The sequence below is a fragment of the Muntiacus reevesi genome, chromosome 4 (assembly GCF_963930625.1).
Source record: "Muntiacus reevesi chromosome 4, mMunRee1.1, whole genome shotgun sequence".
NCBI lineage: Eukaryota > Metazoa > Chordata > Mammalia > Artiodactyla > Cervidae > Muntiacus > Muntiacus reevesi.
Window position 1 is genome coordinate 101227630 of NC_089252.1, and position 50560 is coordinate 101278189.

The 50560-nt window shown below is 45.0% G+C and overlaps 1 protein-coding gene and 2 non-coding genes across 6 annotated transcripts; 2 read left to right on the forward strand and 1 right to left on the reverse strand.

Annotated features, from left to right (window-relative positions):
* Positions 1-1095: 1095 nt before the first annotated feature.
* ABHD6 (abhydrolase domain containing 6, acylglycerol lipase) lies at positions 1096-47267 on the reverse strand. 4 transcript variants are annotated; one of them, XM_065935323.1, is made up of 10 exons: positions 47124-47267; positions 34141-34205; positions 26969-27121; positions 16543-16699; positions 15050-15163; positions 13610-13742; positions 10708-10865; positions 7349-7403; positions 7007-7107; positions 1096-2179 (listed from the first exon to the last, which is right to left on the reverse strand). In XM_065935323.1, the coding sequence occupies exons 3-10, from the start codon at positions 27085-27087 to the stop codon at positions 2003-2005; spliced, it is 1014 nt and encodes a 337-aa protein (XP_065791395.1). In that variant the 5' UTR covers positions 27088-27121; positions 34141-34205; positions 47124-47267; the 3' UTR covers positions 1096-2002. The 4 variants fall into 4 exon arrangements, with proteins under 4 accessions (XP_065791395.1, XP_065791396.1, XP_065791397.1 ...); XM_065935324.1 differs by having other exon boundaries at positions 47119-47223; XM_065935325.1 differs by lacking the exon at positions 34141-34205 and having other exon boundaries at positions 47124-47247.
* LOC136168052 (U6 spliceosomal RNA) lies at positions 12936-13043 on the forward strand. The gene has a single exon (XR_010663214.1). It is a non-coding gene; the product is annotated as a U6 spliceosomal RNA (small nuclear RNA).
* Positions 47268-50234: 2967 nt separating the features above from the next.
* LOC136168006 (U6 spliceosomal RNA) lies at positions 50235-50341 on the forward strand. Its single transcript, XR_010663173.1, has one exon. It is a non-coding gene; the product is annotated as a U6 spliceosomal RNA (small nuclear RNA).
* Positions 50342-50560: the final 219 nt, after the last annotated feature.

Below are 50560 nucleotides of genomic sequence, written 5' to 3' on the forward strand. Positions count from 1 at the left end.
TCTTTTCTGCTTCATTGATTTCTGCTCTCACTGTACTGCTTCCTTCTATTTTCTCCCCCCTAGGTTTGATTTACATTTTTCCTAGCTTCTTAAGATAGAAGCTTAAATGATTTAATTTTTAGCCTTTCTTCTTTTCTAGTATTTGTATTTCAGCCTATAAATTTCCTTGTGAGCACTGCTTTAGCTGCACAAAGTTTGATGTCACATTTTCACATCTCTCATTTTTAAGATCTATATTCTGCTCTTCCTTGATATGTTAAAATAATCAGACCAAGCCCTGAATTTCAACTTAAACCACAATGTTCACCACAGAGTTCTCACTTTATTTACAGAACTACTAGCCTTCAGACTCTGCAAAAAGATTTGAAAGAGTGAATATTCTGAGGAGTTTAGGTTTCCAAATGCCACAGAAGAGTCAAAAGAACAGTTTGATGACCCTTACCTTTTGTTTTGGATGTATAGTTTCAACTGAATAAAAATCGCAAACACAGGACTTCCCTGGTGGTCAAGTGGCTAAGACTCCACGCTCCAAGTGTAGGGGGCCTATGTTGTTGGCTCCCTGGTCAGGGAACTAGATGCCATATGCTGCAACTAAGAGTTTGTAAGCCACAACTAAGAGTTTGCATGCTACAACTAAAGATTCGACATGTCACAACTAAGACCTGGCATGGCCAAATACATAAATATTAAAACAAAAAAACTGTAAACATGATTTCTGGAAATGAAACTAGTAACTCATGCAAGTAAGGTCTTCCAATGCCTGTAGAACAGCCTTACTATAAAAAACACATTTGGGGGATTCCCCTAGTGGTCCAGTGGCTAAGCCTCCTGGATTCTAACGCAGGGGGCCTGTGTTCTATCCCTGGTCAGGGAACTAGTCCCACATGCTGCAACTAGGAGTTCACATGCCACAGCCAAAAAGATTCTGCGTGCTGCAACTAAGACCTGAAGCAGCTAAACAAAAAGTAAAAATACTTCAAAAATAATAATTTTAAGAAAGCAAACAAGAAACACACTTTCAAGTTTACAGAAAACCTGCCAACACTACACTTCATTAAGAGCTTAGAAATAGAAACCACTTGCATGTTGCTGATCTAGACTTATTACATTTATTTCACGTCATTGTGGTCACTTTTACAGCAGTTTAGATTTATTTTCAATTACACTATTGTTCACAGAATTCACAGAATTCATTAACAAACATCCAAAGGTTTTTCAGTAGCACAGCAAGATAGAAAAGAGGTGCTTTAGAGTGGAACCCGAGTCTGATTATTTAGATAGATGTCTAGAATATTATTGCTTTATTAGTCTTGTTTTTTTTTTTAATAATAAATTATTCCCAGGAACCCCCCTGCCAGGGAATCTCTGTACTGCACTACCCAGGTTCACGTGAGACATAACCTGACACACGGTGCCGTCAAATCAGCCGTGTTCTCTGCTGCTCTGCCAGCTGGCTGAGGCAGGCCGTGTCTTCTGTGTGTGTATTTCCTCCAGCCTGCGGTGTTCCTCCATGGTCCTGCAGTTGACAGGCGGCAGTCACACATGGGACATAAAACTTAAATCAGACATAAACAAGGGGCTCGGCGAAGAGGGGACTAATGCTCCTAAAAGAGCCACTGACTCTGCACAGGAGAATGTCTGAGCAACAGAAACACCTGGAATCTCAGTCTGTGAGGAACATCTTAAAGGAAGTGTCCTCAGTGGTCCAATGTGGGCACTCTGCAACATAAATGTGAAAACTTCTGGGTATATTTCATGGATGGGTTTTCCTTTGTTGTTCCATGTGAATTTGCATTTTGTGAAAAAATATCTTGGAGATTTCTTCACGGCCCCTGAGGCTCTGTGGATCTAGAGAGACCAGGGCAGGAGCGGGGGCTGGCTTCCTCAGGGACGGGGGCGCTCCCTCCGCATTTAGGGCAGGGTCCCTGAGAAGTGGTGGCCGTGACAGGTTCTGGAGACGGGAGTGGAGGCTGGGTGTGGAGCTCAGGCTGCGGCCGGGGCCTCAGTCCAGCTTCTTGCTGCTGTCTGTGTTGTGTACAGAAGCTAAGAAGTCGACAAGGAGCTTGGCTGTCTTCCTGGGCCTCTCCATCACCACCGAGTGCCCACAGTTTTCCAGGAGCTCCACCTGGGAGTTGGCGATTGACTTGGCCAACATGTCCGCCCCGGACACATCGAGCACCTGCGGGACGAGAGAGAAGACTGGATGGAAAGGGTTCAGGTGCCCGAACGCACTCCGTGGACAGAACTCCCGTCCAGGCCTGGCAGGGGTGATTTTTAGAACCAAGTCACTTTGGTGTCGGGGCTTGTGGCTCCCTGATGGAGGTGACTGCGTGCCTCACGTTTTACTCTGCAGCTCGGTGCTAGGAGGTATGCTGCTGCAGCGTTACCGCGCTGGAAACACAGGCCCTCCCTGAGGATGCCCTGGTGTGGTGGGGAAGCCAGACTGGAAGGCAGACAAGTGCAGCGCAAGGTGGCAAAGACTCTGATGGGGGAGAATCCTGGGAGCTGAGAAGCCACAGGGGAGGGGGATCATGGAAGAGGGACCAGCACAAGGGTGGGAGGACACGGCACGTGCAAGGGACAGCAGGGAGCCCAGTGCTGCGTGAGCGGGGAGGGTGGGCCTGTGCATCTGGCCGTGCCGGGAGTCATGCTCAGTCTGAGGGCAGTGGGGAGCCCCGGGGCTGTATTAAGGACAGTGACGTGATCAGGCTGGGCCCGGAGAATGCACCCTGCAGCTGGTCTAGGAGAGGCCAAGCTGTGGGGAGGCCACAGGAGAGATGCAAGAGGGGGAGACGAATTATCACAAACCAGAGGACTGGGTCCTGAAGGCCCTCAGGGGGTCCCCGAGCTGTGTGACCTCAGGCCCTGAAGTGTGTGAATAACAGCCAGTTCTTTTCCAACATGAAGCCCACCTCTTTCCCAGGTTTTCAAACTCCCTTTCATTTTCACCTGGGTTACACCTTGCTTTTACCCCAACTCAGTTAACTGACTTTCTCCTCCTTCAGGGTCAGATTTATATTCTCCCCCTTCGCTTCACCGCTTTCACCTTCACGTCACCTCCCCACCCCAAGACAAAGGTGGCCCCTCCACTCCAGCCTTAACACCGACAGCAAAATCCCAACAAATTCGAGCACTGTCTGCTTCTGAGCTTTATTCTCCTCAACCCAGACTGGTAATACCAGGATTTGCTGCCCACCGGGAAGTGGGGTGAGCAGAGTGCAGAGCACCCCAGGCTGAGAAAACACAAGATGGAACAGCTGACTGGGAGCATGACGCGATCCCGCCTCTCCCTGCTGGTCCCTGAGAGCCCACATCACCTTGGGGATCTGAGATGAAGAAAGGCCTTCATTGTTCCAACTCTCATTTCTGCCTGCTGGCCCAGCCTGGGTCCTGCTTCTCCGCTCAGGCATCCACAAAGCTGTTCTCAGCCCCTTGGCTGCTTGAAGTTCCCCCTCCTCCTGATGCCCTGGTCCCGCGCTGGGCACACCTGGCTGGTGTTGAGACGGCTGCACACTGGCGCCACCGCCCTGCCGGCCCCCTGCGCCGGCGCAGACCTGGCTTCGCCCCAGTCCCTCTCCTGGGCCTCCCGCAGTTGTGGGCAGCTGAGGTGCAGCCTGGCTTCCTGCCTGTGCTCACATCACACACGCGGTGGGCATGTGCAGTCTGCTCGGGGCTCACAATGGTGGCTTTCACCCCAGCGTCCACAGGGGAGCTCTCTCAACAGGGAGAGCTTTGCTCCCGTTTCCCTTCTCACGACGGTCAACAGCGTGAGACGACCAGATACCCTTTGACAGACACTGTAATTCTGTCTGCCTGAGGGCCTTATAAAGGCTCCATTTCCCACCACCACCTCTTATTTTAAACTTTTCAAGAACATTCAGTAAGATATGATTTCTAAAGAGCAGTTGCAAACAGAAAGGGAGTTTCCGAAGTATAAGTCAGTATTTCACTGGCAGGTTTATTATGGATGGACTGTGCCCCCTCCCCAAATTCATATGCTGAAGTTCTAACAAAATGTGGCTTTACTGGGAAACAGGGTCATCGTGGACATAATTAGTTAGGATGATGTGATACTGGAGCAGGGTGAACTCCTAATCTAGTATGTGGACCCCTAATCTATCATAACTGGCGTCTTACAAAAATGAGAGGTTTAAACACAGCATCATCTGAAGATGAAGGCAGAGGTCAGGGTGAGGCATCTACAAGGCACGGACACCAAAGTCCCCCAGCAAACTCCCAGGAGCTCAGGGAAAGGCCGGGAACAGGTTCTGCTTCCCAGCTCCCACCAGTCACAGCAGGAACCAGTCTGCTGCAGCCTGAGTCTTGGACTCACAGTCTCCAGAACTGGTGTTACAGTGTTAGTCGCTCAGTCATGTCCAACTCTTTGCAACCCCACAGACTGTAGCCCACCAGGCTCCTCTGTCCATGGAGTTCTCCAGGCAAGAATACTGGAGTGGGTTGCCGTTTCCTTCTCCAGGGGATCTACCCGACCCAGGGGTTGAACCCAGCTCTCCTGCATTGCAGGCAGATTCTATACCATCTGAGCCACCAGGAAAGCCCCTAGTGTATCTGTATGCCAGAACTGGCAGCCAACGTAATTCTGTTGTTTAAGCCTCCCAATTTGTAGTACTTTGTTACAGGAGGCCTAGCAAACTAACAGAGCCATCTGATGAAGCCTGTCAAAAACCTGTCATAATTTTAAAATGCACAAAGCCTTTGATCAAGCTATTCCACATCCAAGAATTGACCCTTCAGATATGCTCTCACACTGCAAACACACATGTATAATGATGCACATCACGGTGTGCTTTAACAGCAAAAAACTGAAAATGACCTAAGTGACCATCAGTAGGGCACTAATGCAGCAGATGATGGAGTACCATGTAGCTCCCAAAAAGAACATAAAATTTTGTTTTGGGCAACAACCATTCACGGATGGTAAATCGAGAGGGAAATGTTTGATGAGGACCAGGATATCCACATGGTCTCAAAGTACCTCCCCACAGACTGCTTATTAGTTGCAAGGGGAGAAATAATATCTACGATGAAGACATCAGATATCACAATCAATCAAAATTCCCATCACTGGGATGTCCCAGGCCAGCCAGAGGTTAAGAGGCTTCCACTGTCTAGGGCACAGTTTCAATCCCTGGTTGAGGAACTAAGATCCCACATGCCACACGGTGCAGCCCCCAAAATAAATAATGGTTTAAAAAATTCCCACCACTGAAGGAAAGATATTCTCCTTCTGAGGATGTGAAGTCTTATTACCCATGAGATATTCTGGCCAGGGATATGTATCCCGAATTTAATCATGAAGAAACAGCCAACAAACTCAAACTGAGGAACATTTTGTAAAATAACTGGCCCGCACTCTTCAAATATCAGTGTTATGAAAGATAAAGGCAGGAAGAGGGCATCATTTTATATAAAAGGAAACTAAAAAGACATGATACGCAGTATGTGATCCTGGTTACAGGGGCAGGTGGAGGATCATTCTATGTAGGACATCACTGAAACAAGGAACAAATTTGAAATATGCTTATGTATTATTTACTATTTATGTATACTTATGTATACTTATAAATAATACTTATGTATTATTTAACTAATATGTATATTAGTTAAAAGCTATGGTATCAATGTTCCATGTCCCAAATGTGACAATGTACTGTAATCATGTGAGATAATATTCTGGTTTGCAATAAACACACCTTGAAGCTTTGGGGGTAAAGGGACATGATATAAGCAGCTTACTCCAAATGGCCCCAAAACACATATTTCTAGATCTGTCTAGATGAGGTGGTAAATGTTAAAAAGTTGGTAATAAGTAAGATGTGGTACATACATATCATGGAATGACACTCAGCAATAGAAAGGAACAATTTGTTGGCATAGGTGATGATATGGATGAACCTCAGAAATATCACGCTGGAGTGGAAGAAGCCAGATGCAAAAGACTACCACTGTAAAATATCATTTTATGAAAATTTTAGATAATTAAATTCTAGAAAAGACTTCAGAAACAGAAAGCAGGTCAGTGGTTGAATAGTGCTGGGGCAGGAATGGAGATTAACAGGAAATGGGCAAGAGAGAACTTACAGGAGTGACAGAAGCATTCTACAACTGGGCTGCAGCAGGGTGTACAACAAGGTAAATTTTATAGCACGAGAATTTTTGAAAAAGCAGTTAAAACTGATGAAACTAGGTAAAGTAGATACAAGAGTACTCTGTACTATTTTTACAATTATCCTGTAAATTTGAGAGTCTTTCAAAATAAAATATTTAAAGTACTAGAATGTGTGGATCTCTTCAAGCTGATATTAAATGATTTCCAAGGTACATATTTCTCATATATATGAAGCAATTAAGGTGTGAAACTGTATATACTGCATGTTTGAAAATCTTATACATAACACTTCTTTATGCACTCTGATATATGCTTAGAATAGAAACAGGCAAACAACAGCCCCTGCCTGCTTTGTGACTGAAGGCTCCCTGGAGCTCTGCCTACCATTTGTTCTGCATGTCACCATCACAACAGAAGAGTTGAATAGATGTAACAAGAACTTATCCCCCGCAAAGTTGTAAATATTTACTATCTGGCCCTTTAATAGAAACCGTGTGCCAACTGTTGCCTTAGAAAATTTAAAAGAAACACACATGAACTGTAAGTGCTGCCTTGAAGAAATGGGAACTGAGATCTAGGATGTCAAAGAGACCAAGTGTACTCTTATCCATCTTTCTGTACTCTTTCAAGGTTTCTGTGCCACGTGACTATATGGCTTTGAGAAAGATAATTTATGAAAATGCTTTCAAACTGCCTTACATTTTAGAAGGCCACCGTCTCTGCCCTCAGCTCCCTGGGAACAGTGGCACTTGGCACCGGTGCGTGCCACCTCCCTCTAGATCAGGAAGCAGCCAGGCTCCCCTCATAACGGACTGCGAGCTTGTCCTTGGAGGCAGGTGCAACAGGCGCTGGCAGCCCCAGGGACACGCCACGTACCTGGTCTTGTTTCCCCCAGATGATCTGCGTAGGGACCTTAATCTTGTCCATGTTCTGATGGAGGGAGTATCTCGACTTCTCACTGACGATTTCCAAAAACACTTTGTAGGGAAGGAAAATAAAGTGAGTGTGGGCTGTGCTGTGGACACCCCCAAGTATAGGAAATATATAGTGTATATGTATATATAGGATATATACAGGGTATATAGTGTTTAAGTCTAATGCACTGCATCTTTCTCGAGGGGTCCCAGAAAACTGTCAAAGTCTCAGAAATCTAAGGAATAAGAGCTGGCCACCCAGAAGATGTGTCACAGGCTCAGAGGTCAACACAGGTCTACTTACACTTTCGGTAGAAGGTGTTGTGAGGGATGCGGACGTCGACAAGGCCCTGCAGGATCTAGGGATAAATAACCCAAAGTCAGAAGGCGAGGGAAAATTGGTATCCTCAGGCCTCAGAAGGGTCTGGGACAAAGAGGGGAAATCAAAGGGCAGCAGTTTCGGGCGTTGTCAAGGTTCATAAGGCCTGGTCTCCAAATTCCCGTGATGACCATGCAATGTAATGGGGACTTAGGTTCATAAGAGGCTTTTTTCTTCCTCCTAAGGAAGGAACTCTGGGAATAACTGTGAAGCCAAAGGACCCCAGTGGCATGTAAGCTGTTCACCTATGAGGAATTTTCTGCTTATCCTGAGACATAATCAGAATGAAAATAATTTCAAGTAATTACTCAGTAATACCCAATATAAAACAAGGTCTATTAAAAAAAATTAACTATTGGGGATGACGGGCCTCTTAAGCCATGAAGAAATCAACCACTAGGGAAGTTCTGGGAAGGCTTTTGATGTCCTGAGCTCACTGTGTGACACTGGCCGGGCCCTCCCTGCTGCGGGCTGTGGGGCTGCAGTACATGCTGACAGGGCAAGGTTCCCGGGTTGGGAGACCAACCCGGGGAGGTGCTGGGGCCAGGAGGAACATGGCCCGCCTCTTCCCCCACCTCAGGGTTCTTGAGGTAGGATCCAGGGGTCACAGCAGCAGCCGTCAGTCCTCTCATTTCCCTAGGAATGGACTGAACCCCTTCAACACACTCTCAGGAGTCCAGTGAGCTGACTGAAATGGGAAGACCCAGTCATAACTGCTCTGGACGAAACCCACCCGCTGGAACATCTGACTATTTTGGAAGTGGAAGCCCAGAGGTGAGACCAATGGCAAACTGTCCAACACAGTGTGCTCAGCATCAGATATTTCCTTTGTTCTACTATCTATCCTGTACCCATGCATCTCCCCAACTTGCATTCAGCCATCCACCCTCCACCTCTGCTCCACACTCCTGCCTATCCATCCATCTTGCATCTCTGACTCAGACAGGCACATGTCCATCCATGTGTCCACTTAGCCTGCAGCTACTCATCCACCCTCCATCCCTGGTTCATGTAGACATCCACCTATCCATCACCCACCCACCCTGCACCTCTGAATCACATACGCATACATCTACCCATGTATCCATCTGTCCTGCATCCACCAATCCATCACCCTCCATCTCTGCCATTTCCAGACACCCTCCCATCCATTCACGCATTTGGCCTAAATCTCTGCACCCCTAAATCAGTGATGTGTGCACATGCATCTGTTCATGCACCCCTCTACCCTGCATCTACCCACATATCCATTCTCCATCCCTGCATTGTTCAGGCTTCCTCCCGTCCACTGATCCATCCACTCTATACCTAGGACCTATCTCATGCAAGCACTTTGCCATAAACTGGGAACAGAACCACCAAAGACACAGTCCTCGCTCTTACAGAGGTAGGAAGGGAAGACGCAAACCAGCCAACACAGTCATCACACAATGTGACACAGCAGGCCGAGTGCCTAGGGGCTCCTCCCTGCCTACAAGGGAAAGACTTTGGGATCTGCATTTCTTTTCTCCCAGTGTCTTCACTTCTCTGACAATTCAAAACATGGAATTTTCTAAAACCCTACTTGGTTACTCTATTCTGGAAAGAGGTCAGTGCTGAGAGAGAATCAGTGTAAAGTCAAGACTGAAAAGAGAACTTCATGGACAGAACATACCACAGAATCTGATTCTGTGATGCTTCTTCAGAGATGGGCTGCATCTTTTAATGAGTCATGTTTACGACCTCTGGAGAGCCCATTCTCTCAACTCCCAGGAGGACCCACCCCACCCCAAGGCAGGGTCCAGCTCCCGAAACAGAGTGAGATAACGCACTGTTGTGAGATCTCATTCATGGACTCTCGATCCCCTACACTGTCTCCTGCACAACCTCATTCAGACCCATGACTTCTAATATCATCCTTGGCTGATGGCTGTAATCACAGAGCCCAGGCCAGACTCCCCTCAGCCCAACTCGTATTTCTGTCTACATGACACCTGCACGTGATGGCGTCTCGGGGAACTTGAGCTTAACACATGCACAGTGGAGCTCTCAGCTGATGCTCCAAACCCACCCTCCCTCCCCGTCCCCTACTCAGAAAACACTACCCTGGGACTTCCCTAGCAGTCCAGTGGTTAAGACTCCGTGTCTCCACTGCATGGAGCACAAATTCGATCCCTAGTTGGGGAATGAGAATCCCGCATGCCACGTGATGTGGCCGGAAAATAATAAAAACTTTTAAAGAGGAAGAAAACACTACCTTTATCCAACTAAAGTATCAGAAGTCACCTGTGACTCACATTCTCTCATCCTCCACTTCACACTGGCCAGTAAGTCCTATCTCCTCCTTCCAAAGCTTCTCGGATCTCATTCTCCACCACTCCCCAGTCTACAACACCCTCATCTCGGAGTAGCACAGCACACTAACGGTTTCTCTGCTTCTGTCCGTGTTCCCCTACAACTCTTGAGCGTTTCTCCTACTGTACTTAGAAAAACTCCAGTCTCCTTCCCATAATCTCTTAAAAGTTCTACATGATCCAGCCTAGTGGTTCTCAAAGCAGTTCTTGGGATTATAAGACATCAAACTATTTTCATAATAACACTAAATGTCGCTTGCCTTTTTCACTTTCATTCTCTCAAAAGCATGCTGATTTTCAGAGTCTACATAATGATGGATAATGTCATCATTCTGATCGATAATGAAATGAGTACTTGTGTATTCTTGTGTTTTAAGTTCTCCTGAGGTTTAATTTCTAATACGGTACACATCAATAGTTACAACTTTCATAAAAAGAAGCTTTTTGGGCTTCTCAATAATTCTTAAGGCTGTTAAAAGTGCTCTGAGACTTTGTTTTTTTAAATGAGAATCTTTGATTCAGCCCTTGCGTCCCATTCCAACCTCACCTCAACCCATTCTTTCCCTCACACTCTGGGCTCCAGTCACCTTGGCATCTCCTTCCAGCATCTTGAACCTGACTGTTTTATCCATCCCTGCTCAGGCTGTTTTCTTACAGAGGCTTATCAAAGTTTCTCCTGCCTCTCTGTTTTCAAGCACATCACTATCTTCATTTCCTCTAGAAAACTTACTACAATATGAAATTATCTATCTTGTTAATTGACTGCTTCTCCCCCTGGCCTTCTGTCTTATTTCTTCCCCAGGGTGCCCAAGCACAGTGTAGGACACATCACAGGCACGGCACTTGCTGAACGAATGAACGCTGAGGACAAGGAGGGAACGTGAGGGGAAGCTGGCCCCGGCCACCTGAGCGCTGGCAGAGGCAGGCACACTGCTGCGGAGGCCACACTACCTGCTGGGGCACCTTGAAGCGCACGTAGGAGCAGAGCTGCAGCATCTCACTCATCTCCTCCGGGGTGGTCGGGATCAAGGGGATCTTCTCCACGGCGGCCGAATCCTGCAGTTCCTTGAGCCGTTGCACAAATTTATTATCAGTTGAGTACTGCAGACCTGGGGGATCCAAACCAAAAAAGCTTGGAATATATCTACCTTCTTACCAAACCCCATTTTACATAGAGAACTTCCAAAATCAGCCCAGACCTAATGTTATCTTAGGTGTTTTCCGTTGGTAGATTTCTTTTTAATTGGTACTAGCATCCGTGGTCAAAGGCAAAGCCACAATTTGAGAAACATAGGGAAAAATTTTTTTCTTCAGAACATCTTAAGGGCTGGCTACGCAAACTGGGAGCCCATAAGAAACGCAACACTTCAGCCCTCCCCTAAGTCTCTGACATCGGAATCTGCGCTTAAGTTGCCAGGGGATTCATCTGTAGGACAGAAATTAAGAAGAGTCTGAGAGTCTAGAAGACTACTTGCCTGAGCCCCTCTCACATCTGTAGGGTTGAGAGGAGACCTGGTGAAATGCATGACCAGAGAGGACCGAGTGCCCCTTCCTTCAGCCTGGACCCACTTAACAATCTCTTATTTGGGGTCAGCACATAAAATGCAGTGAGAGTGAGTCCCCCTTGGAGCTGCCCCACACATTGGGGCAGAAGGGCAGGACTGCCCTCTACACAGTCCTTCTTCCTCCAGGGAACCATGAGGCAATCCTGAGCCGAAAGAGCCTTGAGACTGACCATTATTTTCTATCACCTGAAGCATGACACAAGAGTTCACACGAGCTGGTGTATGAAGGAGCGTAAAACTAATTTCATTTCCAACACTGAGCAAGTTTCTAGGTGTTTAACTTAGCTGAAGAGCTAGAGCTTAGAAACAGAGGCAGTGGAACCCATACTGTGCTACAGAAATCCGTATTTCATAAATCTTCTATATTCAGCAATTCCTCTGAATCTAACATGCATTTCGTGCAGCTCTCATGATGCATGGTCAGATTACATGATCTATTTCTTTTGGCTTTAAAAATTAATCCTAAACTAAATGTCATGTGGTATATCCTGAATTGGATCCTGGAACAGAAAAGGACGATTGTAGAAAAACTAATGAAATCTAAATAAAGCCTGAATTTGGCTTAACAGTAATACACCAATGTTGGCTTCCTGGTTGTGACAAATTTGCTGTGTTATGTGAGCTGTTAAAGGTGAGAACTGGGTGAAGGGTACTATCTTTGCAACATTTCTATAAATTTAAAATTATTTCAAAGTAAAAAAAAAAGTGTATCTTTTCATTGTTGCATACAAACAAATTCAATTCTAACTTTCTAATGGAAACTCAGGTATAAAACTCTTCTCTAGGCAAATGAACACACACTCAAAAAAGTCAGTTAGTCAGTTAAGATCTGACCTTACATAAGTGATTTAAAATCTAATAACATTCCAGAGGGGCTCCAATTCTTCATTTTTTCTTGGCCGAGTTGTGCAGCATATGGGATCTTAGTTTCCCAACCAGGGATTGAACCTGCGCCCTCTGCTTTGGGAGCACAGAGTCTTAACCACTGGACCACCTGGTAAGTCCCCTCCAATTCTCAGACTTTATTCTTATAAGATCAAATAACTTCACACAGTGCTTGAGAAAAGGAGAAGAGAAAACCCTTTGGGAACTTGCCTTCAATTTCAACAAGCTTAACAGATCCGAAAACTTAACTTTCCAAATGAGTTGAAAGGCTTCAAAGATAAATTTGGTTATGTTTCAGTAGAAGGTGCACAAATTCAGTTCATGGTTGGGTTCTAGTGGGTGAAGAAGGTAATGAATATGAGTCATATAAAAGAGGCCGTGAATATGAAAGGATTTCTCCAAAAACCACAGCTTGAGTTCTGGAGTCAGATAGCATAGGGCCAGTTCCTATCCTGGCTCCAACACTAATATAATGTGCACCTATAAAATGGGCATACTATCCTTATCTGGATAATAATTACATATATAAAAAGTCACTGAGATATACACTGAAAATCTGGACAATTTACTATGTGTAAACCATATTCCAGTAAATTACCAGGGATGAAGAGGGGAGGCAAGAGAAGGAAAAAGAGAGAAAAAATTTTCTTACTAACATACTATAAATTCAAGTACGAAGATTTATATACATATACATATATATGTATATAAATTTTAAATCCAACTTTAGTGTTCATTTCAGTGGCATATATGCTAAAACTGGAACAATACAGATTCAGATCAGCACAGCTCCTGTGCAAGGATGACATGCAAATTCATGAAGTGTTCCATATTTAAAAAATTTTTTTAATCCAACTTCAGATCATAATTTCTGAGGACATGTTACAGCTCAGGTAGACATGGATACATTTAAGAACAGAGACACCGAAGTTTGTTGATTTAAAAAAAAAAAACTCTTGCAATGAGAAAAGATCTCTGAGTTTTCAGCCAAAAAAGAAAGACGCATAATAACAGTACTTTCACCTCATAAGGTTATGGCAAGGATTAAATTCATATAGAGTTTAGCTCATAAAAATTCAATAAATGTTAGATGCTAATATTATCATTACACTTCAAAGTATTTATATGCTGTAAAGTTTTATACACTTTTTAATTAACTACCTCCGATTCTTTGTGGGACAAAGCTGGCTCTATATTTTAAAGCTCAATATAGGTAAAATTAAGGTTATGCAACTATTGCTTGATTGTACCACTAAGGCAAACTTTTTTAGTATCTCTACAATATCGTCAAAAAGATGATTCTAGAAAGACAGTCACAGCAGAAAGCGCCATTGCCTTCTTCAGAGATTCAGGTCCCGCTGCGCGCACGGCACTCACAGGGTGGCCTGAGTCTTACTACTCACCAGCAGGGCACACGAGGGACAGGCTGCAGACGTCTGATGGGTAGTAAGCCGCATACACCCCGGCCACGTGGCCGCCCATGGAGGTGCCCACGAGGTGGAAAGGCTTTTTGTTCAGCTTGAGGCATTCTACAAACTAGGAGGGGAAATGAGAAAGGGCCTTGGTTATACACCTGTGGACAATGACAATGGGGATTCCAGAGTTGAAAACTTTTGTACTTCCTACGGGGACAAGCGGAAAAGGGCTATTAATGAAATGGGATCTGAAATCTACTTGATTATCCAGATGAGTCCTGTTACATACATGTACTCTTCTGTATCTGACATAGGTTATTGAGGGGTCGTTTTTAAGTGTAAAATCAACAAAGATCCCTCAAATTAATGAGCCAGCAAATTTTTAAAATAAAGGTCCAAGAGTAAATATTTTCTGCTCTGAGGGCCTATTATCTCTGCTGCAACTATTCAACTCTCCTGCTGTAGCACAAAAGCAGCTAAAGACAACATGTAACTTGGTGACTGTGGCTGTCTTCCAATAAACTTAGCTTACAAAACTTAGTGGCAGATCAAATGAAGCCCACAAGCTATAGTTTGCGGACTGGCTATAATTTATAGCACTTCCCATCCATCTAAACATCCATTAGTATAACTGTCTATCCATCTGTCTACCCAACCATACACCCATCCATTCACACAGCTATCCACCCATCCATCTATTCAACCATCCAGACATCCATCCATATAACTATCTATCCATTCATCTATTCAACTATTTGACCAACTATTCCCTCCATCTACCCATTCATCTAAAAAATATTTATTGGATACCTATTACGTACAAGCAACCATGGTCAGCTGCTCAGGATACAGCAAACGGTCAAAGCAACAAGATTCCCTGCTTCCAAATAATACACAGTTTAAAGAGAGGAGAGGGGCAGACATTAAATAAACATCCTTGAATGGAGAAAATGCTTAATGTCAGCTTGAAGAGTACGAACCATTAAATTTTGAAATGGTTCATGAGCCCCATGACTTTGAAAGCTCAGTTAGAGAGGGCTGAAGAAAGATACTAAATCAGAACAAAATGAAAAGATCACCCTCCCCATCCTCCACAACTAGGCAGACATGCTGTCACCATCATCAAGCAGCTGGTAACCAAAAAAATACACTCTAAAAAAATAAACGGTCTTGAGGAATTCTAAACTCCCTTTTTGAAGAGTTGAGAAAACGAGGTTGTATTTCTCCAGAAACAATTATAATAAGTTTAGGGAAGTCGGCAGTAAGCCCTGGCCCTCTACAGCTGACGGAGGATACCACTGGCCTGCTCCCATTTTGTTTGCAATTATGAGTCACAACGGAGCCCGCACTGACTGTTCCTCAGACCTGGGGATGCAATGGTGGGCAAGCCCCGCCTGGGCAGCTTTTTGGTGGTGCCTCCCTGCTTACCTGGTGTATCCTCTTGACTTGCCCATCTATGGACAGGTCATCCAGTGAGGAGCGGGTGGTGCCCTCATGTCCTGGCATGTCCACGCAGACCAGGTGCAGGTTCTTCGGGAGGAACTGAGGACACACAGGCCCAGGGAGTCAGAATGTGGTGTGCAGAGCATGTCTGCCCATGTTTCTGGGGAGGCTCCCCCATTTACCAAGGGACCTGGACGGCCTCCCCATTGGGGAGGTAGGAACCTAAACCACCCCCTCTCTTCCCCTACTAACATCTGACATGAATAAACAGTGCCAGGAGCCTTACAGAGAGCAGAAGCCCCCAAAGTCTAATACACAATGGGAGAGGACTCGGGATGGCTGGAAAGGGGAGAACAGAGGTCAGGGGAGCAGGCCTGCGTCCTTTGCTCTTTCTTGACACCAGCTGGCAGGTACTACCTCCTTCTCCCTTCCCTCATCCCTTCTATGCTTATCCCAGTCTCGCAGCCACCAACTTGGAACTATTAATACACTGGGTGATTCTGTTCTCCCAGAGCCCAGCCAGCTCCAGAGTCCACAGAAGCAACACTTCTCCTAAGAACCATGTCTGATCGCCCTAGTTCTGGTCTCAACTCTTTTTTTTTTTTTTAACATTAAGATCTAATTCCTTAGAGATTTTTATCCTAAACACCTCCTTCCATTTAAATATATGCTACATTTAACCAGGAAACTGAGATATATCAGCTATCAATAAACAACTAACCAGTTATATGAAAGATGAAGTGGAAGTCAGAGGTTCATTAAAACATGATGACTGTCCTCATACTGAACTTTGGAAATAAGAAACTAGGGGATGTGTGAGCCTCTTTGTCCTAATGTAGAGCACGCTTGGGATTAGTCAGGTCCTGCTTGAGGCGGGAGCCTGGGATCCTTCTCTGCCAGACCTCTCCCAGCCCCCACCTTCACCAGCTGTTCACTGTTACCAACTAAAGCAAGCTGACACAACCAAATAAACCAGGACAGAAAGTGAGTGATTTGAGAAACCATCCCAGAAAGCTGTCAGATCAAGACTGCTTCTCTAAAGGGCTAAGGAAAAGAGAAAGCAGAAATGGAAGGAAGAGAGGAGGAGAAGATGGGGAGAGAGAAAGAGAAGCAGAGAAGGGAAGAAGAGGGGAATCTTGGAGTACACAGAAATGACTTTTTAAAACCTGGACTTTGATAGTCATAACAGTCCAGATATGAAGCAGAGTATCAGAAACTTTCCAAAGAAATAGTCATAAGGTGAAATGGCTGGTGAGGCACTGGTTTTATAAATAACATTCAGCTCAGTAAGTTCTGTCTGATAAAAGGATCTGAATAATATACTGCATTAGTTTAGGGTGATTTGAGCCTTAGGTGATCATACTGGGTTCCCTCTGCTTTCTACCACTGCTGATGGCATCATATTTAAGTAGAACCCACTCTCTTCTTTTTTTTTACTGAGTGACACCCTCTGAAGAGGGAAGGCTCTCGCACCCCACCTTGACCATGCTGAGCCACATGTCTTTGTGGGCAGAGAACCCGTGGAGCATGAGGACGGAAGGTTTGTGGCCAGGCCTGCCGCGGAAGGAGTAGCAGAACTGATAGTCTTCGTGGCGCACATAGCGGACCTGCATGCCCAGCGTCCTCCGCCAGTACCTGGGGATGGAAAATACAGACTATATCAGTCAGCGAGCGCCAGAGAAGCAGCTTTGGGAGGCAGACTCTGTACAGCTTTACTTTGAAGAGCGAGCAACAATTCTCCGAGCCCTCGTCCTCTACACAGTCACCCTTGAGGACCACTAAGTCAGGTCATTCCAGAAAGTACCTTACGTGAATATTCTGGTATAAATGTTCCTAAGCACGCTATCAGGAAGGGAAAACGGGCATTTTCTTAAGCAAGACACACAACAACCCTCTGTTAATACGTGTTTCTAGTAGTTTGAATTGCAGGTCAAAGAAGGCTGTGGGACCTCACGGGTGTTTGCCTTGCTCAGGTGAGCTTCAGGAGAATTCAAAACGGCTGGTGGTAAGGCCGGGAAGGGCTCTGGAGAGGCCAAGACAAAGGTGGTTTCCCCTTGCGGAGAGCTGGCTGGCAGCTCCTGGTGGGCCATGTTCAGCGACACCTGAAACCTGGGCCGAGCAGCCGTGGACTCGGGCCTGAGTGCCGCAGGGTGCAGTGCGGCTGACCTGGAAGACCTTACCACAGAGGCACTTTAATTGGTAGGAAATGCATCAAAACACTTAACGGTAAAGTGTGGAGATGCGGAATCAGACTCTGTCATCAAGGCTGCCATTGCTGGTGGAGGGGTTACTCCACACCCACACATCCTCGTGTGGGAAGAGAGGACAGCTGGAGACTGACTGGCGGATGTCTGAACTCCTTGTTGTCCCAGGACTCCACACACCTCACAGCTGTCGCCTTGAGTGTTTCCAGTGACTGCTTCTCTGTGAGAAACACATTTGCCTGTTTGTGATTCTATCTAAGCAAGCTGGTTTCAACCAACAAAATCTCTGCATTTGAGTCTTAGCCTTATTTATTTATCTATTCTTAGAAATTTGTTTTCATTGGGACACAGGGGATGGGTTGTGAAACATCTCTGTGGGCCTGAACTGTCAGTGAAACATCCGGTCTAGTCTTCCTGGGACAGTTTTTAGGAACTTTCTCGTCCCTTGGAGCTGATGCTCTTGCTGGCAGCAGCCTCTTCAGGTCCACTGGTTACAGTTCCTCCCTGGAAGAGAATCTTCCCCTTTTTCTTGGGGACACTCTTGTTTCCTGACTCTTCAGGGTCACTAACTGATTCCTCTATCGGGAAAGATCTGTTCCTCTGGGAAGACTTCCACCACCAGCTGTCTCTTCAAGATCACCACTAACCAGCTCCTCCTTGGAAGAGGATTTCTTTTTCTTGGGTTTGGAGAAAGATACAGATGACTCTTCCATTCTATTATCCTGATGGGACTCCTGAGGCCTCCACCTTCTTCTTCTTTGGTCTTGCACACATCTCCTGGCCCTCCTCCTGAGCACTGCTGCAGTTTTCCAAAGATGCAAGGGGAACTGCAACAAGACTTTCTTTTTCTTCTTCAAGCATTTCTTCTCCTGTTTCTCCAGCTTCCTAGTAATCTCAGCATCGGCTTCCTCTGCCTGAACAATTATCTCTATCACAACATCCAGATTCCTGCAGGACACCTCTTCAGTCTCACAGAAGGACAGCTGCTCCTCGACTTGCTCTTGAAGCTTCTACACAAATACAGCTGAGGGCACCTCAGAGAAGCAATCAGTTTATAAGGTGATACAGCATTTCTTTGCCAGGTATTGGGAGATGCAACCTTTGCTTTTGATGGTTGCCTGGCCAATAAACGTGGAGTGGAAGATGAGGCCATATTTTGGGGTGTTATCCCTTGTCTTCAGGGCTCTGGAAACTTGGTCCCTTTCCTGGGTCCAGGGAATCACTTACAGACCAGGACTGGCCAAACAGGCTTCCTCATATTTAAGTGATACTCTGGTTTCAAAGAAGCTGATTGTTCTCAAGAATTGGATTTTAATTGACAGAAAATCAAACCACAAAAAACAGTGTGGATTTTAATTGTGATGCAGAATATGGTGACACACATTTGATTTTGCAGAGACATTATTTCCACTATGGTACATAAACTCAATAAAAGTCACATGCCCTCCTCTGCTTTCCACTCCAAATATATTTTTCCTACAGACTTTGGAAGTGAGAACTTGTTTCTTAAGAATTATCTCATCTGTTCTCTGGTTTTACTCCTTACAACATATGGTTGAAAGCTCAGCTTCTGTTGGTTACATAAGACTTGGCAATGCCAGAGTTTGGCCTGCAAATGCTTTCAGTATGAAATTACCATCCAAACAAATTGAACACTCTGCATGAAGAATCAAGATGCAAGATAATTAAGTCAATCAGAGATTGACTTTGTGGTATACTTTGCACCAAAGAGGTAGCCAAGACATGCAATAGCAAATAGCCTAAGTGGATCAGCTTTATACCCTTTGTATAAAATAAAGGGAGAGGGAGAGGAAGATATATATTTATATTTACTTGTACTTGCATACAAAAAAGCATGGAATCATATACAAGATGCTATTAAGATGAGTATCTGGAGCGGAGGTATGAAATACTCTTGAGAAGTAGGTAGGTGGAGAGGGAACAATAGTGGGAGGAAGACTTATCATGTTCTTTTTAGTGCTTCTTTAATGAATATATTGCCTACTCAAAACATTAAAGAAACAATAAAATTGGCTAGCTTAAGAGCTCTCTTTATGACAAAATATGCATATTTCAAAGTTCTAAGTCATGACATGGTAACATGAATTTGTTCACTCATTTATATCCCAGCTCATTCATTTTTTGCCTATATGATTGTGAAACTGAATTTTCTCATCTACAATATGGAAAAGTGTTGCATTTTACTGAGGATATGGTTAAGACTAAAAGAGATAATCCGGAAAAAAAAATTTTTTTTTAAATGAGATAAGCCATTACAGTTTTGTTCAATGCCCAACACACAGGAAGTAGCCAATAAAAGGTAGTTTCAGTATTATATAAAAAAGATTCTTCTCTTCAAATATATCATTTGCCAAAATTCAAGGGAAAAATGTGGAAAATTTTGTAACACATATGACAGCCATATAAGTGGAATCATACAATATCTGTTCTTTGGTGACTGGATCATTTCACTTAGCATAATGCTTTCAAAGTTCATCCATTGTCTACACTATATCAGAATTTTTTTTCCTTTGTAAGGTTGAATAATATCCCACTGTACATATATACCACATTGTGTTTATCATTCATCGGTTAATGGACATTTGGATTATTTCCATTCTGTTGGCAATTATAACACTGCTATGTACATTGGCAAATAAGGATCTATTTGAGTCCCTGCTTTCAATACTTTAATGTATATACCCCGAAGTAGAATAGTTGGATCATACAGTAATTCTGATGGTGCTCCCCCAGTGGCTCAGCGGTGTAGGAGAATCTGCCTGCAAGCCAGGAGACGCAGGTTCGATCCCTGGGTTGGGAAGATCTCCTAGAGGAGGAAACAGCAACCCCCTCCAGTATTCTTGCCTGGGAAATCCCAAGGACAGAGGAGCCTGGCGGGCTGTAGTCCATGAGGTCACAAACAATTGGACAAGACTGAGTGAGCGCGCGCGCGCACACACACACACAGAGTAATTCTGTGTTAAACTTTTTGAGGAACCTCTAAACTTTTGCATGGTAGTTATACCACTTTACATTTCTACCAGCAAAGTGCAATGGTTCCAACTTCTCTACATGCTCACCGAAACTTGCTATTTTTCATTTTTTAAAAACTAACACCTATCCTAATGTGTGTGTAATAATATATCACTGAGGTTTTGATTTGCATGTTCCCTATTAACAAGGATGTTGAATATTCTTTTTTTAAATAGAGATACAATTTATATACCATAAAATTCACCCTTTTAAATAGTACAACTGATGTGTATATAGTGTTGATAAAGTTATACAACCATCGCCACTAATCCTGGAACATTTCCATCAAAAAGAAACTCAACTGCCCACTTAAAAAGCAGTTGAAATGGTAAATTTTGTATTGTGTATATTTTACCACAATAAAAAAAGAGAAAGAAATCTATACCCATTATCACTCACTTCCCATTTCCCTCCCCTTGCACCTCCTGGCATCCACTATTTCACTTCAAGTCTCTATGGATTCTACACATTTTCTATAAATGGGTCTATTCAATATATGGCCTTTTGTGTCTGATGTATTTTACATGTGTTCAATTCATCCATTATAGAATGTATCAGTACTTCATTTCTTTTTTTTCAGATTTCAAAAAGTGACTACAAGATTTTCTATTAAATGGGAGTAAGTGATACAGAATTCTATCATTTTCTGTTCACCCATCATGATACAAGAGTGGTAAGGAAATAACAGTTACATATCCACAATAGTAAAAGATGCTCAGTTTTCACAATCAATAGCCAGACAAAAAATAAAAGATAATTACAGTTGCAAGCCATAATGGAAACATGATTAACCTAACTATATAAAATACTTACATACAATTTGGGGGGTTAAGTAGAGTGATGTGTTAAGTAGAAGTGCATATGTACACAGGTTTTCACCTGCGCAGCCACTCTACATCTTTTGGTTGGTGCATTTAATGCATTTACATATAAGTTTACTCCTTGGAAGGAAAGTTATGACCAACCTAGACAGCATATTAAAAGCAGAGACCTTACTTTGCCAACAAAGGTCTGTCTAATCAAGGCTATGGTTTTTCCAGTAGTCATGTATGGATGTGAGTTGGACTATAAAGAAAGCTGAGCGCCAAAGAATTGATGCTTTTGAACTGTGGCATTGGAGAAGACTCTTGAGAGTCCCTTGGACTGCAAGGAGATCCAACCAGTCCATCCTAAAGGAGATCAGTCCTGGGTGTTCATTGGAAGGACTGATGCTGAAGCTGAAACTTCAATACTTTGGCCACCTGATGCCAAGAGCTGACTCATTGGAAAAGACCCTGATGCTGGGAAAGATTGAGGGCAGGAGGAGAAGGGGACGACAGAGGATGAGATGATTGGATGGCATCACCAACTCAATGGACATGAGTTTGGGCAGGCTCCAGGAGTTGGGGATGGACAGATGCCTGGCGTGTTGCAGTTCATGGGGTCGCAAAGAGTCAGACACAACTGAGCGACTGAATTGAACTGATAAGGTAATTATCAATGTGTATGATCCTATTACCATTTTCTTAACTGTTCGGGTTTTTTTTGTATAGGTCTTTTCCTTCTCTTCTGTTTCCTGCCTAGAGAAGTTCCTTTAGCAATTTTTGTAAAGCTGGTTTGGTGGTGCTGAATTCTCTTAACTGTTGCTTTTCTGGAAAGTTTTTGATTTCTCAACAGAAATTCTACAAGCCAAAAGGGAATCATGTGATATACTTAAAGTGATCAAAGGGAAGAACATACAACCATGAATATTCTACCCAGCAAGACTCTCATTCATATTTGATGGAGAAATCAAAAGTATTTCATTCCTTTTTAAGGCTAAATAATATTCCATTGTATGGATAGATCACATTTGTTTATCCATTCATCTGATGATGGATGTGTGAGTTGTTTCTACCTCTCAGCTCTTAGGGATAATGCCACTATGAACATACATATACCAGTTTTCCTGTGGCTATATGTTTTCTATTCTCCTGGGTGTTCTCAGTTCACCTAAGAGTAGAATTTCTGGGTCATATAGCAGCTTTTTTTTTTTTTTTTTTTTTACCTTTTTTAAGCTTTTGAGAAATTCCCAGATTATATTCCAAAATGCCTGCATCATTTCACACTCCACTAGCAAAATATGAGGGACCCAATTTCTCCATATCCTTCACTGTTGTTTTTTAGAGTAATTTTCCATGGAAGCATAAAGAATATAGAAAGGCACAACACATATCATAAGCATACAGCCTGAAGAATCTGCACAAAGTGAGTGAGCCCACCATCTGCCACCCAGGTCAGGGTGGAGATTACGAGCATCACAGACGCTTTACCTCCTACAGGTGACCACTAGCTCACTTTCAAACAGGAGGGTTTTACATGCTGTAGGACTTTATCATACAGTAAGTTCTTATTTGTATTTGACTACTTCCACTTGATAATATATTTGTAAGGATCATTCATGTTGTAAAATATAGCACTATTTCTTTCCTTAGGGTAAATGGTATCAGGAAAAGACTTTAAATGTTCTATTTGTCTGTTGCTATGAAATAAGAATAAAACTGATTTTTTTTTTTTAATACATCGCCATGTTGACTAAGGTAAGGTTTCGGACTTTCTTTATCTCAAGCCAAGATTCCTGAACTATCTCTATTTACTTTTAAATTTATTTATTTTTAATTCCACTGTGTAGCATGTGGAATTTTAATTCCTGGTCTAGGGATCGAACCCATGTCCTCTGCAGTGAAAGCACAGAGTCTTAACCACTGGACTGCCAGGGAAGTCCCTGTTAACTTATCTTGTATTCAGCAATCTTCCAAATTCACTTTTTATTTATTTTTCCAAATTCACTTTTTAATTCTAATAAATAATCTACACATATCATTATTATTATTATTTCAGACTTTCTATGTACACAATCAAACCATCTGAAACATCAGTTTCTTTTTTTCTAATTCTTATCCACTTCTTTCTTATGTATATGATTTCTTGATTGCACAACTGAGTTTCTTTGGGAAAACAAAAATCTTTTAAAATGTCAGTTTTTTTCACCCCGTGAACAGTGTTGACAGTTTATACAATGAAAACCAGAGTGGCCCCTGCTGTCACCCACAGTGGCACCGGCATCCTCAGCATGGCTCTCTGTGGACTCGCTCGGCCAAGCACGTGGCGCCTCCTGCAGGAGCAACCACAGTCCCCATCACTGTGGGACTGTGCCGGCCACGCTCCAGGGACACTTAGATCCAGAGAGAGCTGTTGCCAAGGCTGGCTGTGGCCCACGGGGGACACTGCTGCTGAGCCCTGAGGAGCTCAGGAGACCCACAGGGAAGTTCCTCCAGGGACAGAGGGAACTGAGAGGCCCTCCTCACACCCGCATGCTCACTCGGCAGGGAGGATCAGGGTCTTTGGGATGCCCAGCTACCTCTGCGGGCTCCTCTGGTGGCTCAGCGGTAAAGAATCCACCTGTGAGGAAGGAGCCACAGGAGACGTGTGTTTGATCCCTGGGTAGGGAAGATCCCCTGGAGGAGGGCATGGCAACCCACTCCAGGATTCTCGCCTGGAGAATCACATGCACAGAGGAGCCTGGCGGGCTACAGTCCAGGGGGTCACAAAGACCCGGACACGGCTGAGCGACTAAGCAGCAGCAACAGCAGTTACCCGAGCTGCCTGCTGTTCTGTTCATGTCGGGATCCTGAAAACTAACTAAACTAAGCCAGGTCTGCAGGGGGAACCTACAAGCGGTCGTCACGAGCAGCTGAGTGACTGAAGGCCTTTGGAGGAGCAGCTGTGGTTGAGGGACATGGGGACTGACGTAAAGCTGCTCATCCTATGACAACCACTGTGTCAGCGTCACTCACGGTGAGGTGATTTGAAGGAAACAGGCTGTGTGTCTCGGTGGGGTGGGTGGGGAGAGCTCACAGGAATTTGGGCAGCTCTCTGCAGTGGTATTACAGGTTCTAATACTATAATCACAGCCCCCATGCCACAACACTACCCGGCATAATCCACAAGGATTTCCAGGATTTTCATCCTCCACAGCCAACCAGGGTTTCTTCTTGGTCTGTGTGGCCGAGTTCATGAAATAAAGAGCATTGTGTTCATCCTCCAGCTACAGCTCTGAGTGGACTGACAGGCCGGGGCAGGCTTTACAGTCACATGCGTCTGTGGGGTCAAATAAAGGGCTGAGTGTTCTCTGTGGGGCCTCTCTGAATTTCGGTGGTATTACTTGTTAATAGAATCTGCCTGCAGTGCAGGAGACCTGGGTTTGATCCCTGGGTTGGGAAGATCCCCTGGAGAAGGGAAAGGCTACCCACTCCAGTATTCTGGCCTGGAGAATTCCATGGACTGTATAGTGCATGGGGTCGCAAAGAGTCGATCATGACTGAATGACTTTCACTTCACTGAACTTCACTTGTTAATAAAAATGAATTCTATGTGATGAGGCATTCTTCATAATAGTCAAAAAGTGGAAAGAACACATATGTCCATTTGGATGAATCACATGTAGTATAAACCATACCATGGACCACTATTCAATCATCACCATGAATGAAGTACAGATACACGCTGCAGCACCGGTGAGTCTTGAAAAGTGCAAGAAGCCAGACACAAAAATGTCACCAACAGGAAGATCCAAAGAGAGAGATTACTAGTTGCCAGGGGATGAAGAGAGAAAACAGGGAGTACCTGTTAATAGACGTGGGGGTTCTTTTGAGGGGAGATGACAATGTTCTCAATTACATGGTGGCAATTCACAATACTGTGAATATATTAAAACCAATTAAATGTATGCTTTAAAATGGTGAACCACATGAGTTTTAGTGAACTCTAAACCACATGAGTTTTAACTCAAAAAAGTCAATTATTTGCAATGACATTAATTTTCTCTTGAAAGATCAAGCATCAAAAGTATTCTAACAATCTGAAAGCTTTCTCCATGATGGCCTGAGGAACCTGGGGGTGAGGGACTGTGCAGCACAAAGGCTGGTTTCCACGTGTGGTTGGTAGAAACAACCTTTGGGTGGAATAATCACACCTCTGTTTGCAGCCACATCCATGGTTATGGGACACATCGTGAAGCTGCGCCCTCTGCTTCACTTTGATTTAAGAAACATGGAATCTGTGTGTGTAGGTCCACGGTGCCTCTGCAGGACTGAAGGGCGCACACCACTCTGGTCTCTCCACGTCACGGGTCCCATAGGCATCGTGACCCCACAGTACTCCTGCTGTGCTGGCCTCTAAGCAGCCAGAGTCTTAGCTTCATCAACGCAGAGGTGGGTCTTGGGTGACCCACTAAAGGGGTCATCACCTCCTCACAAGAGAGAATGAAAGATGAAAGCTCCCTTCTGTTCAATTAGCTTCTTTTTAAGGATCAGAGCCTGGCTGGCAGGCGGAAAATTCCACACTCTAATGAAACAAAAGGGAGCCAGAAGGGAGGGTGGATAAAGGGCACAAGTTCAGTTTCCCTGCATTCTTCCTTGGGGGCTCAGAAGGTAGTCTTATGTTCCAGAAGTCCTGGTTAAATCTCAATGTGCTTCCCTATGGCACAGAGAGGAACCAGGTCGATTTCAGTACTTCCATCATCATGGGATGAATTCATGGGCATGTGAGGAGTGATTTTCTCTGGTAAATGGACTGTGGCATGAAAAGTTACCAAAACACATCATGAAAAAGTCTCTCTCTTTTCAACCATAAACCTGCTTTCATCAAAGGAGAAAAGCTCTGCAACTCTCACACCTCTCAGCTTTTGTAACAAAGAGAAAGGAATCAGTCCTTGGCAGGCAATGGTATCTAGGTGAGAATTCATGAACAGAGTGTAAAGCACTGTGCTCATTTTTACTTTTTATATTAATTGTTTGTGGCAAGGATGGCAAGCTTTCCACTAAAGGTAGTGATATTTATGTCACTCAGAAATTAATGAAAGATTTTTTTTTAAGCCATTTACTCTAAAGAAAACACAAAAGAAAACTAGAGGTGGTGTGCAAACAGGGCAAGAAGCATAAAATTGATTTAAGAATGACAGAAATTTTGGAAACTTTTTTTCCTGTCATTTTACTAACAAACACTTTTAGACAAATCAAAAAACATTCTGTCCTACCCATGCCATGTCCATGATTCTGGTGTTTCTAACTCATTTTTCAGTGATTATCACTGTACCTGTCAAAACATCACTGGATCAGAATCCAGTGACCAAGAAAAACCAAATGCATTCCTATGAATGCACACAGAATCAGTGACTTTGGGAGAGAGAGTGGTCTCCTGAGCAAAGACACCATTGGGAACCTGGAAGAATTTACCTGGTGAGAAAGAACCAGTACCAATTCTTCAGGAACATTCCCAACATTCCAAAAAGAACACCTTTGAACTTCTCTGTAAGATTAAAATGAGTGCTCAGTCACTCAGTCATGTCCAACTCTGCGACCCCAGAGATTGTAGCCCGTCAGGCTCCTCTGTCCATGGGAATTTCCAGGCAAGAATACTGGAGTAGGTTGCCATTTTCTCCTCCAGGGGATCTTTCCAACCCAGGGATCAAACCCATGTCTCCTATGTCTCCTGCACTGGCAGGGAGGATCCTTACCACTAGCACCACCTGGGAAGCCCCCAGGTCCGGAATATTTCATGATAAATATCAAACAGCCACAATCAAAAAGCAAAGAAAGCTACATGATCATGATACCCTTGAAAATTTTGAACTGTAAAATGAACTTACCAGTAATAGATTCTTATCAGGGCTGAAGGCCACAGGAGAAATGAGGCTACAAATGCCAGGATCGGAAGGGCCAGCGTCCCGCCCGCGATCACAAACATGTTAACCACGTCAAGATCCATCCTGCTCTTTAGGTCTGGCTTATACCTAGAGGGACTGAAAAGAGAGACAGTACTGAAATTCTGTCTCAGGAGACAAGGTGAAGAAGCAAAGTGGAAGTGAGAAGTGAACGACCCAGAATGAAGAGCAGGACCAGGAGGAAAAAAGTGTAGGTAATAAGGAATCCTTGAAATGACCCTGGATTTTTTTTTTTTTAAGCTATAAAGGAAATTTTAAGAACAACTGGGGAAATTTGAGTAAGGACTGGTTATTAGACAATATTATTAGACCAGTGATGCGATGATGAAGTTGTGGTTATGTTTATATGTAAGAAAACATCCTTGTTCATAGTATGTGCTGAAGTAAATATTAAGAAATAAAATACAGTAATATCTGCTACTCACTTTTAAAAGTTGAGGAAGGAAAAATGTATATATGTGTTTGTGCATATGTGTGTGTGTGTGTGTATAGAGAAGGGAGAAATAAAGATGGTGAAATGTGCTGGTGAACCCAACTGTAACCTTCAACTTTCCTATTAGGTTTGCGATTTTTAAAAACTAAAAGTTAGGGAAGAACAGAAGACCTGAAAGACAGACAAAGACAGAAAGAAAGAAGGACAACACATGTGCAGAGGAATGCTTATCTACATACAGAACATCACTGGAAGGTGTCCATGGAACAGTAACAGCAGTAGCATCTGAGGTGGGGAATCAGGAAGCTGGGAGTCAGGGATAGAGGTAGACTCGCTTTTCACAGGCTACCTTTTAAAATCTTTGGTTAGTTATCATGTACATGTATGAAGTGAAGTGTTAGTTGCTCAGCTGCGCCTGACTCTTTGTGACCCCATGGACTGTGCCCGCCGAGCTCCTCTGTCCATGGGATTCTTCAGGCAAGACTACTGGAGTGGGGTGTCAATACTTTCTCCGGGGGATCTTCCCAACCCAGGGATCAAACCTGGGTCTCCTGCATTGCATGCAGATTCTTCACTGTCCGAGCCACCAGGGAAGCCCTATTCATACCTGGCCTATTCAAAAGTAAGTAACACACAATAAAAATTTAGGAGGGGACACGTCAGAACATCCACGCTTCCCGTGCACTTTCTGATGTCCTCCCAAAGATGTGAAGGACAAATGTGCAGGCTAGAATGGGAGCCCCAGGAGGGCAGGGACCGTATCCCCAGCACCCACACTGGGGCCTGACCCATTTTCAAGGGCTTTAGCAGTCACCTCTCAATTAGAGGTCCCCACCCAGTTCTGTCTCATGAACAACATGGTTTATTTTCCATAGAATTAAAAAAATATTTCAAGTTCCATCGTCCTCCCCAGTAGAGAAGATAACTCCTGCTAGGATCTGTTGGTCAGGTGTGGCCATTTGTCACCTGCGGACTCAGTCACTTGTGTTAAGTGAGCATCTCACTAACATAAAAAGGACTCTTCTTCAAGAAAAAGCATACATCTAGCAAACCATGGTCTTCTTTATATTTCCTGTGAAACAGAGAGCTCTGCCCCGTACACCTCTATCAGCTGATGTGTACTTCAATTGTATAATGATTTCATGATGGCACATATGACCTCACGACCACTGAGCGTGGGGGTCAGCCAACTTCTTCGGTAAAGGGCAGATGATATATAGTTCAGTGATGTGGGTCATAGGTCTCGGTCATAATTACTCAAGCTGCCTCTGCAGTCAGACAGAGGCCATACAACATGAAGTGAATGAGTGTGACCATATCTCAGTAAGATTTTATTGTGAAAAACAGGCTTCAGGTTGTAATTTGCTAACCTTTGGCACAGTATACCAACCCCATCAAACAGGCATGGTGAGAGCTTTATCCACTATTAACAGGCTGAGGCAACAAAGGCACAGAGAGGTTGAGTAACAGATTTCTGACTTGGACCCACTCTCTTTGCTCCTAATTCCACATTCTCTCTCTTTTTTTTTTCCAAATGGCCTTTCCTCAGATTTTGTAACATCTTTGCTGTTAAACAACCACATTCATCGCCCCAAATTTCTTCATGAAGATGTGATGTCTCCATTTAGATGTTTGGTCTCTTATGAGAGGCTTGGTGGAACAAGCTCCTTAGTCTAGAGGACTAAGGCATCTATAGATGGTCCTTTCAATTCCATACACACTCTATCTGGGACAGTCCTGAGTCTACAGTGATGCAAGTTGCTGCCTTCTCAGTGGCATGAGCACTGTCTGTGTTTCTGATTCAACTCTTCCCTCAGTTTCTCAGTCACTGTAAACAGCTTTTTTCTAGCCCACTTATATCACTCACTGGCCTCTTTCTCCTCCTAGAACCAGACCTCCTTGAGGATAGGAATAATGCTACATGTGTGTTCTCAGTGCCTAGAATAGCACAGGATACAAATAAGTTACAAATGAATTAATAAAAGTCAAAGTCACAAAATGGGTTCAATCCTGTTTGTTTTAGGGACAGCCATCCCCAATGATGTTGACTATTTTCTCTTTCAATAATTATAAAACTCCCAAGAGGAGTCACCTATTTAATGCTGGTTACAGTTTATGATGCTAAAAAGGCCTCACTGTCAAGGGGTAAGCAAATTCATGGCAGAGTAAAGGGAATTTTACAGATCTGTTTGAAGACTGTGGGTCGCAAAAGAGTTGAAGAGTTGTCAGATTCAAGAGGACTTGCCTTCATCACATAAAGAGTGCTGAGGGTCACCATGAATTCTGATTCCTGAGCCGCAGGAAGTTAATTACATGATTTTTTTTAGTCTAGGAATTAGGACATTTTATGTCTAAAGCTATATTGTGTCACTAACTCTGACACTGAAGATGGGAGGTTCAACTTGAAGATATGATCATCAAAAAGAAACCTCATTAAAAAAAAAAAACCTCATGGCTTCATCAGTGCCTGCTATGGACATCACAGTCAGTTTGGGGGAAGGTACTATCTGGCTCCATTCTTCATTCAATGGCAGAATAAACTCTTTGCTAAGGAGATTTTGCAGAGCAGCATCAATTTAGCAAGTCTTGGACTTGTTACAGAGACTCCTGCACATTTTCCCTGATGAAGTCAAATACAGACAGGCCCTGAGTGAAGACACTAATGTTTTCTGAGGTGTCTATACAGGTCTGGCCATTATTCCTACCTCTATGACATCCTTCATCTGACAAAAGACTTGTCTTTAAAAAGGCAGTTGCCTACTCTGCTGGGGTTTGCTCACAGGATGCTCTATGTGCCCAGGGGGGAAGCTGGGCACAGAAAAACTGAAGCCTTATGAGCCTGGAATCACCAATGACTGAACATCAACTAAGCGGTAGAACATGGGGCATCCCTAAGCACAGGGCCCACACAACAGATGTTTGCAAGATGACTTCAGGGAGCAGAACGCTCAGGGCTATCTGACACCAGGTGACACTCCCATACAACCTGAGAAAGTCATCTCTTTTTTCAGTTCTTTTCCCGCCTTGCTTAGGTCAAAGAGAAACTCTGAGGGTGGTTATTAAATAGCTATCTAACTCCTGAGCCTCCTGCAGGGAACAGTATCTAGCTATTTAATAACACTGTTTCTTTGTGTTGATTTTTGTGGATATTTTCAATTGATGGTAGTGATGCAAATTAATTTAAAAGGAGGAACTAATTTAAAGAAAAATGCTAACTAGGTGATACATGGATCTGGTGAACATCTTGGTGGTGACACACGAATGGCTGCCAGGGTAGATGTGAGTGACGGACTGGCCCCGGGCTGGGGGCGGGGTGCTCTGGCTGACCCTTCCTCACACTGACTGTGAGGCCTTGGTTTCCTCATCTATTAATGAGAACATTCATTCAAAACACCTGTTCTGTCTTTTCCTACTCTGGTGACTTAAAACACTTCCGAAATTATGCCAGATAACTGAAGAGTAGGATCTGGCTTGCCCAGCAGGAGAATCTTATTTCCTGGTACATTCTTCCTGGAACCTAAAACAGTATCTGGGAAATATTAATACTTGGTGCTTGGTAATGTTTGAGTATTTGATAACACTTGAATAGATTGAAAAAGAAAAATACACTTGCTTTACATATCTGGTGCACCAGGTGAGGATCCCAACACTTAAAGACAGTGATTTTAGCAGCTCTGCAGCAGTCTGAAACAAGGGACCTCGGGAAGGAGCGCTCACCTTTACGGCATGAGGCAGGGTAACACACTCTCACCCAGAGACCTGAGCCTGCCAAGTGGCCTTCCCCTGGTATCATCTAAGCTGTGCATTTGAGGCCTTTATCTCTGAATGCAGGGACAAAGATTAATCAGACTCAGATAAACATCTGGACTCATAGTTCCCAAGTTTAGTTTGGTGTAACGTGTCACAGTTGTCTTTTAACATACTCACTGACCTTTAAAACCCGTCCGAGTTCTGACACGTTAAATCTTAAGATATAAAGCAAAATTCCAAGCACAGAATATAAAACACTTTCACAGAATCTTGCCTTCTCCTAGACATCTACTCATAGTCCATCAGACTTGACAAACTAACGTCCTGGTCTCTTCAAAATAAGGATTATTTTTTAAAAACTATAGCAAAAATACTTTGGCCACCAGATGCGAAGCACTGACTCATTGGAAAAGACCCTGATGCTGGGAAAGATTGAAGGCAGGAAGAGAACGGGACGAAAGAAGATGATATGGTTGGATGGCATCACTGACTCAATGGACCTGAGTTTGAGCAAGCTCCGGGAGTTGGTGATGGACAGGGAAGTCTGGCATGCTGCAGTCCATGGGGTCACAAAGAGTTGGAACATGACTGAGTGACTGAACAACAAACTAGCAAAAATAATGATCATGGTCACTACCACCATAGCCAACAACAGAAAAGCAACAGCCTCCAAGTACTAAGTGACTATCGCATGCCAGGTTCTGTGTAGATGGTTTATATACATCCTCTCATTTTATCCCCCACAATGCTGAGAGTAGGAAGCACTTCTCCCACCTTCAAGATGGAGGAATAAAGATTAAAGAAGTTAACAAATGCCCCCAAGGTCACCTAACTGGTACGTGGCATGGGCTGCATTTCAATCCAGTCCTGTAGGTGTGTCTGGTTCTTTGCCTTCTCTCAGCACTTACTAAGCAGATATTTATTGTGCATCAGTTACACAAAAGGGACGGAGTTCACTGTCCCCTTTGACATTCTTTGTACTTCTCCAGAAGTATTCTGAGAGCAAGTAACATGCTAACTTTATAAGTTAACGAGTTATCACCTTATTCTTACTGGTGTCTTTTAAAAACTAACCAGTGCTGCTTATAATTTTTTTTAATTCTGCAATATGAAAATTCTTTCCAAAGAATATACTCTTGAAATCTGAGTATAAAATGCCAGTTGTTAAAACTAGACTTTTGTAAAGATAAACCAGTTTCTCAAATCTATCAGTAATGACCAATAGCTTAAAAAAAAACATAAAGGCACTAAGACTCTCTTGTGTGGAAGTCCCAGGATTGAAGAGAGAAAATAATTAGAGACACAAGCAGTTCACACTCCTTGTCATATCTATCTCCTCCATAACGTTCCAAGGAAGCAGTTAAGCTTGTCCAGTCCATCACTGAAAGCGTGGCATGACCCTGGGATCACTGCCATGAGATGCTCACCTTTCTCCTCCTGGCCTTGTCTCCCCTTCACTCTGGCTAAGCCCACTCTTCCTCTGTACTCTGCAGCTCTGGCAGCCCTGATGTATAAACAAGCCATGCTATGAGCATGCTTGGCCTGGTTCCTAAAATTCTCTGCTCCCTCTCCCCCCTGGATATTCCCATGATGCTCTCCTTACTCTCCCTGCTGAATAGTCCCATGATACACTCTTCATTGTCTTCCTTGAAGAACTCACCATATCTATACCCTCCACTACTACGAGGAAATGCAAAAAGTCAACATTTCTGGCCAGGACCTCCTTCCAGACTTTTCCAAAAGCCTGGCCTCCCAGACTGATGTATCTTTCACTCTTCCTCCTTGCTCATCACTCCTGTCACACGATGGCCAGGAGATGTCAGCACTGAAGGCAACTCATCTGAGTCTAGACAAACTACACTGTTTATATGTGGCTATTTACATTTCAATTAAGTAAATAAAATTCAAAGCTCAGTCCTTCAGTCACGTCCATCATGTCATTAAATCCTTGACAGTCACATATGAATAACGGCTAGCGTGTTGGACAGCACAGTTTTATGGGGGTTACGGCCACGAAAGCCCCTTACAACCAATTCCTTTGGCTAACATTTACTAGGAATGTCTCAAGGGAGGAAACATTCCCACCAGATGTGAGAGTTCATATGAGTCAGATCCCAGCTCCCTCAACCACGCTACCAGGCCTGGGTCCTCATCTCTCCTTGCTCCCGTTTCTGTGAAGGCTGCTCTGTCATACCCCATTCAGTTGTTACCAGCTGCCAGAAGAATCTTTGTAGTCCACACCAGGGACTGGGGCCTCTCATCTAGTGTAAATGCTGACCACCCTTATGATCCCAGCTCAACTTACCAGCCTCACACCTCTGCACCCACAGAGCCTCAGGCCTCGTCTTTCTCATGCTACCCACTTCGTGTGGGGCAAGCGCTCTCCCGCCCACCTGCCTGATGAACTCCTCTCTGCCTTCAGGACTGATGCAAGTGTTACTCTCCCCAGGAAAGCATCCCGCTGCCCAGAGGCCCAGGTCTTCTGACTCCCTTCAGACTCAGAGCCCTGCCCCCAGCACAGTATCTGAGAGAGGAGTGGGGGGTGGGGTTTGGATACATATCTTGAGCTTTAAAAATATTCAGGGTGGAACTTCCTTGCGGGTACAGTGGATAAGAACCCGCCTGCCAATGCAGAGGACACGGATTCGATCCCTGGTCTGGGAGGATTTCACATGCTGAGGAACAACCAAGCCTGTGCACAGTAATGAAGACTCAGCTCAGCCAGAAAAAGAAAAACAAAAAATTTTTGGTTCCAGTCCACTCCCACCAGACCTACTCAACTAGCGAACACCCCGCCTGCTAACAGGCTGGCCTGCAGAAGGCTGCCAGGGAGCTTACAGAGTAGCTCCCATCACATTAAGGGCTATTTCTTTTCTTTTTTTTGTAACCTATGATGTGAAAAACCCATACTCACTCTTCAAAGAGCACAGCCTTCTTTCCCAACTGCTGCTGGCTCCGGCAGAAGCTGAAAAGGAGACTCTGGAATCACAAGTAAGAAAATGACAAAGCATATCATATCAGAGAATATGAATTAAGTGCTAACAGTCAGCAATAATGCCAGCCTTGCTTGAGGCGGAGCCTGTCCTCCTTTGCAAAGACAAAGTGCAAATATCCTATGGTTTTAAAGCTGCCTCTGGTTCGGGTCATTTCCCCCAGTTAAGCAACCTGCACAAAGGGCAGGCAGGGCATGTGAGATAAATAGCCTAGCCAGGAGGCCATGAAAGTTGAAGAAGCATTCTGTGATGAGAACAAAGTGTGGGACTGAGCTGGTAATTACTATGCTGCACAAATGAGAGAGGCAATAAGGGAAATAGGCATGCTTGGGTGAGAGGGGCTTCTGGAGGCTTCAAACTTAACTAAGACCTTCAAACAAAGATTAAAACTCCCCTCTCTGTCTGGGGTTCAGTTCAGTTCAGTTGCTCAGTCAAGTCCAGCTCTTCACAACCCCATGGACTGCAGCACGCTAGGCTTCCCTGATCATCACCAACTCCCCAAGCTTGCTCAAACTCATGTCCATTGAGTCAGTGATGCCATCCAACCATCTCATCTTCTGTCGTCCCATTCTCCTCCTGCCTTCAATCTTTCCCAGCACCAGGGTCTTTTCAAGTGAGTCAATTCTTCACATCAGATGGCCAGACTATTGAAGTTTCAGCTTCAGCATCAGTTCTTCCTTTCGGATGGATTGGTTGGATCTCCTTGCAGTCCAAGGGACTCTCAAGTCTTCTCCAACACCACAAGCATCAATTCTTCAGCGCTCAGCTTTCCATCAAGTCTTCTCCAACACCACAAGCATCAATTCTTCAGCGCTCAGCTTTCCATCAAGTCTTCTCCAACACCACAAGCATCAATTCTTCAGCGCTCAGCTTTCCATCAAGTCTTCTCCAACACCACAAGCATCAATTCTTCAGTGCTCAGCTTTCCAACTCTCACATCCATACATGACTACTGGAAAAAGCATAGCTTTGACTAGACGGACCTTCATTGGAAAACTGTCTGGGGTTAGGGCTACCTAAAAGCTCTACTCAGAAAAAGAGAGAGGAAGCTGGCAACCAATGGGCAAATGAATACAATATTTCTACTAGAATGGCAAACAAGAGGGAACTACAAAGCGCCAAAGCAGGGCTGGACAGTGCAGAGATGCTGACCAAGGCACCACAGCAGAAAAGTGAGGAGACGGGCAGAAGGGTAACGGAAGGTAAATCCACAAAACCCCTGAACTATTCCAGACGGATCAAAGAGTTAAACAAAAGGGGGGAAAAAAGTATGAAAGTTCTACAAGAAAACATGAGAACTCTGGAAAAATCTTTCTCAGTAAGATATAAAATCTAGAGGCCATAACATAAATATTAATAAGCTGACTGCATAAAAATCTTTTTAAATGACACATGGAAAGGTATAGCATGAACAAGATTAAAATCTGTTGATACATTATCAGGCAACAGACTAATAAAGGGTTCCTACAAATCAATAAAAACAACAGAATCCAATAGAAAAATGGGCAAAAGATCTGAACAGATAATTGAACAGAAAGGAAATACAAATGAGTCTTCACTAAAAAGATGCTCAATCTTAACCTCATTTACAAGAGAAACACAAATTAAACCTCCAAGGTGATGGTGATCTCTGTTTACCACAACAAAAAGTGTAACAACAGACAGTGTAGCTGGGGTTGTAGGGTTGCCCTCAGCAACATATAAATTTACATTCCCATCAACAAAATCTACAGAGGGCATTTTGGAAAAACCTGCAGCAATGCAAAATACACATACCTTTGATCAAATCATCTCTAATCATCTCTAATCATCTCTAGTTTCCAGGAACTTATTTATGCTCATACCTGAACATATGGGAGAATAAGTTTGTGCAGGGTTATTTGTTATAGTATTACTTATCATGTCAAAAAACATGGAACTTGCATGCCCACTCATAAGGGACATGTTAAGTAAATGACGGTACAACTTTATAAACAAGTTATAGTGTAGAGTCATTAAATGCAAATAAAACTAATATAAGCCATTATGTATTATAGGTTGGGCATAAAGTGAAATAAACAGGCTGAGCACTTCCAGAAAATAATTATATATATAAGTCATTAAAATAACGAAGTGAAGTGAAGTGGCTCAGTTGTGTCCGACTCTTTGGGACCCCATGGACTATAGCTTACCGGGCTCCTCCATCCTTGGGATTTTCCAGGTTAGAATACTGGAGTGGGTTGCCATTTCCTTCTCCAGGGGATCTTCCTAACCCAGGGATTGAACCCAGGTCTCCTGCATTGCAGGCAGACGCTTTAACCTCTGAGCCACCAGGGAAGCCATCAGTTCTATTTGTCTCCATGGGTAATGACCTCCAAGGTACATTGTTAACTTAAAAAAGCAAGGAACAGAAGAGAATGGGTAGGATAACATCTCTTGCATTGTGAGAAAGAGAGAAAAACATGCGTGTTGTTGCTTATGTATGTGTAAAGCATTTCTGAATGGATGCAGAAGCAGCTGAGAACCACACGAGTGGGGCGGGGAAGGGAAGCTGAGAGGCTGGGGCGGAGATGAGGGAGACTTTTCACAGACATGAATCACACCTCTTGAGTTGCTACCATGTGCGTGTACAAGGTTTTCCCTCTTTAATTAAAAAATACGACATGGGGCTTCCATAGTGGCTCTGTGGTAAAGAATCCCCCTGCCAGTGCAGGAGATCCCTGCAGGGATCTCAGGTTTGATCCCTGGTCTGGGAAGATCCCTGCAGGCCACGGATCAACTAAGCCCATGCATCACAACTATATGCTCCAGAACCCGGGAGCCACAACTACTGATTCCATGTGCTGCAACCACTGAAGCCTGCACCCCTAGGGCTTGTGTGCAACAGGAGAAGCCACCACAGTGAGAAGAATGCACACCCAAGCTAAAGAGCAGTGATCTCTGCAACTAGAGAAAAGGCCACACAGCAACAAAGACCTGGCAGAGCCGAGAGTAATCAACTTTTAAAAAACAAAATAAAAAATATAAACTCCTCAAATGCAATGGTCTATCCTACACAGTCCAACACAGCGGCCATTAGCCACGTGGTGGCTGTTTAAATTTAAACTGATCAAAACTGAGTAAAATATAAAAATCAGTTCTTCAGCTGCACTAGTCACATTTCACATGCTTAACAGTCACAGAAATTCTATCTCCTTTATAGTCCTGGGAAAGGTACTGATAAGAGGATTCACTCTGTCTTGCTTTGTACCAAATCACTAGCACCTGACTCCCCATGTGGGTTTTTGCTTTAAGAACCAGCCAAGCCCATGGCCCCCTCCCCTGCTTCTACCACCTCGGGCAGCCCTATGGCCAAGGAAACTAGGCCAAACCGCGCGGGGCCTGTGGACAGAGGGTCAGAGAACTGGAAAATCCTGCTACTCAATCCTCGGGAGAAGGGGCACAGCCGGAGGAGAGGCTGCCACATCAATCAGGGGCTCAGCTGGAAGGCAGGTAGCTTATATACCCTGTGGTATATCTTCTAAAAAATCATACTGGCGAAGAGACAAGGCAATGAAACACGCGCCATGCGCCCTGAGCTAGCCCAGCACCTTCAAAGCATCAGCCTCTGGGGTCAAGATGCAGCTGTGGCGACAGTCTGAAATAACCACCTGCCCGAAAACATGCTTTAAGCCAGGCAACCCTACAGGGATAACAAGGCAGTCTCTCACTGGATAAAAGAGAAGCCAAACGCCACTTGATCCTTTACCTCTAAGGACCCAAGTCTTCAGGCTCTTGGGGAGCCTGGAACAAGCGTTCATTCGAACACCTCTCTACGAATTAGTGCCAGTGTATGCACTGTCCTTGGCTGAGGTCAATTCTCAAAGGTAAAGTGCTAGAAAGAGCATTACAGAAGTGACTATCTTTCACATGACTAAAAGAAATTAAAATAGCCCTCAATATGGGTATGCAGTGGCAGAGGCCTGAAATAGAACCTCAGATCCTCAAAACACCCTCCCATTTCTCGAAGCTGTGCTCTGAAGTCAAGAGGAAAAGCAGGGTGGGGGTGGGAGGGAGGCTTAAGAGGGAGGACATATACAGTTATGACTGATTTGAGTTGTTGTATGTCAGAAACCAACACAGCACTGTAAAACAATCACCGTCCAATTAAAAAGCATGCTTAAAAGACTATTTTTTAAAAAAAGGAAAAGCAAGATTACAAAGGGTTCTGACATTTCTAAAGGAGGGAAGTTGGTCTACAGTATTTTCTAACTGCAGGGACAAAGCTGGTGTGAGACAAAAAGGAGCTCTCTTATAAACAGCCGACACTTTGATCCGGATAAGATTTCTGGCTTCCAGCATGAGGTCCAGTATTCAGAGCCCTCTGTGAGCTGGTCCCTACCTTCCTTAACCAGAAGCTCTTCCCCAGACATCTCTGTAACTTGGGAAAATTAGCACCAGGAAAAAACTTCATAGTTAAGAATAAAACACAGTTTTGTTTAGAATTCTATCCAAATAAGTAAAAATCAAAAGCTGTCAGTTAGATTAATAGCAAATATGGGACAAAATAACTGCCACCTATGCTAATTCTTAGAACAAAGAATTAATCTCATGCAGATTGCCTTAAGAGTATGCTAAATCCTTCCACTTAACATCTGGTTGTCACAGTGCTATCATTCAGGGGGCATTTTTGCAAAAATATTTTACTTACAGCTTTCCCAGAGGATTCCCAATCCTTTGAGCTTCAAGTCCCTCCCTTCTCTTCATCAGTTAACAGGTCTCACATTGCCAGACTCCCACCCACTACAATCTCCACACGTCAGTCAAGCAGCCCCCCAACATCCTTTGCTGTGATGTCATGAAATTCTGTCTCTGTCAACAGTTATAACTTCACTTTTCAAGGTAGGTCTCATATTTGTAAAATGTCCTTATGTCTTGGGAGGGACAGATAACCAAGACATGGATGCTCCAGGAGCCTGGTTGGACACCAGGGTTAAAAAGAGAGGAGGCATGATGGGGTGGGACCCAAGTGTTTAAGTGGCAAGTCCATCAATGGACATATTCCTGTTATAACTGCCATGTTCCCCCTAAAACCTGGAAACTCCGGGGAATTCGTTACCAGATAGGCTGATAATCTGACCCTCTGGTGGGGGCAAAGTGTATTTTTCTCCACTTCTCCATTTTCTGTTGATCTGAACTATACACTCTATCTACCTCCATCTTCTAACAAATCATTCTGGCAGAACTAGGCGTTATCTCCTTCAGTTAACCTTCCCTCAGTCCCCCAGCGGTCAGTAACCTTGACTTCCTCCTCCATGCCAACAAGTATTTGTGATCTATGTCTTTTACTGTAATATGAAAACACTGGCTGCACCCTGCACTAGGCTGCAAGCTCCTTGAAGACAAGTCTTACTGCATCTCTGCATGTGCCATGGCACTTTAGCGTCACCATGCCGTCCCTCTGTGGGCACTTAGACAAACAGGCAAGCCAGGAATCATAGCGCCGCCCCACCAGCGCCGCTGGGAGCCATTTCTTCACTCTGTTCATTATGTCACTAACAAAATGAGCATTCCTCATCACAGTAGCTTTACAGACTCCAGTTCAGAGGGGCAGCTGAGACCCAGAGAGCTTGAGCAAGCTGCCCAATGGCACACAGCTCTTCACTTCCTCTGCCCCACTCCACTGGAGGCTCACAGTGACCCACAGCGTGACATGGAAGGCCATGGACAAGCTGGAGCCTGCCCATCCTTCACATGCCATCCTCTTTTATCCTGACCCCTGTTTTCCTGAGAGATCTACGATCCTGACACAGCATGCCCCTTCACACCCCCAGGGCTTCGGCACAATGGCTCCCCTACGCCCAGCACACCCCTGCTTGGAGGACTTGAGGTTACATCCTTCAAGTCTCGGCTAGGAAAACATCGTGTTGTTGTTGTTCAGTTGCTCCTCCGCGTCTGACCCTTTTGTGACCCCATGGACTGCAGCTCACCGGGCTTCTCTGTTCATGGGATTTCTCAGGCAAGAATACTGGAATGAGCTGCCATTTCCTCCTTCAGGGCATCTTCCCAACCCAGGGATCAAACTCGCATTTCCTACTTGGCAGCTGGATTCTTTACCACAGAGCCACCTGGGACCACCCCACCTGTGAATGCTTCTCTGAGGGTCAGCTGTGCAGTTCCATAACCTACGTTCACATCTCTGCTCTGTCACTACCAGCTATGGGACCTCGGCAAGTCACAGAACCTCTTGGAGCCTCAGTGTGGGGACAAAATCAAATGATGCATGGAGACTGCTCAAAGCAGGGACTGGAGGGTGATGAGTACTCGCTGCGCAGCTGGGAAGCGCTGGCCTGCTCTCCCGGGAGGAGCTAGACAGCCATGCCACTGAAACCCTGTGGGGCCCTCCTGGGCACAAAAGCCTTTTTGCGCTCCCTCCATCTCTGTAGGAAATAGGTTTCATTCAGCCTCCTTGACTTTCCCTGAGCTCCACAGGGCAGATTCAAACAGGTGCTAATCAGGGAAGAGAAGGGCTGCAGAAACAGAGGAGTAGTCAAGAAAGAAAAGTTCAGCCTTGGGGCAGGGCCCTGGTTCCTCCTCAAGGAACACACAGAACAGTATCTTCAATCTCTTCCGTAGGAACTAAGGCTCCCACCCAGATTGAGGATGTAACTTCCGGCTGAGTGAAAGATTCCTGGAGCACAGCTTTTACCTCACCACCAACCAAGCAGAAAAAAGCCACAAACTCTGCAGCCCTCACCCCTAATTTGCCTTTTAAAAACGTCTCCCCTCAAACCACTGGGAGGAGGAACCTATTCCCTTTGCTTGGCCCTGCAATAAATTTACTCTGCTCCCAACTCCAACATTTCGGCTTGTTTGTCCTCACTGTGTATCGTGCACATGAACTTGTGTTCAGAAATATACCTTCATCACCCTGTACTGCTGCTGTGCCCAGGTCTGTTCAGATGCTTCATCAGTAGGCAGTTCTGTCGCTATCTTTATACTCCCAGAGTCCAGCCCATAGCTCAGTTCCCAAACTTCATCACATATCAGGCTTGAATACTGGAGTGAGGAGCCATTTTAAAGCTCCAGGGGATCTTCCAACCCACATCTCTTCCAACCCACACGCCTACACTGGCAGGTGAATTCTTCACCACTAGTGCCATCTGGGAAGCCCCTAGGGGGCCCTATGTCTCAATTAGGGTTTCTCAATCATAGCACAAGTGACATTTGGGGCCAGATTAATTCTTTGTCGTGAGGGGCTTTCCTATCCACTTCCTAAGCACTGTGAGAGTAATTAGCAGTATCCCCTGCCACTAATCAGTGGAGAGAGGCCCCCAAGTTTTGATAAGCAAAAATGTCTCCAGATGGTGCCAAATGCTCCCTAGGGGTAAAGCTGCCCTCAGTGGAGACCCACTTCTACAGGAAGTGAGCCCACTCAACTACAATCTTTATTACCGCAGTTAATCAGTGAGGAACATTTTTAGTCACTTACCAAATCTACTTTGAAAAATTCTTGCTCAGGAATTTTTTTCTAAGGGCACAGTGTTGAAGCTGTTCTTTTTTTTTTTTTTTTTTTGCATTTTAAACTGGAGGATAATTACTTTATAATATTGTGTTGGTTTCTGCCATACATCAACATGAACCAGCCACAGATATACATGTCTCCTCCCTCACAAACCTTCCTCCCACCTCCCTCTCCATCCCATCCCTCCAGGCTGTAACAGAGCATAGGCTTTGAGTTCCCTGGATCATATAGCAAATCCCCACTGGTTATCTATTTTACATATGGTAATGTATATGCTCCTCTGTCCATGGAATTCTCCAGGCCAGAACACTGGAGTGGGCAGCCGTTCCCTTCTCCAGCAGATCTTCCTGACCCAAGGATCAAACCCAGGTCTCTTGCATTGCAGGTGGATTCTTGACTGTCTGAGCCACCAGGGAAGCCCCATATGTTTCAATACTACTCTCTCAAGTCATCTAACCCTCTCCCTGACCACAAGTCTGTTCTTTCTGTCAGCATCTCCTCTGCTGCCCTGCAAATAGGATTACCCGTACCAAGTTTCCAGATTCCATATACATACCTTGCAGGTTCTCAACCCTGGCTGCACAATACCTCAGGGAGCTTGAAAAAAAAAGAAACAATAACAGATTCCTGGAATTCCTAGGTCCACCCTCAGAGATTCAGATTCAGCTTGACTGGGGCAGAGGTCAGAGGAGGTTCTGACAGGCAGCCAGATGCACTTGCCCAGAGACATTTCGTTTGATCCTCCCTTCTCCCCCATCCTTTGAATCTGGCAGTGTTAAAAGCCAGTGAGCCATTCAGCCAAAATGGAGGCTAAGGGGATTTGTTAACAGCTTCATTCTCAACAATAAAACATTCTCTGCATACTCAATTACTCGGTCTGCAGATGACTTGCCAGAAAGAAGGGAATTTAACCCCGTAATCACATGACTTTTCCATAGCCTTATAGATCTAAAGAGTGCTATCCTATAGGACTTTTTTTTTTGGCTACACCACGTGGCATGTGGGATCTTAATTCCCCCACCAGAGAACTAACTAGGGCCCTCTACGTAGGAAGCGCAGCCTTAAACACTGGACCACCAGGGAAGTCCCTTCTGTAGGACTTTCTGTGAAGAAAGAAATGTTCTCTGTTTGCTCTGCCTAATATGGTAGCTGCTGGCCACATGGCACATGAGCACTTGAAATGCGGCTAGTGTGACTGAAGAACAGAACTGTATATTTAATTTGAATTAATTTAATTTTAATAGACATATGTGGCTAGAGGTCACTGTAAAGGACAGTATGAAAAGTGCTTATGTCCCTGCAGGGTCATAGAAATAAAAGTGGTACAGCTGCTAAATTCCACACAACTGTGAAACTTACAAAACTTTGCCTTTTTTGGGGGGGCAGGGGGTGGGAATAACAGCTCTATGATATTGTGCTGACTTTATGTCTTACAACATCTAAACTCGACAGTCCTTAAATTATCAAATGGGATCCTAACATATTCCAGTAAAGAATCAATTTAGGAGACATTTTTAAATAAAAATTTTTTAAAATTTGCAGAACTAGCTTCCCATCAAATTCCAAACACTAGCTTTGAAGGTGACATTCCTCACCTCTTCTGAACATTCAGCACTGTAATGACTGATCTAGTTGTCAGAATAACCAGAAGCTGGAAAAGCATATGGCACATGGAAGTGGATTTCCACAGTCTCAGCAGTTCACTAGCCTACTAGGATAAAGCATTCATTTGCTTTCCTTTTCTCCAAACCCAGGTAACCTTTGAATCGAACCTCTTACTCCCAAGATAGGCCTGAACCAACCACACCCACTGCAAACCAACGTCATCTCTAAATTTTTAAAAAATTCCCTCCTATTATTAAGTTTCATAATCACTTACAACTGCACAAACCACAATTATGCATTTATTCTAGGTAACACAGATCATCACAGAACTAGAAGCTCATAAATTTTTAAAGCTTAAAAAATAGACAATTTATCGCATTGTAAAGGCAACAGATGATATGCAGTTGAAGACATTCTCACAGGCAGGCCTTTCTGAGCACAAAAAATGCTTATCTCTTCTTGGCCTGAACTCCCCTGACACATCGCTAAGCAGAATTAGTGTGAGCCATACAGTAATAAGTTAATAATTCTCCAACAATTCAAAGCAGTGGTCACTCTTCACACTAATAGGTACTTACTGAGTGCTTATCACATGCTGGGCCCTGTGCTTTACTTTATCTAAATCTCACCACTGCCTTCTAAAGCAGGTATTATTACCAGAAGCTGAGGCTCAGAGAGGTTAGGTAACTGGCCCACAGCCACAAAGCTACCCAGTGGTAGAAGTGGGATTTGGACCTCAGTCTCTCTGATTTTTCTGGTGGGATCCCTTAGCGTTATGAACAAAGATGTAGTTGTAACATTCAGTACCTCACGGAGCCATTCTCCCTGTGATCAGCTGCAGCTCAGTGAAGGGAGTTTGGGGTTGCAGGCTTCAGAAATACTGAGCTTATCCTTACTTCAGAAACCACCCATCCCCCATGGACCTCTCTGTCCTGGGGCTTCACCAGGCAGGTGGGAAGAAGAGTCTTGGGGAACACCAGCAACCCTGCCAGCACGACTGCACCCCAGAGGACAAGGCAGATGTGCGCTGCAGAGCTTTCCAAACACCATCATGGGAGTAGAAGGTGGTAGCATCCCAGCTACAGCGTCCCAAGGGAGAAAGAAAGAGATTTTAGTTGGGAGCAGGGGAGAAATCAGGGGAGTGTTCTCAAGGGTAACGACAAGTTAGACCCTAAGGGGTAGGTAATGTTTTGTTAAATCAAAAACGAATGGGAGACCAGCCTTGAAGATTCCCTGAGCAGATGATACTAGTGTAGCCACACAAAGCTTAGCTTATTTTGGAAGACTCACTTATGTCAGTTCTTGTTCATGTCCCTAGAAATCATACGCAAAATCTGAACTGTTTCCCAAGGTTGATATGACGTAACTATTGACTAATTCCCTATTACTTAAGAAAATTCTAACATTATAACCAACTACTGTAAAGAATAAACCACCACTGCTTTCTCACTATATAAGCTGCTTTACTGCAGATGGTGATTGCAGCCATGAAATTAAAAGACACTTACTCCTTGGAAGGAAAGTTATGACCAATCTAGACAACATATTAAGAAGCAGAGACATAACTTTGTCAACAAAAGTCCGTCTAGTCAAAGCTATGGTTTTTCCAGTAGTCATGTATGGATGTGACAGTTGGACTATAAAGAAAGCTGAGTGCCGAAGAATTGATGTTTTTGAACTGTGGTGCTGGAGAAGACTCTTGAGAGTCCCTTGGACTGCAAGGAGATCCAACCAGTCCATCCTAAAGGAAATCAGCCCTGGGTGTTCATTGGAAGGACTGATGTTGAAGCTGAAATTCCAATATTTCGGCCACCTGATACGAAGAGCTGACTCATTTGAAAAGACCCTGATATTGGGAAAGATTGAGGGCAGGAGGAGAAGGGGACAACAGAGGATGAGATGGTTAGATGGCATCACCAACACAATGGACACGAGTTTGGGTAAACTCCGGGAGTTGGTGATGAACAGGGAGGCCCGGCGGGCTGCGGTTCATGGGGTCACAAAGATTCGGACACAACTAAGTGAATGAACTGAACTGAAGCTGAAGCTGCTTTAAAACAGTTTATCCCTGAGCCTTGTTCCACTATTTTAAACGCTCCTGGTTTTGTCTTTGTGGAGTGTGCACAATAAATTCTTACTAATTACTACTCTGGTAATTATTGGTTTTGCTTATTTCTGAACTTTTGACAATTTAGACATTAGAGATTCCAGGAAGAGCGTTCTCAGAGCAGGTGACAAGCTAAAGAACGGCAGCAGAGGGTGGAACGTGTGTTCACTAACTTGGTTAGAGCAAAGGAAGCAGGAAAGGAAGACACCTCGAAGCAGAAGGGGAGGGCGGCGGGGTCTCCGAGATCCCAGAATGAAGGGCTGAGGCAGCCGTCAGAGAACCCAGGAAGTACCGATTAGCCATTCCAGGACCTGTTTTGCACCCCAGTTCTGGCACTTTCAGGCTGTGTGGCCTCATGCAAGTCCCTTCTCTCTGGGCGTCAATATCCTTAAAGAAGGTACCAAGGATCCCATGCTGGTCTGAAAACCTAATTTTAGAAAAACTAATTTATGCTAGGGACACAGGTTATTAACTTCTGTAATTTCTTTCTGTATTAAAAACTGTTGTTAATAAAAATTTATTAGTTACAACAAAATAAGCCCAGTGGTTCAGAATGGGGGCTTTGAGGTGACTCAGTGTGTCCTGGGAGAGACCCACCTCTGAATCCCTCTCATTTCTCCTCTAAAAAATGGGCACAGTAGAGGTACCTACCTCATATGGGGCTCTTGGTAGGAGTTCACCAGGTAAGGTTTTCTAAGGTGCTTAGGAAAGGGCCTGACACCCTGTTTTTGCTTACTGTATGTCAGCTATTATTAATAAGAAGCTATTTTTAACTCCCAGCCAGGTGGAGTCTGCCACTAGGGATTTCTGAGCCTTGAGAGGTGAGATCTTTTCTTAACCACTCAGGCCCGCAGGCACAGAAAAGGATTCATACAATGGTCTGCTGGCACAGCCTTTCAGTCTATAACCTCTTCCTCCCTCCCTCAGCCTGGCCTCCTCTACTCCTCTGCGGGTTCAGGGGTGCACAACCCGCGCGAGCTCTGCCATGCAGCCAGCGTTACACAATCCGCATTTCCAATACGGCCAGGAAGCCCTGGGGATGTCGGGGATGCCAGGCGGTGCGGCTGGGGTGGTTGGACCAGCAACCTGACTGGCGGGTTGAGCGGAGGAGAGGATGCAAAGGAACTGAAGGAGGGTGGAGAAAGGAGAGTTGAAAGGCTGCTGGAGGTAAGTTATGGTTGGGAAAGGTCTTGAGGGGTGCACTTGTCTGGGGCAGGATGGAGACGATGACAGCAGCTGGCAGGGCAGCTGAGCTGTAGCCCTTCCCCAGAAAGTGAGAGGAACGCGGGTGCAGGAGACTCCAAACCATCGAGGCAGTTGGGGAGGGGGCGCCTAGGAGCTGGTGCAAGAAGCAGGGGGGCCGAATAGAAAGCGTGCAGGTCCTCGATCAGTCCTCACCTTGTCCGGGTGCTTGGGGCAGCAGGCAGCCCGGCCCCAGGAAATAGGGACCAGGGATTCAGGAATGTCAAACCTATCCAGGCTCTGGAAGGGAACGCGCAGGGGCTGGTGCTAGAGCGGGGAAACGGAAGAAAAAAGGAGGTACAGGTCCCCAACCCTTCTTCGCATCGTGCCCTTTGGAGAGAGGTTAGGCGATCCGAACTCGGAAGTGTAGGGTAGGTCATGGGGCCATTGGCGAAGCCGGGGATATTCCTTCCTAAATGAGCACCACCACTCCCCTCGCCTCCCACCCCGACCGGCGCTCACCTCACCTGACCTCAGCCGTCAGGAACCCCTGCGCTATCCAGACGCCCGTCCTCGTCCTCGGTCCTGGCCCCCAGCTCAGGTCCGGCAGATGCGCTCACCCTCCCGCCCGCACCGCCTCTCAGCTCCTGGGCCCACTCGGCTGGTCGCCTTAAAGGCGCGGTGCGCGGGCCTACGTCCTCCGACAGAAAAGCCGGCTCCGCCCCTGCGCTGCTCCCAGGCTGCCGGGTTCCGTCTCGGAGGCTCAGGGGCGAGAACTCCTAGCTCCTTGGCATCCCCGGGTCATAGGGTAAAGCCCGGAGGATAAGGTTGGTATTTGACACAACCCGATCCCACCAACCTGTCTCTAGACATCCTAGAGCGCCTACCGTGTTCCCTTTGCAGCGCCAGGTGCCGGGGAAGGGGAAGGGGTGGCAGAACTCAATCACCCCGGCCTTTGACTGGGGCCTGGGGGAGGGCTGGAACCCAAAGGGCCACACACACTTCCACAGAATCCTTCGCGGCATTGTTTATTTTGCTTGCTTAAGTCGCTCAGTTTTGTCCGACTCTTTGAGACTCTATGGACTATAGCGCGCCAGGCTCCTTTGTCCATGGGACTTCCCAGGCAAGAATACTGGAGTGGGTTGCCATTTCCTTTTTCAGAGGATCTTCCCAACCCAGAAGTCGAACCTACATCTCCCCTGTCTCCTGCCTTGTAGGCTGATTCTTTACCGCTGAGCTGTTTTACTGAGCACCTATTGTATGCCTAGCATTGCTGGGCACCGCACCCGCCAGTGACTCAGGCTGGATCTCTACCTTGGAAGGGCTTGAAGGGACAGACAGGTTCACAGGCAAGCAAAGTAACCGTGCCCTATGTGGGTCATCTCATCTGATGCTGTGAGGTAGGCACTGTGCTTTTCTGGGACAAGGAACTTGCCCTGTAAAGCACAGAACTGGGAATCCCAACCCTAGATCATCTAGCTTCAAAGTTCTTGAGTGCAAAAATGACCACCTTATAAACTTTTCAAGCATCATGGGTTAAATCCCTGCTATCGCCATTTCTTCATTTTAAGGACAATTAAACTTCACTAGGCAAAAAAAAAAAAAAAAGGAGTGTATAAAAGTCATCACCCATTAAAATTCAAATACTGTTTCTGTCTAGCTTATCTGCCACCAATCCTAGGTTTTTGAACATCTGGCCTCAGTTTACCCCCTCAGCAGCATTTGCTAGCACCCCAGGGGCACTGGGGCTGAACTCTACCACCTCAGCCTTTGCCAAGAACTCTCATCCTTTCCCACTTGGCCTGGCTACGCCTTCCTCTTTTCCATGTTGTTCAGTTGCCCAGTTGTGCCTGACTCTTTGTGACCCCATGGACTGTAGCATGCCAGGCCTCTCTGTCCCTCACCAACTTGCAAAGTTTGCCCAAGTTCCTGTCCATTGCATCCGTGATGCCATCCAGTCATCTCATCCTCTGACACCCTTTTCTTCTTCTGCCCTCAGTCTTTCCCCCCATCAGGACCTCTTTTCCATACCTCAATTTAAATGCCACTTCCTCCAGGAAGCCTTCCTTAAATTCCCTTTGGACCCACACTATATTGTGGGCTCCTTCCATCAAAGTACTTATTCATTCATTTCACAAATATTTACTGAACACTTACTATGTGCTGAGCCTGTGTGTGTGCGCGTGCGCACACGCACGCAGTGGCAGTAGCGGCTGTAGCAGCAGAGGTGTCTCCCTACTGTACTGAGTCCCTGGCTTGCCTGCTTCTTGCTCCAGACCTACGTGGGACCAGTACCCAGCAGGACTTTCTTGGCCATTTAACTCTACCACAAAGGCAGCCTCGGGCCTGCCAACCTGGCAAAACCTGGCTGAGTTGGTCAGGTCTTGAGTTTTAAGAGTGGGACACAGATGAGAAGCACCAGAAATATAGCAAAGAGGAATCTCCAAGGCCACTGGAAGCCCTGTAAAGTCTGCCTGTCAGGGCTGCTGGAATACATCCAGAGTGTGGGACAATCTCCCTGGCTCGGGCCGGAGCATGCTGGACACATGCTGGACTTCAAGAGTTGCATCTGACCTGCTTCATGGAACTGTTCTCAGAACTTTGGGGACAATTTACTCATCAAAGGCCGTGCACCTTCTCTGGCCTTAGTTCTCCTCACTGCCAAAGTCTTTCCAAGCTAGCAGTCCTTCAACACCCTCAGAACAGGTTCAGAGAGGCAGCAAGGGCTAAAACTAACTTTAATCCTCACTCACCATTTATTAGCAAGTCTCAGGCTCAGGGAGCATTCACCAAACAACTGCTGAGGGGGTGAATGAATAAATAAGGGAATAAAATTTATGGATGACTTCCTGGAAGGTCCCACGAAACCACCAATAAGCTTCACTTGGTGGGTCTGAACACGTAAAAACACTTATAGCTTAAATTTAATGTTTTTTCCTCTCCAAAACCTTAAAAATGGGTAAGTTATCTTTCTTCTAATTCATACTTTGTGGCCCCAGAGGCCTCCTAGGGTCTGCAGTTTCTACATTCAGAGAGGCTTTCTTCCCCAGAGTTTTATATTTCGATACACTGAGCCCCAGATGGAAGTCACCTTCTCTGTGACTCCTCTCCACCTGGTGACTGACAGGAGAGAAGCCTTAAATAGCTTCCATTTCACAGTGAAGCTCAGGAGGCAGGAGGAGAGGAGGGGACTCATGTGTGGTCCCTCCCCAAGTCAGTAACACCCTTGAACACTCACAGAGGAATCAAGAGTGGGTGGGAGGACAGGGAGCAATCCAAGGGGCCATCCAGGTTCCAAAAGGCCCCTTCAGTCATGTTCAGTATAAACTCCTTATTACCTGACAGGTCTCATCCCAGCATTAGGAAAGAGTTCAGAAACCTCTCCTCTGCCAGCAGGTGCAGCAAACGGCCCCAGGCTTCACTCTGCCATGCAGTCTATGGAAAGCCCCTGGAGTCAGCGGCATGCCAGTCAGAACGGAGTGATGCTGATGGTCACCACTGTTTAAGGCACGCTTATTACTGACTGGGCACTGGGCGTCACCTCACTTAGTGCTCACAATCACCCTAGGAGATATGCCAACCCACTTTACAGGTAGAGCTCTGAGGGGTTAAGAGACTCACTCAAGATACCATAACCAGTGCTCGCTTCGGCAGCACATATACTAAAATGGGAACGGTACAGAGAAGATTAGCATGGCCCCTGCGCAAGGATGACACGCAAATTCGTGAAGCGTTTCATACTTTAAAAAAAAAATTACACACACACAAAAAAAGATACCATAACCAGCGGTGGGGTCAGCAGTCAAAGAAGTTCATTCATTCATCAAACATTACCAAGGACCTACTACATGCTGCGTACTCTCTGGGTGAACACTTCCTGCCCCCAAGGACTTTCATCTTTAATAAGATGAAATATTAGTAACAATCCAATCAAGGATTACACACAAGCTATGGTGGAATTATG

What these genes read in the sequence shown, in the direction of transcription:
- ABHD6 (XM_065935323.1), bottom strand. Translation starts at nt 27,087, where the DNA reads ATGGATCTTGACGTGGTTAACATGTTTGTGATCGCGGGCGGGACGCTG. An exon ending in GTCCCTCGTGTGCCCTGCTG is followed by an intron (nt 10,866 to 13,609) that starts GTGAGTAGTAAG and finishes TGGATCCCCCAG; the next exon opens with GTCTGCAGTACTCAACTGAT. An exon ending in GCTTCAAGGTGCCCCAGCAG is followed by an intron (nt 7,404 to 10,707) that starts GTAGTGTGGCCT and finishes ATTTATCCCTAG; the next exon opens with ATCCTGCAGGGCCTTGTCGA.